We start from the raw sequence: 72,089 nt of genomic DNA, 5'->3' as shown, positions 1-72,089 counted from the left end.
TTATCGATGACTGCATTGATGAAATTGGGCCTGCAAAATACATCACTAAACTTGATATGCTAAAAGGGTATTGGCAAGTGCCTTTGACACAGCAAGCATCTGACATTTCAGCTTTTGTCACTCCTGAGCACTTCCTGCAGTATACGGTTATGCCTTTTGGCATGTGCAATGCCCCTGCAACGTTTCAGAGACTGGTTAATAAAGTGTTGGGAAACATCCCCAACTGCAGAGCATACTTGGATGACATCATTGTGTATAGCAGTGACTGGTCAACCCACATGCTACATTGAAAGAAGTCTTCATTAGCCTAGAAAATGCATCTCTCACTTTGAACCTTGCCAAATGTGATTTTGCTAGAGGCAGTGTCCTCTACCTTGGCCAGCAAGTTGGTCTAGGAAAAGTGCGCCCTGCAGATGCCAAAGTCACTGCGATTAGGGAGTTCCCCCAACCAACCACCAGGAGAGAACTGCGGCGTTTCCTTGGGATGACAGGATATTACCGACGATTTTGTAAGAATTTCTCTTCTGTTGCTGCCCCTCTCACTGACTTAACCAGTCCCTCAAAGCTGTTTATTTGGTCTGAGAGTTGCCAGCAGGCTTTCGAAAGCCTCAAGGGCTTACTTTGTTGCACCCCTGTTTTGTCTGCTCCTAACTTCTCTTTACCGTTCAAACTGGAAATAGATGCCAGCACAGTTGGGGCAGGAGCGGTGCTTCTCCAGGAGGATACATCTCTCGGAAGTTTGATAAACATCAGCTGAGGTATTCTACCATTGAAAGACCGACCCTTGCTTTGTTGTGGGCCTTGCAACATTTTGAAGTCTATACAGAGTCAGGTCAGAGTTCAGTTCAAGGATTCACAGATCACAACCCTTTAGTTTTCCTCTCTAAAATGTATAATCACAACCAGCGGCTTATGCGTTGGTCACTGATTATTCAGAATTATACCCTCAATATCCATCACAAAAAAGGTTCAGAAAACATTGTAGCAGACGCACTCTCCCGTGCTGTTTAGAGAGGTCACCAAACCCTGAGTTTGGTTCTTTAAGGGTGGGGGTGTTACGTGCCAAGAGGTGTGGCTTTGCTTTTGATGTTCTATTTATCTTTCAGGTGTCAGGCCTCCACCTATTGGCCAGTTCGAAGTTGATTGGCAGGTGTCTATTGGCTGGTCTGGGCACAGTTGGCCGATCACACTCCAAGGAACACTACAAATGAGCAGCTCCCTGGCCAGCTGGGGGCTGCTGGCTTCTGCTTTGACAAACATTTGCGAACAGGCTTCTTTATATTGTGTGTGGTGGGAGGCTGGACAGGTAAGCTGGGGTACCCTATACACTGGTTGTAGATTTTACTCTGTTAGTCACACTAGGTTATGCGGTTGATGCCACTCTTGTATGTTTTCACTGACCTTTTGTCGAGTAACTAGGTAGGACTTTTGTTTTGCATTTTTCTTTCAGTTAGGTTAGGCCCTGGAAGCTATCGACCTCTTTTTGTTTTATTAATTTCTTTGATTTAGATCAACCGCCCAGTCCTCCTCCCCCACCTCTTTTCTGTTGTTAAGTTTGACTATCCAGGCAAGCAACCAATAAATCCTGCCTGTTCTGTGGTCTTCCTCCTTCATTGATTGTGGTTGTCCAGTGTTGCTGTCTCCTTCCTACCTTTGCCTCCGCCATGGTGGGGGGGACGTAACACTTTTGTTCCAGCTCTCTGCAGGTCATTCACCAGGTCCCCCCGTGTGGTTCTGGGATCTTTGCTCACCGTTCTCATGATCATTTTGACCCCATGGGATGAGATCTTGTGTGGAGCCCCAGATCGAGGGAGATTATCAGTGGTCTTGTATGTCTTCCATTTTCTGATGATTGCTCCCACAGTTGATTTTTTCACACCAAGCTGCTTGCCTATTGTAGATTCACTCTTCCCAGTCTGGTGCAGGTCTACAATACTTTTCCTGGTGTCCTTCGAAAGCTCTTTGGTCTTGGCCATGGCGGAGTTTGGAGTCTGACTGTTTGAGGCTGTGGACAGGTGTCTTTTATACAAATGATGAGTTCAAACAGGTGCCATTCATACAGGTAACAAGTGGGGGACAGAAAAGCTTCTTACAGAAGACGTTACAGGTCTGTGAGAGCCAGAGATTTTCCTTGTTTGAGGTGACCAAATACTTATTTTCCACCCTGATTTACGAATAAATTCTTTACAAATCCTACCATGTGGATTCATGGATTTTTTTTCACATTCTGTCTCTCACAGTTGAAGTCTACCTCTGGTGCAAATTACTGACCCCTGTCATCATTTTAAGTGGGGGAACTTGCACAATCGGTGGCTGACTAAATACTTTTTTGCCCCACTGTATGGACTTTCTTTGAAAAATGAAGTAAAAGGGCAGCTGTTAGTGATGTGTTGGTCGCGAATAAAACAGCTCTTTGAAGTGAAGGAGGCAAGTGTGTTTTGGGTTTTTTTCTTTCTCTCACCCTTTCTCTCTGTGGGGAGGGGCGGTAGTTACACTCGCAGTAGCACAGGAACAAAGCGGGAGGAAAGAGAGAGAAAGAGAGCCAGTGACAACAACAAGAGATAACATCGTCACATTAGAAAGGTGTAGCAACTATTTTCAGTTGCGGATGATAAAGAATTCAGAAAGTTTATTCATGCAGTGAGTCCTGTGTATGCAATTCCAAGCAGGAAAACACTCCCAAAAAAATCCTCCCAGGCCCATATGACAGAGAATGTGCATCTTCTTTTTGTTTTGCATATTTTAATATATGTTTTATTGTGTTGTGGTTTGCAGTGTTTTGTGTTGTTTCACTTTAAATTTGTTTAAAAGGAAAACGCTGAAAAATTAAATAGTTAAAAGTTGAAATGTAAATAGTTGTGTTTTGTATTATATGATTTATTTAGATGCCAAAGCTTATATGAATAGTGGTATTGTAAAGCGCTTTGGGTGCCTTGAAAAGCGCTATATAAATCCAATCCATTATTATTATTCATTATTATTTATTACATTTTATGTGGTGTGAATAAATAAAAGTATATTTACTATGGCCCCTAGAGACAAAGGACATACAAATTCCAAAACATATACAAACTCTGAAGCACGTACAAACTGCAAAACACAACGGAAGTGCTCCAGGATGCAGTTTTGAGTTACCCTAGTGGCTACACAAGCCGGGAAGTACCAACGGCCGCATTTGGTGTGTGGTAGTAGCAGGAAAATGAACTTTTTAAAAAAAATTATTTGAATATATATGATTATTTGTGTATAAATACACAAATAATACACATACACTTTCAATTGTGTAATTTAAGTTATCTAGGTTGCTTTGTACGTGCTTTGGAATTTGTATGTGCTTTGTCTCTAGGGGCCACTGTATATATTTTTGTATAAACATATACAAATAAAATCACGTTTTTTTTTACATTAGTAATTCCTTTTGTGAATAATTTTATATTGTTGTTGATAATAAATTAATTAAAGCAACAAAACAACCTGAATAGCTGGTTGGGAGCCAAAAGATCCGGCTTTTTTTAGTGAGCCGAGCCGAAAGAGCCGGTTATCTAAAAAGAGCTGGAATTCCCATCACTAGCAGCTGAAGCTTCAGTACACAAATGCAAGTTTGCCCTCTGGCCATGATCGGTAAGTATATATAATATATGTATTTATATTTTGTGTTCTTTGATGTACAGCTGACATATCATCTTGACACACAAAAAGGTCTGTCATGCTCTGTTGTACATGTCTTTGTGGAAGCACAACGATTTTCAAAATACAGCCTCTAGCAGTTTTTTATATTGTCTGTTCACCAATATAACATGCAAATTGAATAAAAATCTAATGTATTTTGATACTCCAGCCTGTAACTTTATTAATTTATATTTTATGTGAAATGTTTGGAATAGTTATTTGACAACCATGCAACACTGTAACACAATGGAACAAAAATACTTGTTATACTTTATATACTTGTTAGTAGAATTGATATTCAGGACAGAATTAATTTTTTTTAGCCATGAAGAAATTAGGCAGGATGAGACAAAGGAAAGAAAAACTGAGTAGACTGACATAAGACCCGGACTTTCAAAGTAAAACAGAAAACACACCGACTAAACTTACAGACACAGACTCAAAGACAGGGAGGGCTTCACTCAGAGACATGACTGATTTGGAAACAGAGCGAACAAAAAGACAAAACCTAAGGACTAGAAATCACAGAACCATGAACCAAAAGACTAGTAATGATAAACCGTGATGAAATCCAAGCTTAATAATTATACAAAAATCAAAACACTGGGTCACAGACCCAGGACCGTGACATATTTGACATCAAAACAGCTATATGAACCTTTCTGGAAGCCAAAAATTATACACATACAGGGAGTGCAGAATTATTAGGCAAGCTGTATTTTTGAGGAATAATTTTATTATTGAACAACAACCATGTTCTCAATGAACCCAAAAAACTCATTAATATCAAAGCTGAATGTTTTTGGAAGTAGTTTTTAGTTTGTTTTTAGTTTTAGCTATTTTAGGGGGATATCTGTGTGTGCAGGTGACTATTACTGTGCATAATTATTAGGCAACTTAACAAAAAACAAATATATACCCATTTCAATTATTTATTTTTACCAGTGAAACCAATATAACATCTCCACATTCACAAATATACATTTCTGACATTCAAAAACAAAACAAAAACAAAGCAGCGACCAATATAGCCATCTTTCTTTGCAAGGACACTCAAAAGCCTGCCATCCATGGATTCTGTCAGTGTTTTGATCTGTTCACCATCAACATTGCGTGCAGCAGCAACCACAGCCTCCCAGACACTGTTCAGAGAGGTGTACTGTTTTCCCTCCTTGTAAATCTCACATTTGATGATGGACCACAGGTTCTCAATGGGGTTCAGATCAGGTGAACAAGGAGGCCATGTCATTAGTTTTTCTTCTTTTATACCCTTTCTTGCCAGCCACTGACCACGTAAGATCCTCAGCCAGATGTACACCAAGGAACCGGAAGCTGCTCACTCTCTCCACAGCAGCGCCGTTGATGGTGATGGGGGTGTGTACTTCTCTGCACCTCCGGAAGTCCACTATCAACTCCTTTGTCTTTGCGACGTTGAGGGTGAGATGGTTGTCTTGACACCAGTGGGTCAGGGCGCTGACCTCCTCCCTGTAAGCCGTCTCATCACCGTTGGTGATAAGACCCACCACTGTAGTGTCGTCCGCAAACTTCACAATGATGTTGGAGTTGTTAGTGGCCGTGCAGTCGTAGGTGTAGAGTGAGTACAGGAGAGGGCTCAGTACACACCCCTGTGGAGCACCAGTGTTCAGTGTGATGGGGGATGAGGTGATGCTGCCCAGTCTGACCACCTGGCGTCTGTCAGACAGGAAGCTAAGGATCCAGCTGCAGAGGGAGCTGCTCAGTCCTACATCCTGCAGTTTCCTGTCCAGCTTCGAGGGAACGATGGTATTGAATGCTGAGCTGTAATCTACAAACAGCATTCTCACATACGTGTCTCTCTTCTCCAGGTGTGACAGGGCAGTGTGTAGTGTCAGGGCTATGGCATCATCAGTGGACCTGTTGTGGCGGTATGCGAATTGTAGAGGGTCCAGTGAGTCGGGTAGTGCAGAGCAGATGAAGTCCCTGACCAGCTTCTCGAAGCATTTGCTTACGATGGGGGTCAGGGCTACAGGTCGCCAGTCGTTCAATGAGGAGATGGTGGAGGATTTGGGTACAGGGATGATGGTGGCCATTTTGAAGCAGGCTGGGACTACAGACAGAGAGAGGGAAAGGTTGAAGATGTGCGTGAACACTCCAGCCAGCTGATCCGCGCATGACCTGAGGACGCGGCCGGGAATCCCGTCCGGACCAGTAGCTTTGCGTGCGTTCACCTTCCTGAAGCACTTCCGCACATCCTCCTCAGACACAGTGTGCGCACTGACGTCATCCGCGGTGCGCACGCTGTCCGGTCTCGTGGTGTACGCTGTGTCAAATCTAGCGTAGAATACATTTAGATCCTCACACAGAGAGGCCGTGGTCTGCGGTGTGCTGGTTTTCCCTCTAAAGTCTGCGATCGTGTTTAGTCGCTGCCACATACTCCGAGGGTTGTCAAACTGTTGCTCCACCCTGTCCCTGTACTCACGTTAGGCTGCTTTGATCGTCTTCCGGAGTTGGTAATGTGCGTGTTTGTAGTCCGATGTGTTCGGGGAGGCAAAAGCGGTGCTCCGTGCCGCGCGAACATCTCCGTTAATCCAGGGTTTTTGATTTGGGAAGGATTTAACTGTTCTGGATGGGACGACATCTTCCACGCATTTCCTGATAAATCCGCAGACCGAGTCTGTGTACTCATCAATGTCCCTAGCAGCCACGTGAAATATTTCCCAGTCCGCATGATCAAAACATCAAAACAGCGTAGACTCCGATTGGTCCGTCCAACAGTGCACCGTCCTCCGGGTTGGAGCTTCCTTTTTCAGCTTCTGCCTGTAGGCGGGCAAGAGCAGGATGGAGCGGTGATCTGATTGGCCGAATGGGGCGCGGGGGAGGGCTTTGTACGCATCCCGGAAAGAGGTGTAGCAGTGGTCAAGTAGCTGGTCTCCACGAGTGTTGAAATGGATGTGTTGGTGGAGTTTGGGTGAGACTTTCTTCAGGTTTCCCTTATTAAAGTCTCCGGCTGTGATAAACGCTGCCTCTGGGTGTGCGGTTTCCTCGCTGCTGATCGCGCTGTACAGTTCCCTGACGTAGTGTCGGCTTGTGGGGGAATGTAAACAGCCGTAATAATCACTGCTGTAAATTCCCTCGGTAGCCAGAATGGCCGGCACTTAATCATCAGGTACTCCAGGTCCGGTGAGCAGAAGGATTTGACCGGGTGCACGTTCGCATAATCACACCAGCTGTTGTTGATCATGAAGCATACACCACCGCCTCTGCTTTTCCCAGTAAGATCATGTGACCTGTCCGCGCGGTGCACAGAGAACCCCGGTAGTTGTATTGCGGAGTCCGGTACCTTGTCCGATAGCCAGGTTTCTGTGAGGCAGATCATACAGCAGTCCCGCATCTCTCGCTGGAATGAGATCCGTGCCCGAAGCTCGCATAGCTTGTTCTCCAGAGACTGCACATTAGCCAGTAATAAACTGGGTAACGGTGGTCTGTTAGTGCGCCGTCTCAGTCGAACCAGAACGCCAGATCTTCTCCCTCTGCGTCGGCGTTTGCGGCCTCCAGGGCCAGAGAACAAAGGCGTCTCAGGTGAGATGAATGGGGGGTCTGCGAGCGGAGCGTCCGTGTTGCAAAACTTGAACTCCGGAAAGTTATAAGAAAGACCGTCTTTTATGTCCAATAAGGTTTGTCGGTCGTACATAAGGAGACACGTGCTAGTCGTGAAAGAATAAAGGAAAAGTAAAATTAAACACAGAAAACAGCTGTTGCTTGGGGGAGCTCGCGACGAGGCTGCCATACTCGGCGCCATCTTGAAAATATATATTATATATAAATGCTATTTGCTTACAGTTAAATACAAAATTGTTACAAGTTTTAAGACTAAGCCACAGCGGTATCACTAAGTACACCATGACAAGGATACAGTGCCTTAGGCATGTTATAAGGAACCATTATCACCGAAGGTGCTATAATGTTCTTTATTTTTTGAGAGTGAATAATTCATCACTTGTATAAGGCTTTTTTAGGTATGAAGGGCGTTGTGTTGATTAACATGAAGTACAAACATTGGATTTAATGTAAGAACAGTGCACCCATTATCTTACTGACAACCTTCTTTCTTCTCCCCTAGAGCCACCAGTGTTATTTAAATTTGTTTTTGTTGCTGTGTAATTCACCCATATTCCTTCTCCCCAGAGGACAAGCCCATTCCATTTTGTTAACAATTTATAATTGCAGGACTGTTTTTTGTATTGTTTATTTTAATTAACATAGTAGTCAAAGGCCAATAGTAAGTGTTTTGTCCATAACCTCTTGCTTATAAAAATGCTAAAATGTTTAAAACTCTAAAATGTACCTGTTAAGTAGTGAGTGAAAAGGTAAACCTAAGATCCTTTTCACAAAAGGGAAATGATTTTCTTTCTTGATTAAAAACTCACTGCCAAGACTGTTGTTGTTGTCTCAAGAGAAACCTATCTGAATACGGAATTTCCTGGAACGCCATCCAGCTCCAATATTTTTTTGTTCCATTTGTGAGATTCTACACAGTGTGATTAAACAAAACATACATTGGAGACCTCACTTGTAAGAGGCAGGAATAGCAGTGAAAAACAGCTTCTTGCCTATAGTTGGGCTGGCACACTGACTACAGCAGACACAAAATCAAATGACATTAAAATACATTTAAGAGTGAGACAGAGAAAGATATATTACCTCTCACTACAGAGCTGAGAGTTTTAGCCTTCATGAAGCATTGCGAAGTCTGAAACGTATAAAGTGATGTTGAATGTATTTCGGAACAGCAATACATGTAAGAAAATGGCTTTCTGCAGTTCTACAACCATATATTGCATGTGTTTTCATATTCACTTCTTATTAGGTTTGTTTTTTGGGGGTTTTTTTGCCTGTCCTGTTTGGTTCTTAAGCAATCAGAATTATTATCTGAAGGCCAAGAAAGCGGGCCAACAGATTTACGTTACCAAGTGGATCATCACAGCCTTGCATATTGGTCCATTTGATTGACCTTTGTTAATATTATTATTATTATTTTATTATATTATATTTTGTTTTATTTTATTTTAAGCTATTACAGAGGGGACAGACATGACTGGGGGATAGGAAAGGGAGAAAGAAAGGGAGTGAAAGAAAAACAGAGAGAGGAAGAGGGACAGTGAGAGAAGACACAAAAATTCGCTGGATCGCCTGTTGAAAGAAAGAAAACAAGCAAAAAGAGAGCAATGCAATAAACACAACACCACTGTAATAACGTAGATAACTGTAAATAACAGCAAATACTAAATATTGAATGTTATTGTGCACCACGCAAGACTGACAGCGCACAATGTGCTTTGAGGTAGCAGCCATGAAAAGTGTAGTCCATGTCTGTGAACACTCCTGTGTGGATGAAGTACGCTTGTATTCAAAAGGTTTCTTTATGTAACGATCTGCTAGAGGGTGTGGGACTATATAAATGTGGACGATAGCCCCATCCCCCATGGCAGGCATGGAGGGGATCCAGGCCCCAGACATCCAGAAGCCCCCACAGTGCAAGAGCCCAAAGAGGAACAACGGAGGGGCAACTGTGCCACTCTACTGGAAAGAGCTGAGGAGAGCCCCAAACGTGGGGTCACCCAGCAGTCAAGGTGCAGAAGCCAGAGGGGGCTGCAGTGACGTGCCTGCAGGTTCTGCCACCAGCTAAGCAGGCCAGAGTGGACAGAGCCCCAGCTACCAGAGGTCCGAGGGCCCCCCGCCCACTGGAAGAAGCCAGCCTCAGCTAAAGGTGCCAAGCAACCACCGGGAGTTAGTCAGTACATACCTGAGCACCTAGCCCTGGACACAGAGAACCACCAACGTGCCGACGTCTGAGGGTGTCAGCCACCGGCAAAAGGAGATAGGCCCCCATAACTGTGAGGGCCTGAGATGTTCCCAGAGAGGTGGAGTCTAAGACCCGACCTGACAAATAGACACAGACAACATGCACATATATACAAATACTCGGCACTCGCCCAACACGGAGACCAGTGTTGGTCAACTTACTTCAAAAAAGTAATTAGTAATTAATTACTGTTTACTTCTTCAAAAAGCAATTCTGGTACTTTACTGATTACTTATTTTCTGATTACTGATTATTTACTGATTACTGATTATTACTGATTACTTAAGTCACAGTAATCTAGTTACTTTTTTTGCAAAAGCAATCCCTACATTACTCGTTACTTGAAAAAACTAATCATATTACAGTAACTTGTTACTTGATTCATAACCACATCATTCGCCTGTCCATAGTTACTTTACAGTTACAGTCTTGCCAGTGTATAATGAATCTGACGGTGTAGCCACTGCTTAATTCTGCCAATATAATTTAGTTGGTTTGTATTTTGTGTGTTGTGTCATGTCAGTTTTTGCTTAAGTTGCCACCTTTCATCCACTGTGAACAGTGTTGAGAAGGTTACTTTTAAAATGTTCCACTACAGATTACAGAATACATGCCCCAAAATGTATTTTGTAATGTATTCCATTACGTTACACAATGAGAGTAAGAAAGACTATTTCTTTAGTGATCTCAATTACAAAGTAATACGCAACAATCCAAAACACGACTTCTAGAGTAGTGATGAACCTGATTCCCAAGTGCCAGTATAGATTTATCTCTTGTAAAGACAGTTTTTGTCACCTAACAAAAGGATTATGGTGCCAGTATGCCCTCCAGATTAATTACTTTGTACACTGCGGCAATTTCATCATGCAATAACAGCCATTTAAGGCCACCCTGAGGCACCAAAGCCACTGGAGTGTTCTTCTGAACAACAGGTGTTGACACTCAGATGATAAAGCTGAAAAACCAGAATATCCTTAAAATGGTGGTAGAAACCGATACAATCATACATTTGTGTCTTCAATTCTGCAGCCGGGACCACGGCGCATGACCAGCTGCAGCACCACAAATACTGTGTGCATGATGATGTGATGGCTAATGCAGTGCATGCCACCGTTACTCTTTAAGTATTTGCACACACAAGAACAAAGGTAAGTTTTCTTCACAGGAAAATATGGAATAAGCCAACTAGCATGAGACTTATCAGGTTACACTGACTGTAGTAGTTTAACTATCAGCGAAGAATGAAGCTCAGCTACTCCTTTAGGTAGTGACTCCAACAAGGTTAACAGGGACAGATTTGTGATCGCCTGTACAGTAGATGTGTAGAGACCGAAAAGCAGGAACTCAGGATCAGTCCAGCAACTGCACAGCAACCAGCACACTAAGAAGACATACACACACGTGCACACACGCACACAAACTCAGGTAGTGGAGAGCTCACGAGGGAGAGAAAGACACAAAAGGGCCGTGACAATTTTCCTATTGGCGCATTAAATATCATTATTATGAGACTGACAACAAAAGTTACCTGCTTCACTATATTTTCATGTAAAATCTCCACTGGAAAATGAGCTCATTCTTACATAGCGCTGTTCGACTCTACCTGAGCACTCAAACTGCTTTATACAACATGCCAATTTCACAGCTATTAACATAACATAACATTTATTAAGTGCTTAAGTGCTTTCTATCTAACATTCACTCTCTGATGGATGCATAGGAGAGCACCTATCTTGCCCAGGGACATTTGGCACACAGAGTGGAGCAGCCAGGAACTGAACCACAAAACTTCTGATTAGTAGAAGTCGTTCTCTGACTCCTGAGCTACAACCACACCTCAAGAATTAACAGATTAGAATATATATAATAGAAAATATATAAATATATATCTGTTCTTCTGACTTTGGCCCCTTAGGTCCTCCTCCTTTATCCTTAAATAATTTTCAAGCTCCATCCAGTGTTTACATATTTTACTCACATTAATATATATATATATATATATATATATATATAAATATATATAAATATAGATAGATAGATAGATAGATAGATAGATAGATAGATAGATAGATAGATAGATAGATAGATAGATAGATAGATAGATGTCTTATAGTGCCTTTCTAATCTTACTGACAACTCCAAGCAGTTTAAAGTACAAATACATTAACAATACATTCATACAATGTTTAATGTTATTATTTTGTATAATTTAAGGCCTTTATCTCATATCTATGGCCAATTTAGAATCCCCAATTAACCTGTCATTCATATCTTTGGACTTTAATAGGAAGCCAGAGTGGAAAGAGAAAACCCAAGCACCCACCAGGGGAACAGGGTAACATGCAAACTCCAAACAGAAATGCCACAGCTTGAGTTCAAAATCAGTAAACCTTCTGGCTACGAGGTGACCATGCTAACCACCAAATTACTGTGCTGCCTGGCAGCCTTCTCTAAATAATAATAATAATAATAATGTTAATATGAGGCTGATGACCTGCTGTTGTAATTGTTAAAGGAAGCATTTGAAAGAAGAAGAAGAGGTAAAGTTAAGTAAATAAATAATAATTTGGTTATTGTAAAAATATACTTTTGTTCTAATCTACTTTTATGTTCTGATGTAGAAGTGAAACCAAGTTAAAATGGGTAAGTGTGACTAATCATACTCGCCAGACAGTCAAAACTTTCGTGTTTTGCATGTAACTGACTATAACAAGCCAGTTATAACGAGCTGAGAGCATGTGAACAGTTCTCCAAATTTAAAGAAGCAGAAGCCAACAGTTTCTCCTTGTAACATACAGCTTAAACACACACTCGAGTGCGCACATGCACACACACACAGTCTCTGTTTGTTCTCCTCTTGAGACATTTAATGGAGGGTTTTCGAGCGCAAGTGTGTTGTCATTTTCCCCTCTCTAGTCTCGCTTCATCACTCAAAACCCTCTTCTGCCAGACAGCATTTATGGTCAGTGCTTAAATGATGTAGTTGCAGCACAGAGCATAGTGATGCAACTCCATCTTTGGCTTTGGACTGTTCCACAAATGAGGAATGCGACCAATTAGGTCAATGGGTCATGCTGAGGTAGTGAAAGTTCAGAAATCAATGTATGTAACGTTGTATCCGCTTCATTACATTTTGGAGTAAGTAAAACTTGGGGCATGAAAGAAAGTATTTATTTATTTTTTTCATGCAGACCTTCAGTCTTTTGAAAGCTGAGACAGATACGGCCAGGGCCGCCACAAAGGGAGGCAGATATCTTTTGCAAGACTCTCCTATGTTGGTAATGATAAGAATAAAGGTAAGCACAAGAGAGAAAGACACCCTACAGTGTGTTGAAACACTAACTTGTTTATTCATGCTTAAAAAAGTGTTATGGATTTTTAAAACCTTATTTAGTTTTCATATGTACCTATTTTTAGTGACATCAACTTTAATAATAGGAAATTAACTAGGCATGTAATTATTTTTGTTCTCTCTTTATTGCCATATTTTTCATGTAACCTATATTTGACAACAGCATAATTAAACTTGAAGTTCTGTTTTTAGTAAGCCACCCCAATATTTTTAGTGGCCCTCATATGGCCACCCCTATGAAAAAATTCTCGAGGCGCCCCTGGATACAGCAAATCAAAATGACTACGTTAGTCATTATGAGTCTAATCATAATTAAATAATTAAATCATATTTAAATATCTGGTTATTTCGACTGTAATGTCTTTTGTTGAGTTTGATTTTTATTTGGGATCAGTAGAATCTATAGTTTTTCACTGACTGGTAATTAATGCTTAGTTGCTCACACTACTTAGAAACCTATATCAATATCAGTGTAAAAGAATGTGTGGGGCAGAAGACACGATAACTGACGCCTGATATCGTCCCGGCCAACTCTTAGCTCAGTTTCTGCAAAACAAGCAACTTCTCCCCAGCAGTTCTAACCAATCACATCGATGTACATTATCATATTAAACTTTGTGTACTGCTAAGATGGGCACTCTCCTTTGGGAGTTGGCTACAGCTAACTGCTTGCAGAGTGCAGTTTTCTGAACAGAAGAGATCCATGTACAGGCTCATTTTTAATCATCCAATTCTTTAATAAATATATTCCTTCGTCATCACACCAACACTTTGAAAGAATCTGGCTGATTTAAGTTTAAGGTTTCAATGAAGGACTCATTCACCATGATCCATAAAGAGCTTCTGAAACCTGTTGTGTTAAAAAAAGCAGCACATAAAGTCCCTGAGAGAAATATTTAAAATCCCATTTGTTAATGATATGACACATTTATTCTCATCAGTATTTTTATTACTAGTTGTAGAGGATATCCTGATCTTTTCTATAGGTGAGCCTGTTCTTTCCAGTGTTAGTGCTGTTTGCGGGTTACTGAAAATGCCTCTAATGATTTTAGCTCATATACTGATGATAACAGAACAAGGATGGAAATTAAGCGACTCTGGTAAGCCATTCTCGTTGGCTGGGCTCTGATAGTTAATTATTAAAAAGAATGTACTATATTATGTAATTACTTACCAGAGAAAGTAATTTGCTACACAACTCATTACATTACTTTCTCATTTCTCCTGAGTGACCTGAGTGTCTTATAAATACGAGTCAATAATATAAATCTATACGGTACGCAGAACAACACAAATTTCTGCCCTAATGATGAAACACATACGATCTTTTCTTTTGTATTTAAGTATAAACACAAAGCTGACAGCACAAAACAAAGATGAAAACCAGCTCAAAGAGACTTTAAAGTGACCGCCACAGTGATTCTACTTTAGCTACATAAAAGGGTAAAAACAGAAGCTTCAGTCTGGCTGCTCATCTGTTCGTTACCTGTTGAAGTTCAGGGTCTGTCTGCTGGGCTGGGGTTGGTATTCACTCAGCATTTGGATGGTGTCTTTGCAGAGGCTTGCAAAGAGCTGAAGTAAGCTGTGGTAGCAGTGTGTTGAGGAGTAATGGAAAACATGTACCGCTGTTACTGTTTAAAAAGGTGGTATTCAGAATACAGTTACTTTGTTGAAATAATGGGATTACACGGCGGTCTTTTCCTGTTTCATAAGTTAGGCTATGTCCTCTCTATTTTTAGTAATTCCACACCGGTGGAAACCCAAACAAAACACGCATTAAGAGGCTCAGATGCCTAGGTCTCAGTCTTGCGTCTCATAATGACGTGCTGCTCCAGGGCAGCTGTGGCTACAACTGTAGCTTGCCTCCACCAGTGTGTGAATAAATAGTGGAATTGTAAAGCCCTTTGGGTGCCTTGAAAAGCGCTATATGAATGCAATCCATTATTATTATTAGCGTCAATAAACCCGATCTGGATATTGCTGGATCTTCCTGTGACCCAGACTAGTTTCCCAGTTCCTGTAGCTGAAAAACATCCCACGCCATACTTTACTGTAGGGATGCTATTGGCCAGGTGATGGACAATACCTGGTTTCCTCCAAACATGATGGTTAGCATTCAGGCCAAAGAGTTTATTCTTTGTTTCATCAGACCAGATAATTTTTTCTCATAATTTGAGAGTTCAGCTGGCTGCTATCTGGCCACTCTAGCATACAGACTGGTGGAGTTCGGATAGAGCCCACTGTGCTCACTAGGTCCTTTACTGTTCTAGAAATGTTTCTATACCTGTAAAGAAGAGAACTCTCTCACTAATATTATTTGTATTATAACTTGTACAGCACTTTAGGAGCACCTTTGAACTTTATTAAAAGCACTTTAACTACCACTTATTTAGTATTGCATTTTAAGCATACACTCCACTGGATTTAGCTACGTTCTGGACCGTGTTTCTGGAATGCAGTAGCTAGCAGCTGATTGGAGACAAAAAGAACCAATCAGAATTTTTGCATCCAAGTCTGTGATTGGTTGATTTTGTGGCACATTTATAACGGTGTTGCAGAGAGTTGAGCGTGCACGAAGCAGAGATGTTGAGAGCAGGTCCACACACAGAGCACAGATCTGAGCAAGAGCAAATGCCAACAACTGAGCGAGAGTGGCTGTTATTGTGTGTATATGGATAATAGCAAACACTGAAATACATTTCTTGCACGCAGAAATGAATTTTGGTCACTCAAGTTAAACTTTTCTTCCCTCAAAATAATTTTCTCCTCAAAATGCAACACTTGCACTTGCAATTTTGTTTTTTACGTGCGCTCAGAATAGAGGCACAAAAATAACGCCATAGTTTACATTTAGCTTCTGTTTTTTGTAAGCCAAAAGAATAGAAACATCTGTTCATTGTTTCTTCACTGTTACACCCGTCTCCCTCAACACAAGCATGTTTTCTGGCTTGCTTTTACTGATTTTCATTCCTGATTTTCAGAAAGCCAGTGAGGACTTAACCTCCTTCCTTACCCAATCATATTAATTGAAAAACAAACCAAATAGTATTCATACTTCTATGAATATTAGTCTTTTTTGATAAGTGGAATTTACTTTAGGGTAGCTTCAAGTCTGTTTGTATAACAAACACACTGAACACTGTCATTATGGATTTCCTGGTGTCTATACAGCACTTTGAATTGCACTTATTCTGCTTCCAGCTGTTATGCTACTCCATTTTAATGCCAGTGGGTGCACTTGACCGCTGTCTTACACACAAACTATAAAAGCCCAGAATAGAACACAATGAGCATGTACATGCTTTATCCAGTATAATTTTGCATTTAACTTGTTTTTTTCGAATGTAAGGTGAAAGTCTGTAAAACAGCATGATTTTGAAAAAGAAAGTGGGTGGCAAGATGTGTGTGATTTAAGAGAGACAAATGTACATCGAGCATTTATCAAGAAAGAGTGAAACATCTAAGAATGAAAGTTACACAACATTCCATGTGGCTCTCAGCAACTATTAAAACTGAACACTCTTAAGACTGTAGAGATGACGGTGGACTTCAGGAGACATCCCTCAACTCTGCTCCCCCTCACCATATCAGACAGCCCTGTGTCGACTGTGAAGACCTTCAAGTTCCTGGGTACAACCATCTCCCAGGACCTGAAGTGGGAGACCAACATCAACTCCATCCTCAAAAAGACCCAGCAGAGGATGTACTTCCTGAGACAACTGGGGAAGTACAGTCTTCCACAGGAGCTGCTGATCCAGTTCTACACTGTGGTCATTGAGTATGTCCTGTGCTCCTCCATCACAGTCTGGTATGGAGCAGCCACTAAACAGGACAGGAGCAGACTGCAGAGGACTGTACGGGCAGCAGAAAGGATCATCGGCGCCCCCCTGCCCTCCATCCAGGATCTGTACCTCTCAAGAACCAGGAAACGGGCAGGGAAAATCATCACAGACCCCTCACACCCTGGACACAGACTTTTTGATCTGCTGCCCTCTGGCAGACGGTACAGAAGCCTGCAGACCAGGACCACCCGACACAGGAACAGTTTCTTTCCCCTCGCCATCTCCCTCCTAAACAGTTGACCTGTCACACGGCTCCCACTGCCAGACTGCAGCTGCACCTTATGTACATTCTGCAGTATTCATTCCACCTCATTCATTTCTAGGGATGGGTATCGTTTAGGTTTTATCCGATACCGGTGCCAAATCGGTACTTTTGAAACTGTGCCGGTGCTCAAACGGTGCTCAAACCGGTGCTTAAAGAATGGAGAACACAAAATTGGTCCAAAAACCTCTCATGTTCAGCTGTTTTTTGTAAAAATATAACAATGTTAGCCTTTTTTGCAGCTATGGGGCATATATGGTATCACTCTTGGCTGGAAGCAGTGCTTAAACAATGGAAAAAACACAAACTTTGTCCTAAACCTCTCATGTTTAACTGTTTCCACTTTTTCTTTGGTCATTTTAGCCTTTTTAGCCAGGGTGAAGGGAGTATCTGCCATCAAACAAGAAGACAGCCGCATGTAGCTATGATGATGTTTGCTAGTTCACCTTACATGCATTAATGTAATAACGTGGTTAGCCTACTCAACGTAAATTAGCTACTCACGCAGAGAAGAACGGCTGCTGCCACCATCATCCGTCATCATTTCTGCTACACTGGCAGGGCTAGGGGCCAGGACTCTCCTCTTCGTGTTTTTGGGGGATGTTGCATAACAGGCAACCCGCCCGCAGTAGATGCGCTCGGTGCGAGGTCTCGCAGCAAGCTATCAAATACGGCGCATTTCTGGGCTTTAAAAAAAAACGCTATGCGTCGCCAGGTGTTTCATCGGATTTGAGGTGTTACCTCCTTTGACAGTATCACAGTATCAGCTTAAAGCACTTGTTGCAGGCTGCTGAGTTTGCATATTTTGCTATGAAGTACAGCCAGACTTTTGACCGCTTCGCCTTGGACATTTTTAATCTGTAGCTCTGCTCTAACAGAACGTACGTACCTGGCCCCGCCTACTATCCTCGGAAACGTAAAATGATTGGCTAGAATCTAAAATGTATCACAGCTCAGGAAAAAAAAGCACCGAAATAAAGCACCGAAATGTGCGCTGCTTTTCGGTCTGGTTACTACCGTTTATGTCAGAACCGGTGCCATCATGGCACCATCTACCAGAACCAAATTCCCTGTATGTGTCTGCACATATACTTGGCCAATAAACACGATTCTGATTCTGATCTATATTAGGGTTAGAAATGAGACAGTCGGTGATGAGATGGGATGTTGCGGCAGCTGAAGAGGCTTTCAAAACCTCAGCGGGTGGCCAACATTATCAAGAGGATATTTGTACCTTTTTATGTTAAAAGCAAAATGTCTTGTTCCTCGAAATGTCTGTATGCAAAATTTATTTTGGTTTTTCTGATATATGTGAAAAATAAAAACTTGTGTTGTGCATGATGAGTCAGAGTCTGAAAAGAACATTATTATCTGCCAAATGATTTTTGAATTTGGTGAAGGTGTTGAGTGGTAGTGTGTTCTTTATGCCAAGCAGTTTACCATGAAAAGCTTCCATGCGATTTCCAGTTTTAAGTGGGCAAATAAAATAAACAATTTTGGATATTTTAGATTTTTTTATTTATTTGAAAAACAATAAGTGACCAAAGGGAAGTGTGGATTTAGCTGCCATTTAGGGTTCTAATGTTATTTCATAGTATTATTTGATGATAACTTTCCATATAGGTAAAATCTGTCCAAATGCCCCCTCTATTCATCCATTTTTTAAGGATTTTCTGAGGGAGCATCTGATGCTTGTTTTACCCACTGATTTTTGCATCTTCTTTTCACTAATCTTTATTCTAAATTTAGTATTTGGTTTTTAAAATCACTTCCAGGAGCCTTTATTTGGTGGAACTGGGAAATAGGAAGATTTCTTTTTAAATGTGATGTGATATGAGTGTCGATGTGTTTCTGTCTGTGGAATGTTGTATACAAATTATCTTTCTTGTTGTGAATCAAGATGTCAGAAAGTTCATTTGTACAGGGTCATAAACAGAGGTCCAATTACTTTTTCAAGTAACAAGAAAAGTAATGGATTACTATTTTAAAACTATTAGTAATCTCATTAACGCATTGATGCTGTGCAGTCATATACACGGTAACTCGCTAATGGAGCTTTGCCGCGTTAATGTGGTTGTGGCATTAACATAATTTTAACGAGATTTATGCTGACAGCACCAGTAATTAGATTACTGTTACTTTCAGTACGCTGAAAGTAAAAGCACGCTGCGTTACTGCGTTACCAAACAGTTGTGATTTTGTTTGTGAGAGTGTCTGATGACAATGATGTAAGCGCGTGTGACATCCGTGGCAGCAACAGACATGTGTAGATCAACCATGGATAATATAGAGTACTGGAAAGAGTACAGCCATGCAGCATTTAAAGCGTGGACATACTTAAGTTAACGTTAAGTTTCAGTCCGTAAAAAGTGACAAAAACATTAGCGTCCGCTGTACACTCTGCGTGGGAAGAAAATTTCTTTCTACAGTGAAAAATTAAACTTCAAAGTTTAGCAAGCTAGACCTAGCAAGCCGCCACAGGCCCTCTGTGAAATTCAGAGAGAAACCCCCGGATCCCCCCACTAACATGACCGCTGCAGCACAAACCTCCACCCGCCCCACTCCTGCTAAAAAGGGGAAAAAAGATTTAAGAGCAACAGGACTCAGTGATGCTGATTAGTGATGGGATTTCCGGCTCTTTTTTAGAGAACCGGCTCTTTCAGCTCGGCTCACTAAAAAGATCCTACCATTGACATTCTTCTACAGCTGTTTCTCATTATTCTAGGAGTATCATCAAGTCAATCAAGGCTTCAAAGAACTAAAGGACAGCTTTTATCTTACTGCTGCATTACAGAGATAAGATGAATACTGATATTTATCAACAAGAAGTGATTACTTGTGAAAAAGTTGTAGCCTCTTAATTTAACAAGTATTTTAGAGTAGACATATTTTCTATTTTAAAAGGCCATCCTACACTACTTTTTAAGGTCTAAGACAGAAGACCAAGAAATAAAGAACAAGATAATAGACAGTTCTGGTCAGATATTTACATATACTCCTATTCTATGAGTATTTGTAGTCTTTCTGGCACATGATAGGAGCGCCCTCCATCCCCAAAACCCTCAAAACATAATGTCACTCAGCAATGTTGACGTGTAGTGGTGGATAGTTATTTAAGTCTTCTTGTGGAAGAGAGGAGTTTACATATCTTCACAGACCTTTAATTAAAACTCATCATTTTATGATCTACAACTACATTATTTTCCCTACGAATTATTTAATCTGCCTTAAATAGTGACATAAATCTTTATTTTGTTACTAATGGGAAAAGAAGGCTACACAGCAAAATCCGAAGTGTTGATGTGAGTTAAAATTACTGGTGTTAAAAATTTCGAGTTGAAAAGTGTTGGTTTGAGAGTTACAGTAACACTAACGGTGCTGAAAAAGCTCTGTAGCCGGAGTTATTTCAAAGAGTCAATACTATAACACTCATTTGGAGTTGATTTCCACATCCGGGTTTTTCGCGCTCATGGCCATGAGGAGTCCGCCAGAAGTTTGCTGTCAAGATCGAGGAGGTTGTTCAGGTAAGAACTATACAACAAGACCTATGTTATTTTATCATTATTAAATATTGTAACTAACTAGCCTATAACATTATTTATCAGAAGCATGCAATATTTTCCTAATGTGGAGTGTATTCATCTGCGGTAAGAGATGGGATTCGTTAGCTTAGGTAGCTAAACTATCCTCTATAACAAGTTAATATTGCAGCGAAAATAAATGCGTGCTTAATATAATTCTCAATTCTAGTTAGTTCTAATGTCATAAGAGAAATGCTTTCCAGTGTTCAATGCTTATTAAATGAAACGAGGGAGGAGTTAGCTATCCTCTGGATATGTTAAATGTAATGTTAAAATTTGAATTTGTGGTAGCCTAGCTGGCAGCTAAGACAAATGCGTTTAGCCCACTGCTTTTAAGGGAAGCGAACATTCGCCTCAGAAATATCCTATTTAAAAGTGAACTAAACAATCACATGGAGACGTTCAAGTCAAGTTTTGGAAAGCGTCAAGATAGGCTAATTACACGTGCTACCAGCGAGTTTAGCAGTAGCCTAGCCTACAAATCTTTGAAGTGGCAGGGGGTTATGGAATTCTGTTAGATGTTAGTGACCAAGCAAGGCGCGTTGCGTTTGTGCATGGGTTGCTTGCTAACGGTTAGGATATATCATACATGTTATAGTAGGGCTGCTCAATTAATCGAATTTTAATCACGATTACGATCTGGGCTTTCAACGATCATTAAAAATGACTGAGCCGATTATTAGCCCCTCCCTCGTGCTTTACTCTCGCGCTGCTCCGTGTGGCAAATCGAGCGCACCTCTCTGCATTTCGAACACGTGTCACAACAATTAAGAGGACCCGAGGGAAGCTCGGAAAGCTAAGCAGAAGTTATTTGGAGAGGAGAGTGACTGCCGTTGGTTGAAAAGAGAGGTAAAAAAAACTTCAGTGGTGTGGAAACATTATGGGTTCGCGGAGTCAGACGTGGATCAAGTAGACACAGTGTGTAAACTTTGCTACAGTGTTGTAGCTGCACCACAGAGCAACACTGCAACGTTCACTAAACATAGATGTTTACATTTTTCATTTATTTTTTATATTGCAAACATTTGCACTGTTATCAGTATTTGCACACTATTTTATATTATTTTTTGACAATCTTTAAAGTCATTATTCAATACATTGTTATTGTTAAATAAATATCGTCAAATAATCGAGATCTCAATTTCAGTGAAAATAATCGTGATTATCATTTTTGCCATAATCGAGCAGCCCTATGTTGTAGTAGGCCTAATCTAAGGGAACATTTTCCCCTTTTCTACAGTTTTAGTGAAATAGGCTACCATCCAGTGTTTAAGACAAAGCGGTATAACGACTGAGGGTCGTTGACGTCGCCTCCACTGATAATCCTAGCATGTCGTGTCACAAAACAACCACCACAAAGTAGCAACTAGCCAGACGGCTGTGCATGTGTCAGAAACTCCCAATATAAATGTAAGACTTGCACTCATTAATTTACAGTATAAGGGATATTTGTTGTCATAAGTGAAAGCGTGATGAAGGCAGGTGTGCGTTCAACAGGAAATTTTATGTGGATTATCATCCTGACATGGTTTAAACAGAGATGCTTTTCCCCAAGTAGGCTACAGCGATTTACTCGCAACATAGCAGAACTAAGTATCTAGCCTGCGTGCAGACGAGAAGATCGCCGTTGTCGTCTTATAAACATGTGGATGGGTGGATAATTCATTGGATGCTATTTCTGTGTACCCAAGTTCAGCTATTTTAGTGCGCAGGGGGAAGCCAAATTATGTTCCTGAGGTTGAAGTGGTCTGTCACCCCTTCACAGATCATCACACAATGTATAGCCTAATATTTTCTTAAAGTTGTCCGGATTTGTTGCCACTTAAGCTATGGTTTAAATATATGGTAAAAAATATTCTGTGCCCCCTTCTCTCCACCAGGTGCTGTTGTAAGACATGTTGCTGAAAGTGAAATACCTCAATGTAAAGAAGTACATTAAATTGCACGCAGGATTCACTTATCTAGAATTCATCAGTGAAGGTAAGATAACCTGGCAGAACAAAATTTGTTGCACATGTATCAGTTCATCATGTTTGCATCTCATCTATTTAAAAAATGAATTAAATGTTAACACATTTTATTTTAATGTGTGACATTAAAAACAGTACAGAGCAGTAGGCCTAGGCCTATATTGTTGCTGCAGACTTGTCTAATTTAACCATTTTAAAGACAGGTAAAACAGCTGTTAATAAATATTAGCTAAATAAAAAAGTCAAAATTAGTTTTTAAAAAAGTTTTTCAGGCGTTTTAGGTGACATTATGCTTATCTTTTTGTAAAGCCAAAACCAAGTTTGGACTTCCGGATGCTGCTGACCTTGATATTTTCGATGAAACTGACACAGCTGTCGAAGAAGACATTTTTCTGGAGTTACTGGAGGCCCAACCAGACCTATGCCTGACAATACGTGAAAAGATTTCAGATGAAGGTAAATGTTATCATAACTTAAATTTTCAGAGTATAGCCCACTCAATGTAGAGCCAAGTTCTTTTGCTCTTGATGCAGATGACATTGACCTGTCTTCATGCAATATACATGACAGTGGACAGGGCTGGGTCATATTTGTATAGAATGTTGTCTGAACATGAACATTGAAATTGTGTTATTAATGGCATTGTGGAGTAGCCTAAAGAAAGTTAACCAAATCATCTCTCCCAAAGATTTTTGTCCTTTAGCTCATTCCACACCATCCTCCTCGGATACATTATCTTCCCTCACGGACACTATATCACTTTCATCAAGTGACAGTGACCTCAGGGAAAAGGGCATTCCTGCAGGCCGCAGTAGATCCAGCAAAGACAGTTCTGCACCAAATGTTTCTGTGTCAGAGGCTGCAAAAGAGGTAATTGAGAACAGAAAATGTCTTTTGTATTTTTGAGTTGACACCATTTATACTGTAGATTGTTATACAAATTGAAATTCAAAACATGGTGGTTCCCAACTTGCCCTGTATGAAAAAATGTTAGTAGAAGTTAGTGCTTCTTGCTAGATATGTCTTTCACAGGTTTGTTGACATTCCTCTAAACTTTCACCTTTACTGACAAACAAGTTTTTATTGTTATTATTTTCCCTTTTATATGAGCAGATGGTTAAAAATGCCTTGACTAGGAAACCTGGTGGAGAGGAAATTCTTGAAGAATACAATGCCGAAAATTCACTGAGCCACCGCACCCGGCTGCAGCTTGTTAACATATTGGCAAGTGATATGACTGAGAGACATGGGTAAGAGTAATAGTACCTAATAAAAAAGTAAAGATGGGCCATATGGAATATTCTTGTAATGTATACTGCAGTAAAGACACATACTTCTGATTTAACATTGTCAATTGTATTTCCTCTATAGCAGAATTCCCTCCCGTAAGCAAAAGGAGAAATATGCCCTTGGAATAATTACACTCTTTCCCTCATTGAAGGATCCATTTTCTCCAAACGGCTATGTAAGTCATGCAGTGATTGTAAAACAGCACATTATTTAGTTTTCATCATGGAATAATTACATCAGCTAAATGATTTAAAAGAAAAATCTTAATTCCTCTTTCGTAATAACTATTGTCATAAAACTGTATTGAAATTGTGGATGTTGTTTAACATGTATTGCACCTGTTACATGATAATAGTCCTTGGGTTTCTTTTTGCTGAATCTGCAAAGTCTGTAAGATCGCATTTGATGTTTATTTTTCATCTATGTTTAAATGTGACAGGAGCATTTCTACGACGGAGTGAAAGGCACTGGATATATAGCGTGGCGCCTCAAAACCATGTCCAGGTCTACAACCAAACGGCCAGTGAAGGAAGTCCCAGTGCATCAAGAACAAGGGCCTAAGCGCAGAAGATTAGCAACCACATTGCCTCAGCAACTTGATGGAGATGCCTGCAAGGAGGCCATCTCATTTCTTGTTCACTCTCCTGATGAAGCAAGTGTATTTCAGAAGATGAAAATGACGTTCCAACATCGCCAGGATCTGGTGCATGATCCACAAAGAACTGCAGATGTCTTCAAAACATTTCCACGCTTTTTGGATGTCAAAGGACTAGTAAGTCAAATCACTTGATATTTTCAACTGTTAATCCTTTTTTTTTTTGTTTTGCTGATGTGGATGGCAACAGTAAAAGATGTGATCATTGGTCATCCCAGTCAGGCTATATCCCATATTGGTCAAAATCACATTGCAATGTAAACAATGTTGAGCACTGTCTTTATGTCCTGTGTGTATGATGAACAGGTCAATCAAGACTTCCTGCTGCTGTTTGGTGCTGAAACAGCCACCGAGTTGCTTGAGAAGTGGGACATGTCATTCAAGCCAAAGGTTATTAAAGAAGCCAAACAGCTGACTCAGTCAACTGACCTGTGTCGTTTGATAAAAGCTGCTGAGAAACCAACAGAGAGTGATGTAAATGGTAGGCGTCGCACCATGCTTGTTTGATTTTAATAATATTTATTTTTACCTGTCATTTTGAAATTGTTTTATAAATTCAACCATACACAGACTGGGACAGTGACATGGCCTCTCTGCTGCTACTCCTTCAACTTTTGCCACCCACAGCTGGACGAAAGAGGAGAACCAAAATAAGTCCAACTGATGCAGCACACAAAATGGTGCACTTTCACAAGGTAAATATGTTGTCTCACTTTTTAAAATCCTACAAAACACTTTTTCAGTTTTTGCACTTTTTAGTTTTCCTCTCCATGAAGTATGTGTCTTAGTATTTTGTAATAAGTTAGCAAGGCACATAATGTCAAACTGAATGAATGGTTCATACTCAGCAAGTATAAGCTAGGCCTATATGTCAATATCTCATTTGTTTTTAGTCATGCTGCAGCATTGATGAACACTTGCAAGCAAGAGATGGTAAACAACCATACATCCTCGCTGTTGGTCGAACCCAGAACAGCATTGACACCTTCTACATCGCAGTGGACAAACAGCTCATCCCCTGCCAAGCCACCAGCTCACTCAGTGCTTTTGATGAACTTTTCAATTCCCACTACGTGTTCAACTTATCTTACGACGAGTCACTGGTTCATCTCTACAATTTTGTGCAGACCACCATATTCAACATTGATGCCACCTCAACAGATGAGTCACCACGTGTTCGTGAGTTGCGTGCCAAAATGTTGAATGAGAACCATGTTTAAATGTTTTATCTGTCAAACTCTGCATAGCACCAGTCAGGCTTTGATAAGTCATTTGCGACTAGGTCACAGTTTTTATCCAAGCACCAAATTTAAGTTGGCTTGTTCACAAGATGGTTGCAGCCGTCAGTTCACTACATATTCTGGTTTAAAAAAACATTTAAATAGTGTTCATGATGAAGATTGTTGTCAAAGTGGTGATGCAGAACCCTCAGAGTCATTTCAAGCTGATTTTGACAGATTACAAGATACAGACATAGCAGTTGCAGGAACAAGTGTTACTCAGAGCCTAGAGGTTGGGTGTTCTGAAAACAATGGGTCAGGTCAAAGAATTAAAAAAAATTCTGAAGCAATTTGCACTAAAATTATTGGTAAACTCAATGGTAGTGGTTTGGCAAATAGTTTTGTGTCATCACTTGTTTGTGATTTGGAAGATTTTGCTGATGGACTGCACTGTGAGTTTAAACATAAAGTACTGAACGTTGTGCCAACAGAAAATCCTGTTAGATCTCCAGTGGAAAAATGTCTTGAGACTTTTGACAATCCAGTTGAGAAGTTCGACACTGAAGCTAAAAGAAAGTCATATTTCCGTGAAAAATGGGGAATTGTGGATCCAGTGGAAAAGACTTTAGGAATACGCTATGATACAAGGTTAAATAAAAAATCAGGCACTTATGACCAGGTACCAGTAAAAGACACTTTTGTGTACATTCCAATTTTGGAAACAATCAAATTTATATGTCGCAATTCTTATATTTGCGAGCTGCTTGCTAAACCATGTGTATCAAAAAAAGACAGATATGAAGACTTTTGTGATGGGAGTTACTATAAGTCTCATCCATTGTTTTCAAAACCACAGACTTCTTTGCAAATTCAGCTATATTATGATGACTTTGAGACTGCTAATCCACTTGGTTCCAAACGTGGTGTTCACAAAGTTGGTGCAATCTATTTTGTCCTCAGAAATCTGCCTCCAAAGTTAAATTCTGCATTGATGAACATTCATTTGGTTGCATTGTTTCATGCAGAAGATGTGAAAAAATACGGCTTTGATCCTATTTTACAGCCTCTGATTGATGACATAAAGTTTTTGGAGAGCCATGGCATTGATTTACCCTTCTCATCTGAAAAGGTCCATGGCACTATATGTCAGATAACTGGGGACAACTTGGGGATGCACTCAATTTTGGGTTTTGTTGAGTCTTTCAGTGGACGTTACTTTTGTCGTTTGTGTTTAATTGCAAAACAGGATGCACAGAGTGTGTATACTGAGGATGATCCAAAGATCATCTTACGAGGGAAAGAACTTTTTGAAATGCACTGCAGTGAGTTGCAATCTGATCCTCAAAAGCTACATGTGTTTGGCTTAAGAAAGAATTCTACACTGAACACTCTTCAATTCTTTCATGTTTGCCAGAACTTTTCCTTGGACATTATGCATGATATTCTCGAAGGGGTAGCACAATATGAGATAAAGTTACTGTTGGAATATCTGTCAGACAATTTTCTGCCGAAACCTGCTCTTTTGTCACGGATCTATGCTTTTGACTATGGCTACTTGGAGAGCAAAAATCGTCCAACAAGGGTGAACTTAGACAGTAGTGGTAATAGTATAGGTCTTAACTCCATTCAGACTCTTTGTCTGATAAGAAACATTCCTTTAATTTTTGGTGATATTGTGCCAGAAGGAAATCAGAACTGGACTATGCTATTGCTATTGTTGCAAATAATTAACATCATATTCTCTCCATCTGTTACACATGGCATGACTGTGCTTCTAAAACATTTAACAATGGAACATCATGACTTGTTCAAATTGTTGTATCCAGGTAGGAACATGATTCCCAAACACCACTTTATGTTGCACTACCCAACTTGCATCAGAAAAATTGGGCCATTATTGCATGTATGGAGCATGAGAGGTGAGGCTAAACATAGGGTGTTCAAAGACACCCTTAAGAACTTTAAGAACATCACAGTGTCACTTGCCAAAAAACATCAAACATCCATAGCATACAAGTGGGAGACATGTCCTTTAAGCCATGTTGAGTATGGGCCCTTGAAATCATTTGATGTTGATAGTGAGGAAAATAGTGAAATGATCTCCCTAGGCTTGCCTGCTGTTGCAGAAGAGGCTTTCTCTGCTAATTGGGTTAACATTAATGGGACTGAGTACAGAACAGGATTGGTCATTTGTTGTGGTTCTGAACATGAGATGCCGGTGTTTTGCAGAATAAAAACAATAGTTTTGGTCAATAGTCACACCTACTTCATAGTTCAGAAGCTTGTGGTTGAAAATTTCAGTGAACATTGCCATGCTTATAAAGTGTTTGAAACGGATGAAAAAGATGTTGTTAAAGCAGACTGTATTGAAATATACAAGCCCTTTGATTTGCAAAGTGCTTATGGTGATGATGATGGTCTGTACATTGTGCCATTATTTTTGTTGTGAACGTATGCTGTATGGTGCTTGGAATTTAATATTTATTAAAATTCTTATGTGACCAATTTTATGTTTTCTCCTTTTATCCTGTAAAGGGACTTAACAAGGACTTTCACTGAATGTAACACAGTAGTCATACAGTAATTGCACTTTAATGCATTTTTGTATTCAGACAATTAATACAGACTAGTATTTAAAAGCTCATATATGTCACTTTAAAGTGCCAAAATAACACTGTAAAAGTTACAGAATAACACTCTAAGTGAAAACAGTCAACACAATCCAGTGTGAAAATAAACACTTAAAAGTGTCATAAATAACACCATAGTTGTTGTGTAGTAACACCCTCAGTGAAAAGAGTTAACCCAAGCCAGTGTAAAAGTGAACACTTATCAGTGTCCTAAAACAACACTATAAATGTTAGGTAGTTACACTCTGAGTGAAGACACTTCACACCATACAGAGTGAAATTTTAACACTATGGGTGTTATATTTTTAACACTACAATGGAGTTAAAATAATAACACTTTGCAAAGTGTTACTTTAACTCTAAACCAGTGAGAATTATATAAACACTGGAAAAGTGTTAACTTTAACACTATAGGAGTTGAATTAACACTGGAGATTTTGCTGTGTAGGCTGTTCTACTTCACAGAAACAGTACACAGCACAATAGCTAGCTTAACTTAGTTGTAGGGGCATCTTCTTACTGTGAGGAGATGGTGCTAAACACTGTGGCATCACTGTACTCAGTCTTTGTGTTTAATAAATGATAAAAAATAAATAAAGGTAATTTAAATGAACTCTTTCTTTGGTTGGGGCAACAGCTTGTAACTTATTGACTAAATAGTCTTCTTTTTCCACATGTCATTGTCTCACATTTAATGGTCTGGATTCTCACCCTGGCTGCTACGCAACTGACTGCAAACTCTCTATCCGCTCTTGAGATGATTCAAATGTTTGAAGAATTCAAGATACTCAGGAAATCAATTTGGACCTGAAATGCTGGTTCACAAAAGACAATACTTCTTTTTAGCTTGGTCTGACAAATGCCAATAAAACAGACTTATATTAGACCTATATGGATGACAATATGTCCTGTGTGTCCTGAAATCACCTAATTTTCAACAAAGAGCACTCAGCAAACCTTGATGGGAAGCACTTGTGATTTCTACTGTTTCTATGCAACACTTTTAAGTCAACCTGAGTTTTCCTCAAGTTTTCTAAACACTAGACATACTTAATCCTGAAACCTTGGTCAAATATCTGAGCAGTAGCATGAAAGAAGAAAACATGAAGTTTTATGTCTGAAGAAATAAAAAAATGGGCATCATATAGTTTTAAACACAGGAATCACAGATAAAGAACATAACAGTTGAACAGTAGGCTGAAAAAAATTATAATCAAAGAAATATTAGTAAAAAAGTTCAGAAAGGGCCCAAAGAACAAAGTTACTGGTTAATTTGTAATCTCGGTGACCATGCTGTAGCAACTGATGCCTTTTTCCAGCTTTTTTCTCCCATTACTACCATAAACAGGAAAGAGCCAGTCATCAGTGTGGCCTGAGGGCTGGTGTGACCACCACATTCATCATTAACAAAAGGTGACCTGTGTTAGCCATGTAACCATCTGTCTAATATTGCTGTGTGCTTTAATACTACTGCACAGAGAATCATGTCACAAATGCTTCCTCTCCCCTCTCGCCCCTGTGGGCGATCTTTATCCTTCAAGCTTGAGTCCTCTACCAGAGGCCTGGAAGCTTGAGGTTCCTGCACAATATCTTTGTTGTTCCTAGGACTGCGTTCTTCTGGACAGAGATCTCGGATGTTGTTCTTGGGATGTGCTTTAGCCACTCGCCTGGCTTGGGGGTCACTGGATCGAGCACTCCGATTACCACTGGGACCACTGTTTCCTTCACCTTCCACATCTTCTCGAGCTCTTCTCTGAGCCCTTGGTATGGTGTTGCCGTCGCTACGTCTATCACTACTAGAGATGGCACGATACCACTTTTTTATGTCCGATACCGATACCGATATCATAAATTTGGATATCTGCCGATACCGATATGAATCCAATATAATGTTTTTTAATCAACAAAACTGTTTTTTTTTAAATATCTTGCTGCATTTTGTATAAGTTCATACTCAAGTTTAAAACAACAACTACACTAAAGCTATTCTGTTATACCTATATGCAAAAAAAAAAATATTTCATAGTTCAGCAATACTGATCAATCTAATAAACTTAAACCTACACCATCCTCCCTATTCTGGTATTTTAAAGAGTACTTAGCGTAAATATTAAGCAACCTAACTAATAGGGTTCCAACTCCCAGCAACAACAAAAATAAATAAATAAAAAATAGGGAACCACCCCTCACACTCCACCTCATGATGCTTAATCAACGTAATCAACCTTAATTTGATGCAGTGTGAAAAAAAAATGCACAGAAATCAATTATTTTTCAAGAAATATTAAATAGATTCAATATCTTTCTTCAACAAAATTGCAGACTGCACAGATGGTACCTTCCCAAAGTAAAAAGTACTATAGCATACTAGGGTATATATATTAGACTTAATAGTTACTATATACAGTAATTGACTTCTATTCATTTTGCATCAAATTAAAACTTTGGGTGTCAGATAATTATTTATTAAAAGCTAGACATTTTAAATGAGAATAAGAAAGAAAAGTATGTCTTTGTGCCCCCTTTTCCCTGTTAATGCCCTATCGGCCCCCCTGGCTAAACTTTGCTAGATGCGCCCCTGCACAGTTACCAGCGTCAGCTACGTAGAAAAAGATCCTGGAGTAGAAAGTAATATTAAATAAATTCTAACAACAGCTTATCAAGCTTAAACGTGCTGCTGTTGTTCAGCCGCTGGTTTCCTCTTTCTGGTGCAAAGTGGGCCAAAAGCAAACTAGAGACACGGACTCGCGACAGAAAAGCCGATCAGCTGATCGTTAAGCAGTTTCATGATTGAAGTAGCAGCAAGAAGAGGCAGTCGCTCCATATATCGTTTGGTAAGCTTAACGCAGGAATGCTTTACAAACATTCAGAGATGGACTTACACACTTGCTTTACTTCTCTCGGGATAACTTTGTCGGAGATGAAATGCCGGGTTGCTAGCGAAGCTCCACATGCTATCCAGAGCACCGACAGGTCCCGCATGCCACAGCCGCTCTATCACGTGATGCATACTGCTCCGACGTGCTAACGTTCTGAGGTGAGTTACGGCGTGTTGCAAGTTTTGTGAGGTGCTTTCGTGATATTTAATGGATCGGATTACATTTTTTATTTTTCTCCGATATCCGATCCAGTAATTTAGGTCAGTATCGGACCGATACCGATACGTAATATCGGATCGGTCCATCTCTAATCACTATGGCTGTCTTCCTCTGTTTGTCTACCACTACTATGTCCGGTTGGTTAGCCATCACCATTTTCTCTGCTGTATCTCGAAGTCCCACAGGATCTTAACTCGGTCATTCTTGTCCAGCTTAGGGGACGTCTCCAAGTTTGACCTCAGGACTTGCAGGCCATACTCGGCACACTCGGATGTTCCTGTATACTATGCCGGCCACTTGGTTATGGTGTTCCATGTATACTCTGCCTGTTAGCATCTTACACCCTGCAGTTATGTGCTGGATTATATCAGGGGCATCTTTACACAGCCTGCACCTGGGGTCTTGCCTGGTGTGATAGACCCCAGCCTCTATGGATCTTGTGCTCAGAGCTTGTTCCTGTGCTGCCATGATTAGTGCCTCTGTGCTGTCTTTCACTTCAGCTTTGTCCAGCCACTGGTAGGATTTCTGGATGTCAGCTACTTCTTCTATCTGTCAGTGGTACATACGGTGCAGGGGCCTGTCCTTCCATGATGGTTCCTCCTCTTGCTTCTCTTTCTTGGGTTTCTGCTGCCTGAGGTACTCACTGAGTGTGTGCAATGATTTTTACTATATTAATTCAGTGTCAAAAGAGGGCCATTCAGGACTGTTTTTCAGCCTAGCACTTACGAAGTACATACCTAGAGAATTATTTTTTTTAAAAACAAAAAGGTGTTGAAGTGTTTCCACTGTATATGCTAAGCTGTCACAGGAATCAATTTGGTGCAAGGACTAAACAAAGACCAACTGGATGGTAGTTTATGTTGCTCACGCCATCACAAATGCTCAGGTCAACCATACAAAGCACTAGATGCAAAAGAGAGGTGAAGACGAGCAGTGTGCAGAAGCAGGTGGAGATGAGTGTCAGGGGTTATTTGTGAAAGAAGAATAGCAGCAAGAGTAAAAGTAATAGTAGTGAGACCTGCTATAATTCACAGTTTGGAGACAGTGGCACTAACAAAAAGACAGGAGGCAAAATCTGAGGTGCCAGAGTTATTGATGCTCAGATTTTCATTGGGAGTGACCCTGATGGACAAGGTTTGAAATTATTATATCAGAGAGGGACCAGATTTACCGGTTCTATCCATCCATCCATCCCAAAGGCTGGTTCATTTAGTCTGTAGTACACTGGATGCACTAGCCCTGAATTTGACATTTTTCTCTATCGCACCAGAGAAAAGTGTTTTACTTTACCGGAATGGACCTTAATTGAGTTGACTTTCCTGTATACTCTTTCTTCATACGCTGGCACTTATGAAGGCTAAGAGGTAGAGCTTTAATACCACACCACCAGCCAGATTGCCATTTTGTCTTAATATATGAGGAGTTGTCATGATGTCCATCAGTCTACATGTAGGATGTACTAAAAGGAAAAGGGAAGCCATATGGACCCTGATTTTCCCTTCACTGCTGTCTAAATTAGATTTCTCATTGGTACATGCATAAATATGTTTTCACAAACTCAACCAACACCATCCATAAAAAATATATATTTAGGTCAGTCACAGAGTTTTTCCTCTAGATAAGCTCTTTTCACTTTCACAAGTTCAAACAGCGATTTCCTGCTGTCATTTGAGGAGACTGCTGGGTTAGCTGAAATTTCCTTCCTTGTGTCTTTTGTCTTTTGTTTTTCTCTCCTGCCAGTGTCCACTGCTTCAGGCCTGTTTGCATTGTGCCTCCCAAGCAGCAATGCCATGTTGAGGAAACATATATGTCCATCAACAGCATCCAGGGTAGACGCACCTTAGTAGGAACAAGCAGACTTCAGTTAATCTTAGGTTTTCAACTAGAATTTTTTTTGCTTATTTTTTGTTTCCGTTAAACCTTTTAGAAGACAGCTGCAGTGTATGTACAGTACACCACATTTCCAGTTGTTATCAGTAGTTTCAAACCAGAATGCCATTCAGCTGGCATAATAAAAAGGTAGCTGTGTATAGAGCTGACAGCACAAGCAGCTATAAAAGAAAATGAACTTGAGGAAAATAGCTGTCAGTAAGGATTAGTTTAAAAGTTTTAAACTTTGCTGCAAGGCTATACAGTATATTGATTTCTATATTGATTGTGTCCATTTTGGTTTTTTTTCCACCATCATAAAGATGCAGCCACATGTTCAAACAGAATGTTTCCACACTTATGCAAAGAGTTAGCATAAACCTAGAAGTTGAAGAAAAACAGAAAATGTCAAAATGAACCTTGTGTCTCCTCATTTGGTTTCATTTACAAATCAAGAGACGCATTGCAGAACTTGTTTATTAATTATTCAGTGTGTGTCTCAAAGGAAAAAATGATCATTATTCATTTCTACATTAGTTAATGAGGAAGAAGTGTGAGCTGTCCAGCTTGTTTATATTTATCAAACATAATTTGATAAATTGTAAAGGTTGGTTATACAAGTTTCTCTTTAAAATATCTAAAATTAATACACATATACTCGAGGCACAATGCAATGCAATGACCCCCAAACTGGGTGAGTGGCTCCAGCAGATTCTCTTTCTCTGTCCAGAAGAGATCAGTCCTACAAACAGCTAAGACACTGTCCAGGACCCTCAAGCTCCTTGGCCTCTGGTAGAGCACCCAAACTTGAAGGACAAAGACCGCAGGGTGCCAGTAACACACATACACATATTTGTATTAGTATCTTAGCTGACTGTGCTCTTCTGCAGTTCTTCCAGGCCTTGATGTGTCTCTTCACATTTAGATGCAACACTCTCTGAACTGCCTCTACCAGCCGCCAGCCATTGGGAGTCCCCTGTGCTCCTCCTGGGACATATCTACTAGAGTTGGATGTCTCGAGACCAGTCTTGGTCTTGTCTTGGTCTCGCTTTAGGCGGTCTTGACTACAAGTCTAATATCTACTTTCCAATATGCTCCTTGCACATCATTGCAGAGTTGCCAAGAGAGGGCCCTTTCTTCACAAAAACTTTGACTTACATAGTTGGAAATATTTGAAATTGAAAGCTAACAAAAGAATTTCAACCTTTTTCTTAACAGGCACATGAAATATAAATGTGAAACAGATAAAACACTAGTCAGTTTGACCATGGAGACATCAACAAAACAATTCCCAATTTTCCATTCATCTTTTTCACTTTAATTTAATAAATATGTAGGGTTAAAAAGAAAAACAGTGAAATAGAAAACATAATTGCACACAAACTTCCTCAAAGATTCAAAACCAGATGTGGAGGTTATGTTTGAGACGGGTAGGATTTAGTTTTTAATTCATCCTCTGCCAGGTTGCTACTTGTTCAGCATTAAGTTGAATTATGAAGCATGACCCAATTTTTTTCTGTTAGTTACAAACATTATGATTTGTCCATTCAAAGTTGTTATTTCAATGGTAAATGCACTGATTCTTATAGAGCACCTTTGCACTCTCAAAGCATTTTGTACAGCATGCCTCATTTACACAAGCATTTTTACTCTATGGCTTTCCATTTACCATTCAAACCCATTCATACTCCGATGAATCAAACAGCAACTTGGGGTTAGTATCTTGCCCAAGGATATTTGGCATGCAGACTTGAGCAGCCAGGGATCGAACTACTAACCTTCTCGATCAGTAAGTGACCCACTTTACCTCTAGAGCTTTTATAATCATTTTCACTTCAGTCCCCATGATGGGGATGTTGTTGGAATTTTAATGATTGCAGTTCTGCACTGAAAACTATTTTCTCTGATTGAGGGGACCCAAATAAACTGACTTGTCAGATCACTTTAAGTGGAAACAACTTCTGCATATTTTTAAGTTACACATTATTATAATTCAACATGACATCACAAAGTTTGCAGATGTCTTTGCACCAGTTTAATTAATATACGTTGAGTTGCATACTTTTAACTGTGATAAATGTTTTTAAAGAAAAAAGCTCCTCGATGGTACTAAATTTTACAGATAGGCAGAGATGGGAGTTGCTCCTTCTCTGTCATAGTAAGCCTATTATTTCACATAACATCATTAAGAGGTGACAGAAGTTACAAAGTAATGCAAATGATGTGGAGCAGCTGAACAACAAGCACTAAAGTGTGAAAAGTTTTTAAAAAATTCCTACTTTTAACATCGTCCCAAGTTGTTTAAGAGAAAATTTAAACTCTAACCCAATTTGTGACAAGAAGGATCCACTGTAATGCTACTGATAATTTGGCCTCTCTTCAGCTTGATTTAGGCTTCTGTGGGACATCTCCGTCATAACATGTGACGTAACCGGAAACTCATCTTAAGCTGAAAAGGATCGTGGTCGCTGTCCGCTCCACTCCAGGTACTACCCATCGTCCTGCAGTGAACTCTGCTGTCAGATGGTGGCAAAGTGTGTGCTACAACTGGTCTGTGGGCCATTCTTCTTCCGTAAGCCAGCTGCGGAGGAGAACAAAGTTATAACATACTAAGGCTGAAGTGAAACGGTGTTAAAATCTATAAAAAGTGTCCACTACAATCATTGTCTGTGCTTTTTATGCTTTATTTTTTTAGATCTTTGAAGATTTTTCACAGTTCCCCCATACCCTGTGAACTGTGCTATTGCTGCCTTCTCTAGTCTTTAGCCTCTACCCCACTTGTCAGCCAATCAACATTTAGCAGTGGCATACCTCATCTGCTTCCAGCAACATGCAGTCAAGATTTTAGAGGACTGCATGGGAGTGCATCTTGGGTAAGTGAAAACCCTTCCCCCCCTCTGTCTGACTGAAAAGTGTGCATGGATGGACACATTTGTGGGACTATACATTCCACTTTAACCCTACACTGCAACCTTCCACACCATTCAAGTCATGGTGGTCTGCGTCGACTCAATGTGCAGCTCCATTTCTTGGATTAAAAGGACACACATACTTGTTCAATTTCTAACACACTAAACCACGCAGACACATAGGGACAGCCAACCATTCACACTCACATTCACTCCTAGTGGCAATTTGGATTATCCAGTTAACCTATCCCCACAAGCTGCATGTCTTTGGATGGTGGGAGGAAGCCGGAGTACCCGGAGAGAACCCACGCAAACACGGGGAGAACACACAGAAAGACCCGGCCTGATGGTGGAATTGAACTCAGGACCTTCTTGCTGTGCGGCAACAGTGCTAACTACCATGCCACCGTGCTGCCCCCTTCATAAAAAGTATTGAAATTAAATGTGAATACTGCAGATAAATACAATCAAATGTTTTTTTACAGATCTTGTGTGCGATTAAACTTCGAACCACTGCAATTTTTAAAAAGGAAACCAATGAGCAGGTCATTTTCAAATACCCGTCTTTTTTCCTTTTGAATATTTATTATTGCTCATCAATGAGACATAAGTATTTCTTATCCGATTAATTGATGGAATAATAAATAGAACACTTGATTACTAAAATAATTGATACATGCAGCCCTCCTTTGTAACATTTATTTACTTGTCAGCTACTCTAACACCTTCCCCAGGCCCTGGCAGCTACCGAAACAGGGAAGGCATGATTGGAATGATGGATCCCAGCTGTGCTGTGCACTGTCCCCTGAACCCACTGCACCACCCCTCCCCTTCAGCCAAGGCCCAGACCACACCCCACCACAGGGACCATGGCTAACTTAACACAAGAGGACTGCACAGGGAGACACATAACAAGTACAGATTAAATAAAAGGGGTACATAAAAATTAGGAAGAGACAGACTTAACACTGATGAATGCAGAGAAGACCAAGGGAACAGGAAGGGGTTTACTAAAGGGAACTAACAAAGCAAAAGCCAAAACAATCATGAATTAACAAAACTCAAAAGTTCAAACTCAAACGCCAGAAACATGACACTGTTGTGTTTTACCAGGTTTTCATCCACAGCTCTTTTACATGTAGATCCATCTACCTTTTGTCTAGACTTTAGGAAGATCTAGAGCTCAGTTGTTACAGAATTTGACAGTCAGCAATATTCACCCTTATAAACTTCTTGATAGCATGGACTGTATGGAAAGAATTGTTCTGCTGAGTAACGCGCGTCAGCCTTTTCTAGGGAAGAAAGATTAAATCATAGGATAAATAAATCAGATGGATGCATATTTTTTCCATCTTGTCCTGGTTCTGTCCTAGGGTCTCATACAATTAAGATTGTTTCAACTGGCTCCTTTCAGTGTGCTGGGGCAGCAGCCCCTTTCATATAATAATAATAATAATAATAATAATAAAATTTATTTATGAGCGCCTTTCAAGTCACCCAAGGACACTTTACAATAGGATAAAACACTTAGTAAAACAATGGCAGAATAAGAGCAATAAAATAAAGCACAAGATAAAATGAACAAACAGTGGATTCACAGTGAATATGCAGATTTGAACAGATGAGTTTTGAGTTGGGATTTAAACTGGGGGAGAGAACCAATATTTCTTATTTCAGGGGGCAGAGAATTCCACAACCTGGGAGCAGAGCAGCTGAAAGCTCTGCTTCCCATGGTGGTGAGGCGGAAGGAAGGTACAGTAAGCTGGACAGAAGAAGAAGAACGAAGTGAACGGGCAGAACAAGTGGTGGTTAACAGGTCAGAAAGGTAAGAAGGAGCGAGGTTATGAAGGGCCTTGAAGGTGAGCAGAAGAAGTTTGAAAATTATCCGGAATTTCACAGGGAGCCAGTGAAGTTCCTGAAGAACAGGGGTGATGTGCTGGTAGGAGGGGGTTCAAACAAAAAAAAAAAAAAAAAAGGAGGGGGTTCTGGTGATAATGCGAGCAGCAGAGTTCTGAACCAGTTGAAGCTTATGGAGGGATTTTTGGGGGAGACCATGATGTCTGTACTCCAGACTTAGTCTTGAAGTGTGAACGCCGATATTTTTTGAAGGAAACTCAGATCTGACCCAGCCATACAACGATAAGATTGACTAGTAAATCAATAGGCTTTTCTTCACTACAGCAAACTGGTACAGCATCTGCAGTCATGCTCCAATCCATCTGTCAATATCTTTCTCCACTTTTCCCCCCCACTTGTAAACAAGACCAAGACATACTTAATTTCCTGTACTTGAGGCTGCAATTCATCCCAAACCTTGGAGATGGATTTCTCTATATTGCACTTTGCTCCTAACAGCCAAAATGCAAGAACAAAAAACAATAATAACATGAAATTAGTAAATAAATAAATACAATCATTCAGTCATTCTGATTGGATATGTTATTGCATGTGGTCTGAAAGACTTCTGGTATCGGTCCTTGTGGCAGCGGTGAATCAGAAGTGCTAGGCAGCCTGACGAGTATGTGGTGGAGAGTAGTCAGGATAATCCATGATGTTTAACAGGGTTTTTTCGGTGACCATGAACAAAATCTCCATACAGTTCCTTATCAGCTCAGCATGAACAGTGGTGCCATGAGAACAATGCCAAGTTCTAATAGGGAATAAGTGAATGTACTGCTTTTTCCCACAGAGCTCCGTACGCCGCCGGACCAGGACACCAATTTTGACTGAACTGAGTGGACTTGGCAATTACATGCAATCTGTTGCAAATATGTTTTCATCTACAGGGTGGGCCATTTATATGGATACATCGTAATAAAATGGGAATGGTTGATGATATTAAAGTCCTGTTCATGGCACATTAGTATATGTGAGGGGGAAAACTCCTCAAGATGGGTGGTGACCATGGTGGCCATTTAGAAGTCGGCCATCTTGGATACAACTTTTGTTTTTTCAATAGGAAGAGGGCCATGTGACACATCAAACTTATTGGTAATGTCACAAGAAAAACAATGGTGTGTTGGTTTCAACGTAACTTTATGTCGGCAAGGTATCTATCTTAATTGCCCCTTGGGGATAAATAAAGTCTCTCTGACTCTGACTGTATCACTATTGCTCAAAAATAAAATAAACAAAACAACACAACTGTCATGTTGTGTGTATGTGTGTGGCCAGTTAGTGGCCAGAAAGGTTTTCAACGTGGAGGTCTGCCACACCTGTCGGCTATCCGGTCTCACCAGCTTCCACTGATCATCTACATCAGCGGCCACTACTTTACTGGGTGGCTGACCTTCAGTCGACAATGGATAGTTGAGTTGTCGAGTTAGTGAAGCCCCCAGCTATAAGCAGTTACGCTGTTTCCTCGTGTTTTGTGAGTACGTCACTGATCTACCCGTTTTGTGGTTTAACCAGATTTTGGAGAGGAGTGCATCATGGGAGTGGAGCAATTATGGAATTTTGCATTGGAACTGCTTACCTGGCACGGAGTGGGAGTGGAGAGCATGCCAAGGAAACCAAGGCAACCACCTTTTGGAATTGTCGCACATTGTTCACTACTGGGATTGAACCACCAACCTTCTAGTTAGCAGTTGACCAGCTCTACCACCTGAACTATAACCAGATAAAATTGCCCAAGTTAAAATTATGAGATATGTCTGTCAGTATTGGGAGTAAGAGATGCTCTTCTCTCAAAAGGAGGAAGCAGAGTGTGTTTTTAATACTGTGGAACCCCGCACCCAGATATTGCCAGTCTGTGATGACCCAACCACACCAACTTGGCACTTGCAACACAAAAGAAAAATTCAGCTTACCAGCCCAACAACCAACAGATCAGAGAATCCCCCAACAGGCACTAATAGTGTGTCACAACTCAACATGGAGCATCTACTTGGTCATTTATTCAACACTGTGAGTTCCATGTTAGCATATTTATTTACTTTTTTCCTCATGCCCTTCAAAGAGGATTGACCAGATGGAAGTGGCTATAAATTAGAACTTCACACCATAGTTTCAAGTTTGAGAGATCAACCCTATTATCATTTAAATCTAAGCCCTCACGGCCTTTGTTGCATCCAGACTGGCCTCCACAAAGGGGTCTGTGGGTGCCAGTAGACAATGGAAAGCTCATTTGCTTCTATGAAGCCTCCCCTTGCAGGAAATGAATATCTCATTAGCCTAGTTAACCCGAGAAGTAAATTGTTTTAAATCCAGGCAGTGCTATACACACTGAATAGAGCAGTGCTGGATTTGAGCTGGACCATTAAAGCATGGAGTCCAGTTTTCTATCAATTTAAAATGATTGTTCACAGAGAATAAAAGAAAACCCAATTTATTTTTTATTTACGTGTCTTACTGATTTCATATTCGCATGGTTAACCTGGCTACACCTACACTAAAATTAAAATGCTGTTCTTTAAAATTAATTATCCTCTCAGGGATTTGAAATATTCTACAGTGTTCTTTTCATGTCCATAGAAAATCCCAAACGTGATTTTAAAAAGGTCTTTTGAGAGCAAATCAAATAAATGAAATAATGGGGGGAAAGATGAGAAAAAAATTGATAAGTCAGGTTGTACTATGCTTGCACCAACAATGGGTATGTATGTAAATGACTGTAAACCACACATCTATGGCACACTAACGTGTGGAATGAAAGAACACCGCTCAGGTCTATCATTCTACAAAACAAAACAGTTTTATCCTCATTGCTATCATTATCATTTTTATCATTATTATTTATTCATTATTATTTAACAAACACCGATTCAGGGGTGACAAGCTCGTGGTACCCCTGGTCCCAAGTTCGGATAAATGAGGAGGTTTTTATCAGGAAGGGTATCTTGACCTTAGCAATGCCATGAGAAATAAGGATACAGCCTTCTTTTCTTCTATTAGTCTTCTATTATTATTATCATCATATATCTGTATGCAGTACTATTTATTCATGTGTGTACAGTTATTACCATTATTTAATTAGGGAAAATCTCAGGGATTATTTTTTGCAGCTTTGTCACAAACATTTACATACAGCAAAATGAACTGAAAAAATGACACATCGATCGTTCATGAAATCTGAAATGAAGTAAAAAAATAATAAAAAACAAAAACTTCAAAGCTATGGAAACATAAAATGTGCCAGTAAGTGTCCTTTCAGGTGAATCAAGAACCTGAAATAATCTCACCTCCAGATCAGTTAAAATTGTGGACCTTACTGACAGATCTTTGAAATGTTAAATAATGTAATAGTTCTTGTAATTGACAATTTAGTGAATGGGATAGTGTCAAGAGTACTGGTAAGTGGGGTAGTGGGCCTGTTGACTATGAAATATCTATGAATTATTGCTGCTCTAAATATAACATTTTTAAAAGACTTCTGAAAATCAAATAAACAAGTGAGGGTTTTAGACTGCTGCATTTATAAGAACATTACAGGGAGTGCAGAATTATTAGGCAAGTTGTATTTTTGAGGAATAATTTTATTATTGAACAACAACCATGTTCTCAATGAACCCAAAAAACTCATTAATATCAAAGCTGAATGTTTTTGGAAGTAGTTTTTAGTTTGTTTGTAGTTTTAGCTATTTTAGGGGGATATCTGTGTGTGCAGGTGACTATTACTGTGCATAATTATTAGGCAACTTAACAAAAAACAAATATATACCCATTTCAATTATTTATTTTTACCAGTGAAACCAATATAACATCTCCACATTCACAAATATACATTTCTGACATTCAAAAACAAAACAAAAACAAATCAGCGACCAATATAGCCACCTTTCTTTGCAAGGACACTCAAAAGCCTGCCATCCATGGATTCTGTCAGTGTTTTGATCTGTTCACCATCAACATTGCATGCAGCAGCAACCACAGCCTCCCAGACACTGTTCAGAGAGGTGTACTGTTTTCCATCCATCCATCCATCCATTCGCTTCCGCTTGTCCTTTTCAGGGTCGCGGGGGGCGCTGGAGCCTATCCCAGCTGTCATTGGGCGAGAGGCAGGGTACACCCTGGACAGGTCGCCAGTCTGTCGCAGGGCCAACACATAGGGACAGACAACCATTCACACTCGCATTCACTCGCACATTCACACCTAGTGGCAATTTGGATTATCCAATTAACCTATCCCCTCCTTGTAAATCTCACATTTGATGATGGACCACAGGTTCTCAATGGGGTTCAGATCAGGTGAACAAGGAGGCCATGTCATTAGTTTTTCTTCTTTTATACCCTTTCTTGCCAGCCACGCTGTGGAGTACTTGGACGCGTGTGATGGAGCATTGTCCTGCATGAAAATCATGTTTTTCTTGAAGGATGCAGACTTCTTCATGTACCACTGCTTGAAGAAGGTGTCTTCCAGAAACTGGCAGTAGGACTGGGAGTTGAGCTTGACTCCATCCTCAACCCGAAAAGGCCCCACAAGCTCATCTTTGATGATACCAGCCCAAACCAGTACTCCACCTCCACCTTGCTGGCGTCTGCCTTTACCAATCCAGCCACGGGCCCATCCATCTGGCCCATCAAGACTCCCTCTCATTTCATCAGTCCATAAAACCTTAGAAAAACCAGTCTTGAGATATTTCTTGGCCCAGTCTTGACATTTCAGCTTGTGTGTCTTGTTCAGTGGTGGTCATCTTTCAACCTTTCTTACCTTGGCCATGTCTCTGAGTATTGCACACCTTGTGCTTTTGGGCACTCCAGTGATGTTGCAGCTCTGAAATATGGCCAAAATGGTGGCAAGTGGCATCTTGGCAGCTGCACGCTTGACTTTTCTCAGTTCATGGGCAGTTATTTGGCGCCTTGGTTTTTCCACACGCTTCTTGCGACCCTGTTGACTATTTTGAATGAAACGCTTGATTGTTCGATGATCACGCTTCAGAAGCTTTGCAATTTTGAGACTGCTGCATCCCTCTGCAAGATATCTCACTATTTTTGACTTTTCTGAGCCTGTCAAGTCCTTCTTTTGACCCATTTTGCCAAAGGAAAGGACGTTGCCTAATAATTATGCACACCTGATATAAGGTGTTGATGTCATTAGACCACACCCCTTCTCATTACAGAGATGCACATCACCTAATATGCTTAATTGGTAGTAGGCTTTCGAGCCTATACAGCTTGGAGTAAGACAACATGCATGAAGAGGATGATGTGGACAAAATACTCATTTGCCAAATAATTCTGCACTCCCTGTATAAACCATTTTTTTAATTAAATAACTGATTCATAGATTTTATCTAAATGATTAATTCCCACATAACACTTCTAAGCCAGGAGTCATTTAACTTCAATATTAGGTATGAGTAGGTATTAGGTATGTCTAAGATATTCTTCTCTATCCAATAGCACACTATGCTGTCAAAGTATGAGGAAATAAGTAGGTTTTGACAGCATATTCCAAAGAGAGGCGTTGAAAGGCTGCTCCAACGGAACTTATTGTTTCGGAGGAAAACACGAACACAGCGTACAGTCGAGTCTTAATAGCTTACTTACAACTGGGCAAAAAAAACAAAAAAAAAACAACTTACAACTGGGCTCGTCAGGCTCTCTTCTTGGCTGCAGTGGTTATTATTATATTTACATGCTTCCAGCTCCCGTTTTTGCTCGATGACAACTTATACTTTTCCACTCGCCTTTTTCTCCCTTCTCGCGCTCACAGACACATAACGGGTATGACAGTCCATTCTCCCAGCAGCACGGATTACACTGCCTATGAGGCTACATTCTTTAGAGCTGTAGCATTCTGCCTATTAGCTTAGCACAACAACAAAAAGGCGCTCTCTCTCACCCAGGAAACACGCAGAGAGAGAGAGCGTCACCCTGTAACCATGGCAACCGTAACGCTGCCACCTGGAACAACAGAACATAGCTGTCAAACAAAACCCAAACAGTCCTGTATCTATGTTACTCCCCAACACTGCGTATTAGTCAGAGGTCCCGTTCGGAGCCGCGGACCTTCAGTAACAGTAATAAATCACAGCAATAATACATTCACGTAGTTGTAAAAAGCATGATAATATATTAAGTAATCCAAAGTATTCCGAATACGTTACTCTCATTGAGTAACGTAATGGAATACGTTACAGAATACATTTTGGGGCATGTATTCTGTAATCTGTAATGGAATACATTTTAAAAGTAACCTTCCCAACACTGACTGCATGGTATATGAGACATAGCATTTATCAGGAAATTTCAGCCAGCTACTAAGAATTTGATAGTGGTGGTAACTTTAAAATATATTTGAATGATATATTTTCATTCTTACTTCAAGTATGCAAGAATAACCGGTCAAATAAAGTTTAAAAATAAAATTGTGTTAATGGTTAGCTAAGGAATCCTTAAAAGTGTCACCCCAGTCAGTGACTACAAATTTAGAAACATGACTGCAAATGCAGGAGGGTGACAAAGGAGGCCAGAAATTGGATTAGCCAGTTGGATGTGATGATAAGCCAGCGAGGACGGCCAGTGCAGCGCCTCGTGGCCCCTTTGATAACAAAGCTAATCCATCCATCTTAACCTCCTGGCCTCTGCTTTGATTCCCCTCATCAAACATCCCACTGCCCTATTGTTAGTGATGTTTGCTGCCTGTCCTGCTGCGGCACTCCGGCCATAACTCTTCACTCTGCAACGCGGTGAGCAGGTCAGCTATTAATTTAGGTGAAGTGCCACTGTGTCTGTGCCTGCTGTTCAGCTTAGCAAGGCGAGCTGAGCTGCTCAGCTGAATGAAAGAGACATGCAGCCATGTCATCGTTCACCTGCCTGCCACCTGTGCTCCTCTGGGCCTTTCTCACATGCACTCATCTTCCAAAAGTGCCCACCGTGACCTGCAAGACAAATTATGATATTATGGCAAAACTATCAGCAGGACATTTACTGTGGCCAAGAGTTAAGCTGGACTCATAAGTCAATTGTAACAGACAGTCGTCAAAGGATGAAAGGAAGGTGGCAGGGCAGGGAAATATGTAAGCTGTAAAAGAAACCCCTTGGTTTCAAATATATATATATATATATATATATATATATTATATATATATATATATATATATATGCGTGTATATATATGCATATATATATATATATATGCGTATATATATATATATATATGCGTATATATATATATATATATATATATATATATATATATATATATATATATATATGCGTATATATATATATATATATATGCGTGTATATATATATATATATATATGCGTGTATATATATATATATATATGCGTGTATATATATATATATATATATATGCATATATATATATATATATATATATATATATATATATATATATATATATATATATACAGTGGTGCAAAAGAGTATTTAGTCAGCTACCGATTGTGCAAGTTCCCCCACTTAAAATGATGACAGAGGTCAGTAATTTGCACCAGAGGTACACTTCAACTGTGAGAGACAGAATGTGAAAAAAAAATCCATGAATCCACATGGTAGGATTTGTAAAGAATTTATTGGTAAATCAGGGTGGAAAATAAGTATTTGGTCAATAACAAAAATACAACTCAATACTTTGTAACATAACCTTTGTTGGCAATAAAAGAGGTCAAACGTTTACTATAGGTCTTTACCAGGTTTGCACACACAGTAGCTGGTATTTTGGCCCATTCCTCCATGCAGATCTTCTCGAGAGCAGTGATGTTTTGGGGCTGTCGCCGAGCAACACGGACTTTCAACTCCCGCCACAGATTTTCTATGGGGTTGAGGTCTGGAGACTGGCTAGGCCACTCCAGGACTTTCAAATGCTTCTTACGGAGCCACTCCTTTGTTGCTCGGGCGGTGTGTTTTGGATCATTGTCATGTTGGAAGACCCAGCCTCGTTTCATCTTCAAAGTTCTCACTGATGGAAGGAGGTTTTGGCTCAAAATCTCACGATACATGGCCCCATTCATTCTGTCCTTAACACGGATCAGTCGTCCTGTCCCCTTGGCAGAAAAACAGCCCCATAGCATGATGTTTCCACCCCCATGCTTCACAGTAGGTATGGTGTTCTTGGGATGCAACTCAGTATTCTTCTTCCTCCAAACACGACGAGTTGAGTTTATACCAAAAAGTTCTACTTTGGTTTCATCTGACCACATGACATTCTCCCAATCCTCTGCTGTATCATCCATGTGCTCTCTGGCAAACTTCAGACGGGCCTGGACATGCACTGGTTTCAGCAGCGGAACACGTCTGGCACTGCGGGATTTGATTCCCTGCCGTTGTAGTGTGTTACTGATGGCGACCTTTGTTACTTTGGTCCCAGCTCTCTGCAGGTCATTCACCAGGTCCCCCCGTGTGGTTCTGGGATCTTTGCTCACCGTTCTCATGATCATTTTGACCCCACGGGATGAGATCTTGCGTGGAGCCCCAGATCGAGGGAGATTATCAGTGGTCTTGTATGTCTTCCATTTTCTGATGATTGCTCCCACAGTTGGTTTTTCACACCAAGCTGCTTGCCTATTGTAGATTCACTCTTCCCAGTCTGGTGCAGGTCTACAATACTTTTCCTGGTGTCCTTCAAAAGCTCTTTGGTCTTGGCCATGGCGGAGTTTGGAGTCTGACTGTTTGAGGCTGTGGACAGGTGTCTTTTATACAGATGATGAGTTCAAACAGGTGCCATTCATACAGGTAACGAGTGGGGGACAGAAAAGCTTCGTACAGAAGACGTTACAGGTCTGTGAGAGCCAGAGATTTTCCTTGTTTGAGGTGACCAAATACTTATTTTCCACCCTGATTTACCAATAAATTCTTTACAAATCCTACCATGTGAATTCATGGATTTTTTTTTTCACATTCTGTCTCTCACAGTTGAAGTGTACCTCTGGTGCAAATTACTGACCTCTGTCATCATTTTAAGTGGGGGAACTTGCACAATCGGTGGCTGACTAAATACTTTTTTGCCCCACTGTGTATATATATATATATATATATATATATATATATGACTTATTTTCAAAAATGACTTATTTTCAAAAATTAATTACTTAGTTACTTAGTTACTTTTTAAAAACACAATTTACAACACAATTTACAACCTGAAGAGGTGATAAAGTGATAGATCTTTCAGCCCAATTCTACTTTTTCCTGCATAATCCATCATACAAAATGTAATCAAATGGAAAAGTCTCTTTTTTTAACATGTTGTTTTTATTTTTGGAATGACGTAATATTGCTGTCAGTGGATACTTAAATTTGTGCACGGCTTTCCACTAGGGCTGCTCAATTAATCGAATTTTAATCACGATTACGATCTGGGCTTTCAACGATCATTAAAAATGACTGAGCCGATTATTAGCACCTCCCTCGTGCTTTACTCTCGCGAGGTGGCAAATCGAGCGCACCTCTCTGCGTTTCGAACACGCGTCACATCAATTAAGAGTACCTGAGGAAAGCTAAGCAGACGTTATTTGGAGAGGAGAGGATAATGGCTGCTAAAGAAAGAATGCCGTTGGTTGAAAAGCGAGGTAAAACTACTTCAGTGGTGTGGAAACATTATGGGTTCGAGGAGTCTGACGTGGATCAAGTCGATATAGTGTGTAAACTTTGCTATGGTGTTGTAGCTGCACCACAGGGCAACACTACAAATTTATTCAATTATTTGAAGACCGCTCACGAAGTGACATACGATCAAACAATGAACCCAGTCAACACACATATGTGGGGCCCAAATAGGGAGCAGCAGGGCTAATATTTGGGGCCCACTTGGGAAACCCAACTGGGGTCCAGCTAATTTTGTCCTCAGTTTCCATGGTGGCCCCAAATGTGTTTTCCTAGATGGGTTTATGCTGGGTCCCAGATAAGCCCCAAATCAGGCCCAGTCAAAAAAAATATGTGGGGCCCAGATGGGTAGAAGCAGATCTGATATTTGGGGCCCACTTGGGTTACCCACCTAGGACCCAGCTAATTTTGTCCTCAGTTTCCATGGTGGCCCCAAATGTGTTTGCCCAGATGGATTATTGATGGGACCCGGATGGGCCCCAAATCAGGCCCAGCCAACAAATGAGTATGGGGCCCAGATGGGTAGAAGCGGGTCTGATGGTTGGGGCCCACTTGGGTTACCCACCTGGCACCCAGCTACTTTTGTCCTCAGTTTCCATGATGGCCCCAAATGTGTTTTCCCAGATGGGTTAATGATGGGTCCCAAATCAGCCCCAGACAATAAATGAGTATGGGGCCCAGATGGATAGAAGCAGGTCTGATACTTGGGGCCCACTTGGGTTACCAACCTGAGACCCAGCTATTTTTGTCCTCAGTTTCCATGGTGGCCCCAAGTGTGTTTGCCCAGATGGAATCTTGGATAATGTAAGTAAGCTATAATTTAAATCCCCTGTACAACAAAGCCAGTTTATCTTTTTTATTAATACTGATTACTATGAAATTTTAAAACAGTATGCTTTTTTATATAATACATTTTTTGTTTGGAGAACATGTTGACAAAAATGTCCACAGTATACACAAAACAATAACAAATAAATGTTATACAGTTTAAAGGAAAAACAAATGCAGCAAACCACAGCTTCTCACTCATTCACCAATCCATTGGTCCTGAAAAAAATAAAATAAAATAAAAAATTAGTGCATTTTCACAAACAAAATCAGATTTGCGATAGTACTGAAGTTGTTTTGGAGGTTGTGCTGTTCAAGTTGTTTGACCTCCTACATTGAACTCTTTGAAGACCATGAGTATTCATGGAAACAGAAAAGCTATTTACAAAATGATTTACCAAGTACGCACTCAAAAATTAAATTAATGTGAAATATTTTACCTTAAAACATTTAAGACAAATGTTTAAAAGATGTCGACATAGTTACAATGATAACTGGTGTTGTGGGCTGTCTCAGTGATTGGCACAGAGCTTAGAACAGGCAAGTGGTTAACCAGTTTTTTGCATGGTACAGCACCTCATAATGAACACAAAACAAAATAGTAAAATGTAACAAGGGCTAGGGCTGCTCAATTAATCGAATTTTAATCACGATTACGATCTGAGCTTTCAACGATCATTAAAAATGACTGAGCCGATTATTAGCCCCTCCCTCGTGCTTTACTCTCGCGAGGTGGCAAATCGAGCGCACCTCTCTGCGTTTCGAACACGCGTCACATCAATTAAGAGTACCTGAGGAGAGCTAAGCAGACGTTATTTGGAGAGGAGAGGATAATGGCTGCTAAAGAAAGAATGCCGTTGGTTGAAAAGCGAGGTAAAACTACTTCAGTGGTGTGGAAACATTATGGGTTCGCGGAGTCCGACGTGGATCAAGTCGATATAGTGTGTAAACTTTGCTACGGTGTTGTAGCTGCATCACAGGGCAACACTACAAATTTATTCAATCATTTGAAGACAGCTCACAAAGTGACATACGATCAAACAATGAAGGAGCATAGAGAAAAACCCTCAACAACACATGCTTCATCCTCACAGACCTCCATTCACGCTACCATGTACAACGCGACTAAATATCCCACCAGCTCCCAGAGACACAAGGAGATAACAAACGCGGTAACGTTTTTCCTCGCCAAAGACCAATGCTCAATTAACACAGTGGACACCCCCGGCTTTAAGAAACTAATCCACACTTTGGACAAACGGTATAACTTGCCATCTCGTCACTATTTTAGTCGAGTGGCGATTCCCGCTTTATATGACGAGTGTCATGATGGTGTCGCAAAGGAAGTGGCTACAGCCCAATATTTTGCCACCACAACGGACTTGTGGTCAAGCCGCACCACGGAGCCGTATTTGAGCCTCACGGTACATTTCATTGACATGGATTTCAACATGAAAACGAAATGTCTCCAGACATCATTTTTCCCAGAAGACCACACAGGGCAGAACATAGCTGCAGGTCTGAAACAAGCACTGGCTACGTGGGATCTGGAGGAGCGTAAACTCGTCTGTATAACCACAGACAACGCTGCAAATGTCATACTGGCTGCACAACTGAATGGCTGGATGAGGCTCCAGTGCTTTGGGCACAGATTACATTTGGCCATAGGTGAGTAGGCCTAATTCCTACTGAATATGATGCATAATGTGATTTTCTTTCAAGAAGTATACAACATAATGGTTCGAATGAATATAATAAATAAAAAACAATTTAAATTCAGAGATACTTTTATTCATTCTCACAGTCATACACATTTTCTATGAATTATACAAACACATAAATAAGCTACCATCACTTTTTCTTATTCATTCACACTCAAGGAAATGACAATCATCATCCTGATAATGCTTGTTTATATTTTTTATGTTTTTATAGAAAGAGCCATGAAAGATCACAGGATTGAGCGTGCAGTGGGGGTCTGCAAAAAAGTGGTCAGCACCTTTTCATTCAGTTGGAAAAAAAAGAGAGAGCTGAAAAAGGCACAGATAGACCTCAAACTGCCAGACCACTCCTTAAAGACTGAATGTCCAACCAGATGGGGATCTAGGCAGGCCATGGTTTCCAGAGTCCTTGAGCAGCAGAAGGCCATTGCCCATGTCCTCACCCAAGACAAAGGAACCAAGCACCTCATCCCCTCATGGCAGGACATTGATGTCCTTGAGGCCATCAACAAGACCTTGGGACCTCTGGTTGAATTCACTGATGCACTTTCTGGAGAGAAATATGTGAGTGTGTCTTTAATAAAACCAACACTCCACCTATTTAACAACTCAATCTTGGCTGAGCAAGATGATGACACAGACCTCTCAAAATGCATCAAGAGGAGAATACTGGAGTACCTAAATGAAAAGTATGGTGACTCACCAACACAAGAGTTGCTTGACATGGCCACTGTCCTGGACCCAAGGTTCAAACTGAGATATGTAAGCGAGGTCAGCCAAGAGACAATAAAAGCCAGACTGACAATGGAAATGAAGTCCGTCATGGTATTTATAAAGATACTAAACATCTATCTATCATTATTTATAGTAATTATTTAAGGATTGTATTTTAGAATGCCAAACCCGAGACAGATAAAACTGGTTCCTCATTCTGTGTTGCTGTCATTTTATATTTGTCCCATTAAAGGAGGCTGCAGTGATGGGGACACCCGTTGGTAACACGGAGGTTGCTGATGATGGTGCATCAAACCAAAAGAAGAGGAAAAAGGGCCTAAGCAGCTTCTTTAAGGCCCCTCACAGCACAGCTCCAGGTGCAGAACATGCTCTTCAACTGGACCGGGCCATAGCTTTTGAGCTTCAGGCCTACCTCCAGGCAGGGACCCTGGACACAGAGGAAGACCCACTGGGGTGGTGGAAGCTATCACAGAACCTCTTCCCACGACTCTCCATCCTGGCAAAGAAATATCTTTGCATCCCAGCCACAAGTGCCTCATCAGAAAGGGTCTTTAGTACTGGTGGAAATGTTGTCAACTGCCTGCGTGCATCCCTGAAGCCTGATCATGTCAATAGGCTGGTGTTTTTGGCTAAAAACCTTTGAAAGGTTGCAGGAACCATGTTTTGTTGAGCCATTTTGAGATTGTATGGGACTCGGGCCTACTAGTTTTTATTTATTTCTTATAAAAGGTACTACTTTCAGTGTTTAATTTTATTTTTGTACAGGCAGCAATTTTAGTTGACATACCTCAATGTCAGTTTGATGCACTTGTGCATTGTGTGGCTACACAGCTTGCCTTGATGTTTGGTTATTTGTATGCATAAATATTATGCAGTAGTTTGAAGTTCACTAAACATTAATGTTTACATTTTTTTATTTATTTTTTATATTGCAAATATTTGCACGGTTATCAGAATTTGCACATTATTTTATATTATTTTTTGACAATCTTTAAAGCAATTATTCAATGCATTGTTATTGTTAAATAAATATCGTGAAATAATCGTGATCTCAATTTCATTGAAAATAATCGTGATTATCATTTTTGCCATAATCGAGCAGCCCTAACAAGGGCTACATCTACCAAGGAGAAAACAGATTCCACTTCTTGAGGTGTGTGCCAGGCGGGCGCCAATAATTTTCATGTAAATCAAAAATAGGGCCATCAGATAAATCAGTGTGTTACTAATTACACTGGAAAAAATAGAGGCTGGCTCTGGAGTTCATGGAGCTTATTCACATTCTGTGAGCAACCAAAAAACTGTTTAGTGAGAGACTTCTTCAAGTATGCTACAAGCCAGAAAGAAACGTGGTCATTCCTGCCAGCAGCCACCAACCTCCAGAACAACATGAGCTGATGGTTTCATCTCCACAATTTGTACAGTCTATCTAAACCACGTGTCAAAGTCAAGGCCTGCGGGCCACATCCGGCCTGGCATACATTTATATCCGGCCCGCAAGATCATTTTATATAGATGTACTATTATTGTTATGCATGGCCCGGCGATATGAGGCGCTAATAATATACAAACTACAGATCCCATAATGCAGCGCTGAAGCCTCCTTGCTGACCGCTAGGCTAACTGGGAACATTCCCGCGTCAATCAAGTCAAACTTCTGTTATTGCGAAGCTAGCCGCTCACAATGGTGGAGAGAAAAGTTGATTCTGAATGACTGCAGCTGTAGTGAGCATCCGTTATTCAAACATCAACAAAATATCTTACAACTAATGAACTTACCATATAGCACTTCAAAAACTTTAAGCCCTCGAAATTCCCGCTTTCCATGGCACCCAACGAAGTTATATTGCCTAAAAAGAGCATTGTCCATAATGTAGGCCATCATTCTTCTTGTGGCTTCATCAACAGTGCTCCCTCTGATCTCTGCCACAACAGCAACCTTAGGACACGCAAGGACAATAATTTTACTGACAGTAGTACCATCAGTCACACCTAAAAGAAAGCAAGCACAGCTACACAGTAATTAGGCTCTATAATATTGATGCTAATTGACTGAGAAAGAGTTAGGTGTCAAAGTCAAACACTGTCTGATGTGAATGCAAAGAGCTAAATGATTCACCAAAAGTAATTTCTTAAGTTTTGGGTTTGGCATGGCACAACTTATAACTAGGTAATGTTTGGAGAAGTTATTTTATTAACAAAAATAGCAACTTTTGTTCAGCTCTCCTCCCACTCCTTCATTGCACTGACCATGTTCGAACAAACAGCAACTTTCCTTGATCATAACTGCTAGCATGAAACACAGACTGATTGAGGCATTAATCATTGAATATTGTTATTACATCATTATTATTTACCACTTCTTTTAGGAAGACAGGGTCTGCCAGTTTTTGCTCCAGTGCTGCCACATCTGCTACTGTCCGGATGGGAAATACAGCACCCTCGGGTAATACTGCAGCAACTGGTCCATCACGTTGTGTAAGGAGAGACTGTAGCATTCGACTGTGGATCCTCTGAGTGTCCTTAATGTCTTCCAGGAGGGTTAGAACATGTACAAACATGCTCGTATTGGTGGCTTGTAGAAGTTGTCTTGGAACTGTTTGTGAAACCACAGGTGAAGGAGTTGAGGGTTGTAGCGGCTGAACAAATGGATGAGTGATGTTCAGGAAGTGAGTTTCACTTGAATGTCTATTCTCCATTGCTGATGGTGGTGAGGTCTCTGGCTGTTCCGCAGTGTTGTCCCAATCCTCATCAGAGCTCGACGGGATCACTGGCCTTAAAACAAACAAAATACAACAAACATACACACACAAATAAATAATAAACCAAACACATAATTTAGGGTACTGGTTAGTCCTACAAACTAAAAACATTAATGTATATAATGGCATCAAAAAAAAAGTCTAAAACAGATTTTTAAAAGTCAACAAGTTATAAAGCGCTATTTTGAAATCATATCTGAACCTGATGAGCAAGGGTCTGCTAAAGAAACTGTCAGGTTTTTTTTTTTCTTATAATCTCAATAATAAATTTTTGCTTTTAAGGTGTTTTCAACATAATTACCTCCTTTTCCGCTTCCCTTTCCCAATCTGCTTCCAGAATCCAAATAAATTCCACCAAGGAAGGTTTCTAATGGGAAGCAGGAAATGCTGTCTAAAGGGCCAAACTTCCGTACATCTTGAGCTAGGTGTATTAAAGAATGTATATTATAACCAACAAAGTCAAGACCATAAATCAAAGCAAAATCTTTCACAAACTGCTTCAAAACATCCTCTGCATAATCACAGTCAGTTATCAATATACAAATCAGGACTTAGAAGAATTCTTGTAGATACAGATAACAGTATAAAGTATCTATACATTTGGCTTGGTATATTATTCAGTAGAACTGGGCTTGTGTAAAGCAAAACTTGTCTCAATTCAGTTGCTTTCTACGTGCTAATTTCAATGAGAGCCCTTGGTTTCCTTGCAAAACTTTAAGGAAGATATTGCCTGACAGAAACCATGAATGCTGAAATTAGTTAGAATTTGCATAGACTGTCTGCATTTTCGGGGACTTTTTAACCAAAGATAAATAAGCTTGCGCATTACCCCCATATCCCACACCCAGCTCGTTCAAAGTGACACCCCAACCTGGTGCTCTTTGTTGGCCATAGCACAAAGTTTCATCAGTCCTTTAGTCAACAGAAATTTCATGATAACATAATCTTTAGCATGTTCATCACAATCGTAGTGCTCTTCCTCAAGTGTTTTATTCTCAAAAGAATCAGAGTACAATATTAAGTCCTGATGATGCTCTGACTCATTTTACTGTGAAACGAAACTAAAATGTTCAACAACTTTCTGAGCTCTTTGTCCTCTGAGATTGCTCCATTGCTTTCTGAAAGACAGCTCACAGATTCTGAAGCTCCAGGTTTCATCACTCTCCAATCAAAATTCAAAATTAACTGAACCAGCAGCAAAAGAAGATCCAAACTATGCTTCACATTTGATAAATACTGTCATTAATTCCCTCTTCCTGTCTTGTTTCCACCACGATTGAAAAAAAACAAACAAAAAAAAACAAAACATCATACTTCTTGCACAGCTCTCTCGTAGTATACTTCAAGAAAAGTTTCCCCATCTGAAATATGTTTTCCACATTATTCCCTTGCTTATTATACATCAGTGTACAGTTGTGCTTAGCGCTGTTGTCAGTTGTTTTTTGTGCCAAATTATGCCAAATTGCAAAAAACTCACCTTGTTCACTAATAAAACCTCTAAAAAAAATTTCTGTAACTTTGCTCTGCTTTACTTCAGCAGCATCAGGTAATGTTCATATATTGATTCATGGTTTTCTTCAGTTTTTGTTCAACTGCAGAATATTTCTAAGGCTATCTGATTTAAAAAGCCACTCCAGGAAAATCTCCTTTTTTCTGTGTTTTATCCTCAGTTACTTTGGCATAAAGACATCTCCTGTGATGCTTACACCAGCCTTAAAAGCTGTTGTATTACAATAAAAGACCCTGACATCACTTTATAAAGTAACAATTCTAATTGTTACAAACTCAAAAAAAGATTCCTACAAGTATATTTCTGGCATGCATCAAATTTTAAATAGAAATGAATTTTGAAATATACACTGCTTCTTATGTCAAAGTCTGTAAAAATAAAGAAAGAAAGAAATCACACATAACCCTTGCTACTATTCACTCCACTGTCCAACAGCAAAATCAAACCAATATACAGATATTAATAACATATTATTGTAATAGTGTGACTATGCAATTTATAAGTAGCCATAGTCATAATCAAAACAACAAACATCTCAAGTTTTGAGATAATTGCAAACCCTCCTGGCCAATAACCACACAAGCTGTCCATGCAGGAAGGCTGATAAAGGAGCATGCACAAAATTCAAACAAATTTAAGCCATAATGAAACAAATTAAAATAACAGTGCGCATGCACAAATAAGGCATCAGACAAACACTTAAAGATCACAGATCTTTAGGACCACATCCAAAGAGCAATTGCTTTTCTTTTTTATAAATAAATAAATGTGTAGATTCTAGCCAAATATACATTACAAAAAGGAAAAAAGGAGGGCCACAGCAATCATAGTAAAAGGAGTTGGCACTGTGGCCCTAACAAGACCGACCAGTTCTGCTTAAATAATCAGTTTCCCTCATGTACAGAGCTTGCACAACAGTAAGAGGCAGATTCTTGAGTCAGTACAGTATTTCTGATGAAGTTCTCACTAAAACAACTACACATATAAAGTTGCATACTAAAGTGTGTATAAAAAAAAAAACCCAAACAAATCAAGAATACCTATATTTTCTTTTTTGCTTTTTCTGGAAAAATGAGAACAATGGCAAGAAAAATGATGATTATGTCTTCTACAGAAATAGAGTGCTCACTGATCTGCCTCTCTGACTGCTGTGCATGCTCCTGACACAGGGGCAAAAGCTGGGGACTAGTTGCTCATGGCCATGGCCTACCCTCCTCACTTAGCCCTGAGGAATGAAGCTAATAAAGACAACACCAAAGCAATTTTGGTTGCTCTGATAGTGAAAATACCCTCCCATATTCCTCCTAAAAAACTAGAACTTTGTTAAATTGGTCTAATACAGTCCTTTATTAATACTAATCATAGAGAAAAACCAAGATAATGTTTAAGTACAACTTGATGTTAAGTACATGCAGTCATTAATTTTGGTGCTAGTTAAGCAGTATACAGGACACCAGACAATGCTTTCAAACTGTGAAAATTGGCTAAATCCAACATTACCTAAAAATTTAAACTAGCTTAGCCTTGCGTGAGTGCTAGGAAAAAGTTCGCCAGCACTTGTGCCATACATTACTTTGCAGCATCATAACTTTGTAAACATTTCATTTATACTTAGGGATTCAAATTAAGTCAAAAAGTTCTTACCGTTAGTGCAGAAAATAAGTCCGTAGCTCAAAGATGAACTTAATCCAAAAATTGCCAGCTTAACTGTCAGCTTTGTCCAAGGGCGCGAAATGAAGAATGTTCCAGAATGGGGGGCGAAATAACGCGAGATTTCGAAAAGCACTCTTACATGGAGTGAAATTTTTTTCCCACTCAAATGTAAAACCATTTGTTTTATTTTATTAAGCGTCTTACAATTTTAAGTCTGTCAAGGGGTTGACAATTTGTTCAAACACAGTAAGAGAGAAATGAGACACTGACAGACCGACTCAGAGTTTCAAAGACGTGCGCACGGGTGAGAGTCTCTGAGCAGACTAACACACCGAGCACCGTTTACTCGCTTTATTTATAAGGCAAAATGGGTTACATAGTACTTCCTCTTTCAACTGAAGAGGGGAGAGCTCAGGCATTGTCTTAGCTATCTAACTTCTGCACACAAACTGAAAAACAACGACACAGCAGTATTCATGCTTATCTGACATCGCAGACACTGAAGTAAAGAATGCATGTATATATCCTGTCTTTGTCAAACATCCCACACACTTAAGCAAGGAATACATTGTGTTCTTTTCAACAGTAAGCTTTACCGTGTGAAAATATATAAACACTTGATTATAAGGCATACTTGTTTCTACTTGATTATACTTTAATGATTTAACTAAAATAAAAATTCTCTTAACATTCCCTCCTGATGTTAATATATTTCACATGTTTTACTCAATGCATAGTCACTTGTTAGTCACATTTTCAACTTGCACGTCATTCAGTGAAATAATTAAACAACAAGCTTGTCAAGATTGTCATAGAGATTTTCTTCTCTCTCTCCCACACTCAGCATATCATACTGACGATAGGGATCCTCCATAACTGACTGAGCCAAGACATGGTTTCCTAACATACGCTTGAACATGTTTGTCATTATGCTTCTCAGACATGGGATAATACAAGCAATGAAAAGGCAAAATAGTAACATCACACTGAAAAGGGCCAACAGGCCTTTAATCAGTAGAGATTTCCAAGAGCCGCTCAGCAGCCAGTCCCACCAACCTTGAGTATCGGTAACGTAGTCCTGCTGCTGAGCGTCTCTCAGTTGTTTCAAAACATTCAAAGCATTTGTCATGTTTAATGAATGGATGTTATCAGGTATGTAGGTACAACATGTAGTGTTAAACAATACGCAGAGACCACCTTTCTCTGCGAGAATGATGTCTAAAGCCACTCGGTGCTGCATGACAGTGATGCGAATTGCATCAATTTCTTCATTCTGTCCTTGATTAATGCGGGTTGAAGCATTTAAAAATAATCCAAAACGATAGTCCAGGGTTTCTATCTGTAGTGCGTGTTTCCCTACTCCTATCCATGGAAACAAAGCGTGTATTACCTTCTGGCTCTTGGTCCAGAGTTTGAAGTCATCTGGTACATCAGAACCAAGATATGGATCATGGGGCTTGAGGCCTGTGTTACGTTTAGCTCTGGTGTTGCTGTTCACTGACATCTTAAAGGTGTGGTCAGATACCAGAACAGGGGCACAGAGTCCGGTGCTGTTTGGTGGCAGCATGAAATAGACTTTCAGGCCACACGCCCAAGCTGCGCCCTGTACCCAGTATGTACCTGTTGATGAGCCGATGCCATCCCAATCTGGTGCCGCCAGGATCATGGAGCAGTTTCGGTTTTGTCCTAATTTCTTCAGACCCTGGGGCGTACCTGTTTGTCCGGTTGCTCCTGTGAAGTTAAAGCACACTGGGTGTTGTATGTCAGGTGGCAAAACAACTGAGAATGATTTCAGTTTTCTATGGCTGACGTTTATATGCACCCAGTAGGCTTCATTGCAGGTGTAGTTTATATTTGGGTACTGGTGGGTGCAGTTTGTTATGTTGTAGATTAAAGACTTTACACTCTGTGGGACTATATATTGTGTAGTGTTGTGGCATGTGTTGCTGTTTTGGTCCTTTATGGATCCACCTATCACCATCACAGGTTTTCCTGGTGTTGAGCAGGTCCCGGTAATGGCTTTGTCATATATGCAGAGTGCTTCAGCCTTGGTTGGGGGTTTTCCATACACTGTGGCATGGAGTGCTGTCGTGGGCATATGTGAGCAGACATAGCAGTTTGCGGCATTGTCTTCTCTGTGCACTCTGTCATGGACATACCGGTACCATGCATTGTTCAGCCACGGGTGGTTGTGTTCTTTGTCTATCTCCTTCATGTGCGAGTTGTCGTGGGTCCACCTCTTAGGTCGGAGAATAATTGGTACTGTCTTGTGGGTTCCACTGGGCATCAACCAAAAGAGTGTCGTCATCAGGAGGATAGCCATTAGACAGAATATGTAGCACATGAGTAGTTTTCGTTTGATGTCACAAGCGCCCATGCACAACAGCTTTGGGGCTGGAACTGGTGCTAGCATTGATTCTGAAGCTGGTTCTTCTTCTGGATTTATCAGGTTGTTTTCCTCAGTCATCTTGTTGAGATTTTATTCAGGCGTCCCTGGTGTTATTATTGGTTCTGCTCTTCGGTGGGATAGGTCAGTCTGATCTTCAGGGCGACCAGGCACACCCGAGCTCCCACGTGAGTAGCACTGCCGAGGAAGCACAGGGCGGGAAACCCGTTCAGCCCTGTCCTCCAGCAGGGGTTCACGTAAGAGTCAGGGGAACCGGCGTCTTATTGTGGTGCAAACACTTTCTTCACGTGGGATTGATGAATCCACGAAACTCGTTCGGCTATCTTACACGCTGTGGGTGTGGTAAGTAGCACCTGGAAGGGACCTTCCCACTTTGGAGCACTCCAGTTTTTCCGCTGGAGGACTTTAATCAGAATCCAATCACCGGGGTTCAACCTGCAAGAAACTGAAGAAAAGTCACTCGGCAGTTGATTGCTTAATCTCACTTCTTTATTCTCAAATAGTTTTGTCATCCATTCTGCCATTGTTGTTTCTGCAATAGATTTATTAATTGGCTCACTCATTATGGGGAGTGGAAAATGTCTGCCATGTACGATTTCAAATGGCGTTAGACCACCTGTTCCTTGAGTTATTCTCATCCATAATTTAACCAAGCTTAGACATTCAGGCCAAGGTTTTTTAGTCTCTTCCATACATTTCCTCAACCTTTGTTTAATTGTGCCGTTAGTTCTCTCGACTAATCCTGCACTTTGTGGATGATAAGAACAGTGATGTTTTATGCTGAAGCCTAAAGCTTCAGAAACTTTACTTATTACTTCATTTACAAAATGTGTGCCATTGTCTGATCTTATCAGAGATGGAATACCGTACGTTGGAATAAAATGATTACATAGACATTTTGCTACTGATATTGCATCTGCTTTTTTCACTGGGTATATTTCTGGCCACTTGGAAAATACATCAATTATCACAAGTGCATATTTGGAGGATTGTGATTCATTTAATTCTATGAAATCCATGTGGACAGTGTGAAATGGATGCGGTGGTATAGGGAAATGCCCTCGCTTTGGACGTAGATTTCCCTGTGCGTTGTGTCTTTGGCAAATCATACATGTTCTGATAAACTCTTGTGCTGAACTTTCAAAATTTTTTGTATAGAATTGTTTATTAAGAATATTAATCATCCCTCCTGATGACACATGAGTTTTCCCATGTGTCACTAAAGCAGCAGTTCTATGCAAAGATTTTGGAAGCACTGGTTTGCCATTACACATCATGAGGTTGTCTTTTAATTCTGCTCCATCTTTCACCCAAGATTTTTGTTCACTCAGCGATGCTGTTTTCTGTGCATCTGCTAGTATTTCTAAAGGTATTAGATCTATGGTTTCTGTTGTTAAAACATCAATTTGTTTTTCTGCAGCTGCTTTTGCTGCTTTGTTAGCAAAGTTATTTCCTCTCGTAATTTCTGTGTCATCCTTTTGATGAGCTGCACATTTGCATAGTGCTAATTCTTTTGGCAACGTTATTACTTCTAATAGCTTTTTTAGAAGGTTTGCATGTTGAACTGTGTTGCCTGAGGAAGTTGTCATTCCTCTGTTATGCCATATTTTAGCGAAATGATGAACTGCTGAATAGACATATTGACTGTCTGTGTAAACATTAACACTTTGACCCTTATATAAAGTACATGCTCTGATGACTGCGGTTAGTTCTGCGCTTTGAGCAGAGTTTGAGGAGCTGAGAGCTTTTGCTTCTATCACTTTATCAACAGTTGTGACCGCATAACCCACACAATTTCTACCGTGAATGTCTTTTGACGCTGAGCCGTCCACAAAAACATTACTGAAACTGCTCTGGGGGGAGCTGTATATATCAGTGCGAGGTTTTGTATCTTCCTCTAATTTTTGAATGCAACAGTGTTGTTCTCCGTCCAGAGAAGTCGGCAAAAGTGTACTTGGGTTTAGCTGGCCACACTTCTCTATTTTTATGTGTGATTGTGTAAGTAGAATCCCCACATAAGAAAGTTGTCTTGCATGCGTGAGGAAAGAGAGGTTCGCTTGGAGCAAAATAGAGGTCACTGCATGTGGGACTTTGATGATCAATTTATGTCCTAGAACAATGTCTGCACATTTTTTAACTGCCTCTGCTGCTGCTGCGCATGCCTGAACACAGGTAGGTAATCCAGCAGCTACAGAGTCAAGTTTGCATGAGTAGAAAGCTAATGGACGTTGTTTTTCTCCAAAAGCTTGAGTTAAGACTGCTTTCATATACCCTCCTGCACCATCAACATGGAGAACGAAAGGTTTTCCATAGTCTGGTAATGCTAAGACGGTACATGTCTGCAGTGCTATTTTCAAATCAACGAAAGCTTTTTCTGCTTCTGGAGTCCATTGTACTTTGTCTTTTAATGCTAGATCTTTACCATAAATGAGGTTCTGTAGTGGTTGAGCTAGTAATGCGTATTCTGGAATCCAGCATCTACAGAAATTGCACAGTCCTAAAAAACTCATCATTTGTTGTTTAGTTACTGGTTTTGGGGCATTTTGGACTGCTATCTTTCTGCTCTCTAACAGCTGCCTGCCTTGTCCTGTCAATTTGTGGCCAAGGTATGTTACTTCCTGGCTCCACAATTGCAGTTTATGCTGTGACACTTTATGGCCTTGCTCTGCGAGATGTTGCAAAACTGTTAATGTGTTTTCTTTGCACTCATCTTTTGTATGGCCTGTGATCAATATATCATCTACATACAACAAGAACTGCCCTGGGGCAGGGAGCGTACAAGATGACATTGATTTTCTCAAAGCCTCTGCATACAGAGTTGGGCTATTCTGGAATCCCTGAGGCAACCTTGTATAAGTATACTTTTGATTGTCAAAAGTGAATCCGAATAACTTCTGTGAGTCAGGGTGCAGAGGTACGGAGAAGAAGGCATTGGACAAGTCTATTACAGAGAACCACCGTTCTTTTGGTGTTACTTGATTTAGAATTGTGTGTGGATTTGCAACCACTGGAGGTATTTGCTCTGTTACCTCATTTATTGCTCTTAGATCATGAACTAAGCGATATTTTCCTGTATTAGCCTTTTTTACTGGAAAAATTGGTGTATTACACGTGGCTTCATTAGTTTTCACGAGAATACCTGCTTTTTGCATCTCTGCTATGACTGGTCTGATACCTTCTTTTGCCTCTGCACTCAAGGGATATTGTGGTTTTACAGGCCTATATGAGGTTGTAGTTTTCACCACTACTGGATCTGCTCCTTTTATTAGGCCTACATCCGTGGGTCCTTGAGACCATAATGTTTGTGGCAGCTTCTCTAGTTCTGGATGTGCTTCAATTGTTAATACTTGTCATTCATCTTGCTCTGTTGTGGCTAAATGTGTGGCTGGTGTGGCTGTCACCGGCCAACACAGCGTTAGCCTCATGCACCCAGTTCTACGGCCTTTTTGCCAGTCCTCACACTCTATTTTGTCATATCTGTCCATTTCTACATTTCTCAGCACTGTGCCTAACTCAGACCAAGGCGTTTGGTCGTTGCGTGCAACAGATACATGAGGGTTGCACATCTTATTTAAGCGCTGCACTGCATCTGTCTGTAACACTGAGCATACTGCATTACCACTCTGTGTCACATACAGGTGTTGTAGGACTAGTTTTTGCGGTCCTAGTCTGTGCACTTGTTGATCATAAATTTTGTCTGGACCTGGGACATATTTATACCACAAGGTGTTGTGATATTTTGCTGGGTCCTGTCTATGTGAGTGCTCAGGTAAGTACATATTAGCTTTGGCCTCTAATGGTTCAAGTTTTGGTAAATCTAAGGCCCAGTAATAATTTGGCTCACCTAAACCTTCACAAACAAAAATGTCTTCAGTTTGGCTCTGACTTTCAGAGAGTAGGAGTCTGGCTTTCATGCCACTTTCTTCAGGAAAAACTCCTATTTTTAATTTTGTTAAAGCATCTCTTCCTAACAAATTTAGTGGACAAGATGGATCATAGATGCACTGATTTTTGCAGGCACGGCCACTATCTCTATGTGACATAAAAAGGGGGTCGGTTAGATGCTGTTTTGTCACATGTCCTGAGGCTGATTTCACGATTAAGGTATCTTTTGAAAAGGTTAAATTTGGGACTTCTACTGTTAGGACAGTTTTACAAGCACCTGTGTCGCAAAGGAATTTTATTGGGACCCCGTTAACGTGCACTATAACGGTGGGCTTTGCTTCTGATCCTAGCAGCAGTTGTTCAATGTTGTAAACTTCCCCTTCACTTGTTTCACTTCCCTTTTCTTGTGCTAGTCATTCATCACGGCGTCTGCGCCTGTCATCTCCACCTTCCTGTTCTTGGCTTACATTTCTACAGTTTCGAGCAAAGTGCCCGATTTTACCACAGTTATAACATCTCATATCTCTTCTATCTCTTCTTTGTCCTGCTTTTTGCTTTCCCCTACTTTGCTTAAAACCTGCCGTGTGTTGCTGTCCTGAGAAGGCTATAAAGCCTGTCTCTGGATCAATCATGAAAACTCCTTCTGTTTTTTCTTTTTGTTTTTGAATTTTGACTGCATGCTCAGCATATTGTAGGGCCTCAGGCAATGCGTTTATCGTTTTCTACCATCCACGCCTTGAAAAGGTGCCATTCTGCTAAGCGTTTTGCTTTTTTCTTTTGGCTCTTTTCCTCAAATAGTTCTTTTTGTAAAGCAGCCTTTAAAGCAGTTATTGATTCTTGATTGCATTTGCCTTGCCAGGCTGGGCAATAAATTTTATGTGGATTTCTCCACCTATTTGCACTGACTCTTCCTGCATTTGGACAGTTTTTTTCCAACCATCCTTCATCTGCTGTTAATTTTACTTTAGTTTTAGAGTTACCCATTTTGAACTAATTACGTCAGAACTGTGACACCTTCTTTGGCATGAAAAAGTGAGAATGGGTTTTCGATAACAGCCTTCTACTCTCCCACTAATTGAGAGAGCGGTTATCAATTTTACGTGATGAAGCACAACCCTTTTTTCCACCTTTACCAATACGTGAGTGTACACAGGAAAATAGTTTGAGAAGTGGTTTGACCGCGTATTGGGTCGTAAAAACAACTCACTCCTCACAAACAAAGCGCGTTTCTATGATTTTTATTGAGATTTTCCGTAGGCCTATTTATTTGTGTAACACCTTCACCTTCAGCCACTCTTCTTGAGTGACCGGAAACCTGTTCCGTTGCAGCCACTCCCAGAGCGACCGGAACTTTTAATAGCGATTTTTCTAGAATTTCGCTCTTGCCTGTCGTCTTCTTAGTCCCGCATGGACACTGAGATCTGTCGGCGTACCTAGGTTTACACACTACTTAAAGGAAAATCTCAATATCAACGTATTTTAGCGCTTGGTGGAATGCGTGTCATATTCACCTCTACTGTGGCGCTGCGTTTTAAGATCCGGTGCTCATCGGGTCCTGGAGCCGTGAAGGCCGAACGCTGACCGGAGATCGAATTCACGTTCCCGGGTTTTTCGTTTTACTGATCAGATTTCTTCCAGCGCAGGCGTCACGACGTCAGGATCCGATGGAGACCGTCTGTGGAAAACTAGACGTTAAAAATAACAGTCAGTTCTCCGGCTACGAAGGACCAATTAAATGTCAAGGGGTTGACAATTTGTTCAAACACAGTAAGAGAGAAATGAGACACTGACAGACCGACTCAGAGTTTCAAAGACGTGCGCACGGGTGAGAGTCTCTGAGCAGACTAACACACCGAGCACCGTTTACTCGCTTTATTTATAAGGCAAAATGGGTTACATAGTACTTCCTCTTTCAACTGAAGAGGGGAGAGCTCAGGCATTGTCTTAGCTATCTAACTTCTGCACACAAACTGAAAAACAACGACACAGCAGTATTCATGCTTATCTGACATCGCAGACACTGAAGTAAAGAATGCATGTATATATCCTGTCTTTGTCAAACATCCCACACACTTAAGCAAGGAATACATTGTGTTCTTTTCAACAGTAAGCTTTACCGTGTGAAAATATATAAACACTTGATTATAAGGCATACTTGTTTCTACTTGATTATACTTTAATGATTTAACTAAAATAAAAATTCTCTTAACAAAGTCACATCTGTTCTTTGTGTTTCACTTATATTAATATATTTTATATGTATATTTTGTTATTAATTAAATATACATATGCTGCCTCTGGCATAATTTATTATCAGTTATTTCATCTTAATTCATGTTTATACTTACACATGACTAATAATTATACTTAACTAAGATCGTTAAACTCAGTTGCCTGTTCATGCAACTTCCCATATGTTACCCATATGGTGCCCATAGAACATAGCCCATCTGGGCTGGCTCAAGTGGGTCCTACTTGGCTAACCCAGGTGGGTCCCAGATTGGATGCCCATTGTAAGCCCATCCCCACTTGGAACCCCCATAGCCCATGTGGGGCCCACATACTGGTGTTTACTGGGAAGGAGCATAGAGAAAAACCCTCAACAACACATGCTTCATCCTCACAGACCTCCATTCACGCTACCATGTACAACGCGACTAAATATCCCACCAGCTCCCAGAGACACAAGGCGATAACAAACGCGGTAACGTTTTTCCTCGCCAAAGACCACTGCTCAATTAACACAGTGGACACACCCGGCTTTAAGAAACTAATCAACACTTTCGACAAATGGTATAACTTGCCATCTCATCACTATTTTAGTCGAGTGGCGATTCCCGCTTGATATGATGAGTGTCATGATGGTGTCGCAAAGGAAGTTGCTACAGCCCAATATTTTGCCACCACAACGGACTTGTGGTCAAGCCGCACCACGGAGCCGTATTTGAGCCTCACGGTACATTTCATTGACATGGATTTCAACATGAAAACGAAATGTCTCCAGACATCATTTTTCCCAGAAGACCACACAGGGCAGAACATAGCTGCAGGTCTGAAACAAGCACTGGCTACGTGGGATCTGGAGGAGGGTAAACTCGTCTGTATAACCACAGACAACGCTGCAAATGTCATACTGGCTGCACAACTGAATGGCTGGATGAGGCTCCAGTGCTTTGGGCACAGATTACATTTGGCCATAGGTGAGTAGGCCTAATTCCTACTGAATATGATGCATAATGTGATTTTCTTTCAAGAAGTATACAACATAATGGTTCGAATGAATATAATAAATAAAAAACAATTTAAATTCAGAGATACTTTTATTCATTCTCACAGTCATACACATTTTCTATGAATTATACAAACACATAAATAAGCTACCATCACTTTTTCTTATTCATTCACACTCAAGGAAATGACAATCATCATCCTGATAATGCTTGTTTATATTTTTTATGTTTTTATAGAAAGAGCCATGAAAGATCACAGGATTGAGCGTGCAGTGGGGGTCTGCAAAAAAGTGGTCAGCACCTTTTCATTCAGTTTTAAAAAAGAGAGAGAGCTGAAAAAGGCACAGATAGACCTCAAACTGCCAGACCACTCCTTAAAGACTGAATGTCCAACCAGATGGGGATCTAGGCAGGCCATGGTTTCCAGAGTCCTTGAGCAGCAGAAGGCCATTGCCCATGTCCTCACCCAAGACAAAGGAACTAGGCACCTCATCCCCTCATGGCAGGACATTGATGTCCTTGAGGCCATCAACAAGACCTTGGGACCTCTGGTTGAATTCACTGATGCACTTTCTGGAGAGAAATATGTGAGTGTGTCTTTAAGAAAACCAACACTCCACCTATTTAACAACTCAATCTTGGCTGAGCAAGATGATGACACAGACCTCTCAAAATACATCAAGAGGAGAATACTGGAGTACCTAAATGAAAAGTATGGTGACTCACCAACACAAGAGTTGCTTGACATGGCCACTGTCCTGGACCCAGGGTTCAAACTGAGATATGTAAGCGAGGTCAGCCAAGAGACAATAAAAGCCAGACTGACAATGGAAATGAAGTCCATCATGGTATTTATAAAGATACTAAACATCTATCTATCCATCTATCCATGTATCTATCATTATTTATAGTAATTATTTAAGGATTGTATTTTAGAATGCCAAACCCGAGACAGATAAAACTGGTTCCTCATTCTGTTTTGCTGTCATTTTATATTTGTCCCATGGAGGCTGCAGTGATGGGGACACCCGTTGGTAACACGGAGGTTGCTGATGATGGTGCATCAAACCAAAAGAAGAGGAAAAAGGGCCTAAGCAGCTTCTTTAAGGCCCCTCACAGCACAGCTCCAGGTGCAGAACATGCTCTTCAACTGGACCAGACCATAGCTTTTGAGCTTCAGGCCTACCTCCAGGCAGGGACCCTGGACACTGAGGAAGACCCACTGGGGTGGTGGAAGCTATCACAGAACCTCTTCCCACGACTCTCCATCCTGGCAAAGAAATATCTTTGCATCCCAGCCACAAGTGCCTCATCAGAAAGGGTCTTTAGCATTGGTGGAAATGTTGTCAACTGCCTGCGTGCATCCCTGAAGCCTGATCATGTCAATAGGCTGGTGTTTTTGGCTAAAAACCTTTGAAAGGTTGCAGGAACCATGTTTTGTTGAGCCATTTTGAGATTGTTTGGGACTCGGGCCTTCTAGTTTTTATTTATTTCTTATAAAAAGGTACTACTTTCATTGTTTAATTTTATTTTTGTTCAGGCAGCAACTTTAGTTGACATACCTCAATGTCAGTTTGATGCAATTGTGCATTGTGTGGCTACACAGCTTGCCTTGATGTTTGGTTATTTGTATGCATAAATATTATGCAGTAGTTTGAAGTTCACTAAACATTAATGTTTACATTTTTTTATTTATCTTTTATATTGCAAACATTTGCATATCAGAATTTGCACATTATTTTATATTATTTTTTGACAATCTTTAAAGCAATTATTCAGTGCATTGTTATTGTTATTGTTAAATAAATATCGTGAAATAATCGTGATCTCAATTTCATTGAAAACAATCGTGATTATCATTTTTGCCATAATCGAGCAGCCCTACTTTCCACTATCAGCAATGATTGGTACGATTGCATGTGACTGGATGACTGCACATGACTGGACTGTGACTGGACTGATGATGTGGACTAAGTGTGATTGACTTGAGATTGAAACTAAGGAATGCAGTTATTTTAGGATTAGTCACTTCTAATGCCTAATCCACCCCAAAACAGTGAAAAAAGGGTGGATGTATGTGTTTTAGTTTGCTTGTTTTTGCAGGAGCAGAAGGATGACGGAGACCAGAGGAAGGGGGACTGTAGGTTCACATGATAGTGTGTGGGACCTGCAGACTTAACCCTTTAGATAGCACGTTTCTGTGTTACTGATTTTTGTGTGAAAGAAACTGCGGTTTTACTGGCTGCTTGTTGGTTATAGTATCACACTGTTTTGTTGGAAAATGTTAAATGTTACAGTGGGGAAATGTGTATTCAGTGTGAAACACATACTGTGTTAAAATCAGCATCACTTCTTTCACAGAAAAGGAGGGTTGACCACATGATTTACAGCAGCACCTCTGGAATCTGTTGATCCAGACCTGACCTCTGGACGCTCCGCTGCTAATGTTTTTTTTTGTGGAGGATTCGGCACAGACACAGACAGACATGAGTGAAGATGAAGCAGGATTTGCAGTGAACACAGAACATATCACTGTTGAGCTCATAGTGTGAAAACGAGTGACATTACTTAAGAAAAGTCACTGGTTACTAGGGGTGCAACGATACACAAAATTCACGGTTCGGTTCGGTTCGGTTCGATACTTTGGTGTCACGGTTCGATATTTTTTCGATACAAAAAAATGTTCATGCATTTTTAATTTGTCATTTATTAAAATTATAAATATATATTTTAACTCAAAAGTACAGTTTTTAAATTTAACCCTAACCCTTGTGCGTGTTTTTTATTTTGACAGCGAATGCGCACCTGCGGACCACTTATGTGCAGCCCTGGTTATTTAGCTCATCATATTGCAGCCACAGAAATTCTTTTGTCCATGAAACCATAAAGCTGCACTTTCTTTTTGCCTTATAGTCTGATTTGTCATAACTTCTCCGTTTTGTGGTAAGCTTTTCTTTGGCTGTCACTTCTTCACCCTGACCTGTCTTATTTGGCTCAGCAGAACTGAAATGCTTTTACACACGCACTCACATAAGCTCAGCGATTCTCTGCGCGACCAACCTCTCACATGTTTAAGCTGCGGGAGATTTCACTTGTCATGTTTGCATAGTAAGCTAACGATTGATAAGACGATGTCAGAGGAATTGGTGCACAAATTATCATCACTCACAGATCAGTGCTGTCGCTCTCTATACACAGTTCGCACGATTGCAAAGTGAAAGCAAAAAAACAAGCGCAAATTCAAACGCGATTTCAATATGTCACATATTGACAGTGGCTCACCGATGCCAATGACATAATTACCCAGCTACATTTCTGAAAGAATGCAAAAGCATTGACATATATTTTTTGTACAATAGCCCGACAGGCAGGGAAGAGATAGATTTTGGTAGCCCGACTGAAAAAATCGCTAGCTCCGGGACGTCGGGCTAGCGATATTGCAAGCCCTGTATCTGATTGAGGAATCACTCATCTTTGGAAAAGAGAGTTTATTACAGAGAAATGTCTCTTTCCAAAATAAAAGCTATACTATCCGCTTCTTCTGGGCTATATTCTCAGCAGCATAAGGAGAATCATGTGCTAACAGCTGTCTAAATGACTCTGCTAAAGTTAGTAGCATGCTTGTTGTTTTTGTCTTTGCACTAGGATGATGTCGGCGTAAATGTGCAGTCATATTCGTTGTGTTCCCACTAGTGCTTTCAGGTTAATCTCGTTGAAATGACCTTAACGCCACAACACGGCAAATCTCCGTTAACGAGCTACCGCCGATCGCTCCGTGCATGGGGCTAGACGGCCAACACGTTAACGAGCTAACTGCGCTAACACACTAGTTCACACAATGTAATTGAGCATTGCATGGCACATCCAACATACTGTTTTACTTTAGTCCATGACTCGCTTACCTTCAGGGTCATACGTCACATGAAAACCAAAATAATTCCAAACGCCAGATCTGAATGAGGTTCAATTTGCTTGTTGCAAGCAGAGCTTAACTTCTGTCTCGCTAGCTTGCCCTGCGCTCTTCCTTCTGACTATGCTGTCTGTGTTGAGCGCTCAGTGGATCTGCGCTGGACAGTGCAGCCTAGGCGGAGTAGTCGAACACAGATTCACTGAGCGCTCAACACAGACAGCATCGTCAGAAGGAAAATTGATAAAAATTACAAATGTTGTATTGTTCGATACATATGCGTACCGAACCGAAAGCACTGTATCGAACGGTTCAATATCGATACGAATATCGTTGCACCCCTACTGGTTACAGTAGTTTTGATTAAACACATGGGATGATCCGTGGTTTGGGCAAATTATGGCAACAGTAGTGTTTCTAATGATTTGAGGAAATAAACTGCGCATGACACACTTGTGTCTGTGGTGTTGGATGCCTTATTACTCCTACGACCCCACAGTTGTTGTGAAGTTTGTATTTACTCACTGATTTTGGTTTCTAGGTAATTGTGGTGTGGATGCAGGCTCCAGGCAGAGCCAAGAGTTAGACACACTTAACATAACATTAATACTAATTTTATTCTCTAACACAGGGTTTACAGGGCTGGAGCGAAGTTACTCCAGAGGAGAAGCCCTGATGTTGTCTGAGAAATGATCTAACTAGCCCTTTTCTTTTGTTATTCTCCTAATTCTGATGAGTTGACTCATGGAAGAGACCATGTGTCAAAAGAAGGGATTCCAGGTTTAACATGAAACATTTCTTTCTATGTTTTCCATGAGTTTTTTCATGATGATTTTTCCATGGCTTATTTGTTGGATTAACAGGTCATGTACAGGTATTAAACCTATACAGGTGGTACACCCATATTCAGGTGAGGTTTTGATAACCTATAAGTAAAGTTCACTAAACTGAAAGGAGAATGTGGATTGATGTTGGCTGTTATAAATTTTCCAAATGGTTAGAAGTTTTTCCTCCTAGTAAGGTTATACAGGTGCAGTAGCCAGAGTATTGCTGGAAGAAATCATCCCAAGGCTGGAATCTCCTGACGGAGACTCGGTGCTGATCAGAGGTCTTCAGAAACTCAGCAAGAAGCAGGGACCATTCATAGCACAGCTGACAGGCCAGGCAATGGTTGAGGTCAAAGGTCGTGCAGTTTGGGACCCTATCAGCCATCATGAGAAGATTCCAGAACCACAGCAATAACCATAAAGCTGCGTTGGAACGAGAGTGTGAGGGGTGAAAAGAGCGCCCTCTTCCAACAATGGCATGCCAAGCTCCAACTCAGCGACTGCAGAGCAGACTCCGTGGCACCCAAAGAGGGATCAGCGAATGAATGCAGATAACACCTGCTTAAACAGCCAATCAGTTTCCCTGGAAAGCTTAGTATGTTTTTAAGTTAAGGAGGTCGTTGGTGTGACGTTAATAATCATTTTATAAATGATAGGCATTTACATGACTTTCTGAACATCACAAACTGTTAGAGTCCTGAGCCTGAGTAAAAGTGATTGGAGTAATTATAGCATGCAAGTTTTACAGCAACTTAACTAATAATTACTTGTGTATATTTTGTAGGGTAGCTAGACTGATTTTCTAGCATGTCAGTTCCCGATGCTTAAGTGCATTATAGGCCCTCATTGTCTGAGCAAACATAGTAACAACAGTTGTGAGTTCTTTTGACATGTGTATGGAACTTTGACACATTGTTTGAC

At 40.4% G+C, this 72,089-nt stretch overlaps 1 protein-coding gene and 1 long non-coding RNA gene across 3 annotated transcripts; one reads left to right on the top strand and one right to left on the bottom strand.

The window, feature by feature from the left end:
- The first annotated feature begins 20,445 nt into the window (after positions 1-20,445).
- LOC113036924 (uncharacterized) lies at positions 20,446-28,191 on the top strand. 2 transcript variants are annotated; one of them, XM_080305865.1, is made up of 10 exons: positions 20,446-20,494; positions 22,432-22,531; positions 22,831-22,977; positions 23,210-23,391; positions 23,635-23,771; positions 23,893-23,986; positions 24,251-24,583; positions 24,773-24,947; positions 25,037-25,161; positions 25,360-28,191. In XM_080305865.1, the coding sequence occupies exons 2-10, from the start codon at positions 22,447-22,449 to the stop codon at positions 25,684-25,686; spliced, it is 1,605 nt and encodes a 534-aa protein (XP_080161991.1). In that variant the 5' UTR covers positions 20,446-20,494; positions 22,432-22,446; the 3' UTR covers positions 25,687-28,191. The 2 variants fall into 2 exon arrangements, with proteins under 2 accessions (XP_080161991.1, XP_080161992.1); XM_080305866.1 differs by lacking the exon at positions 20,446-20,494 and adding an exon at positions 21,203-21,400.
- Positions 28,192-48,545: 20,354 nt separating this feature from the next.
- On the bottom strand, positions 48,546-62,134 carry LOC145430889 (uncharacterized). The gene is made up of 4 exons (XR_013911214.1): positions 56,904-62,134; positions 53,345-53,762; positions 52,767-52,926; positions 48,546-48,750 (listed from the first exon to the last, which is right to left on the bottom strand). It is a non-coding gene; the product is annotated as an uncharacterized LOC145430889 (long non-coding RNA).
- Between the last annotated feature and the right edge of the window lie 9,955 nt (positions 62,135-72,089).

This window comes from Astatotilapia calliptera, chromosome 9, assembly GCF_964374335.1.
Source record: "Astatotilapia calliptera chromosome 9, fAstCal68.1, whole genome shotgun sequence".
NCBI lineage: Eukaryota > Metazoa > Chordata > Actinopteri > Cichliformes > Cichlidae > Astatotilapia > Astatotilapia calliptera.
Note: the sequence above shows the minus strand (reverse complement) of the source record. Positions and strands in the feature narration are given on the sequence as shown.

Bases quoted from the DNA above. Each gene is read 5' to 3' on its own strand.
- LOC113036924 (XM_080305865.1), top strand. From the start codon at position 22,447: ATGTTGCTGAAAGTGAAATACCTCAATGTAAAGAAGTACATTAAATTG. The intron at 22,532-22,830 runs GTAAGATAACCT...CTTTTTGTAAAG, and splicing joins TCTAGAATTCATCAGTGAAG to CCAAAACCAAGTTTGGACTT. The intron at 24,948-25,036 runs GTAGGCGTCGCA...AACCATACACAG, and splicing joins AACAGAGAGTGATGTAAATG to ACTGGGACAGTGACATGGCC.